Here is a 72,089-nt window from a genome sequence, read left to right as displayed (position 1 = left end):
TGTTAATTGGAATGCACTCTGGTATAGAGTGCAAAGCTGGTTCAAAAACCCCTTCAAGAATGACACTCACTGGGTGAGCTGGGGCCAGCTATCTCTCAGCTTAACCTACCTCACAGGGTTGTTGTTGTGAGGATAAAACAGATGGAGAGAGAAGCATGTAAGCCCCCTTGAGCTCCTTACAGGAAATAATCAGACAGATATACATGCCTCTCGGAAGTTCTTGTTACCTGATAATATAAAGCTGGTGTCATCCCATGGCTAAGAATCAGGAAGCTGCCAGTTCAAACCTTGCCCATCGCCAACTCTTAAAGGCTCCACCTCCCTCCAACTGCAATATGGGTAGTAATAATGACTTGCCTTGCAGAAGTGATGTAAAGATTACTGAAATCATATATCTAGAGTGTCCTGAGCCCTCAAAATGTGCTCTAGATTATAATATATATACCTGCAGTTCTAATCTCAGCCCTTAGGTTTAATACACTCTTGCTTTATAATGCTGTTGAATAATATGCACACAGTGACTTGGATCTTAAGATAAGTGAAGAGAAATTCACAAAAGGAAAGGGTTTTTGTTTTTTTTACCAGCTGTATCATAGATTCAAAGGAGAACACAAGAGAGATTTCCAAAACTGGCTTCAGCATGTGGCTAAGGAGGGTTGGGTTATGCTTTCCAGACAGAAAGAAGAATTATTAGCATATTTTTCATCAGTATTATTCTCTATAGTTATTGCACAACAGGAAATGGCATTTAACCTCCTAACCCAACCTAATGAGATTACATCATATGTTTATTTAACACCTATTCATAAGGACCCCATCTGAGTGCAGTTAATTAGAATTGCTGTTTTACGGCTACAACTTTGAAAGGAAAAAAGATATTTATATCATCCAGGTTTGTTTGTTTTCCCTTTAATTAATAAACATTATATTTAGAAATACATGAAAATCTGAAGACCTGAAGCTGTTCATTTTGGATCTATCATGGTTGTTGTTGTTGTTTTAAAAAATAAAATCTGTTTCACACTTGAAAATTGATCTTAGATTGTTGCATGCTAAATGTTGGAGCAATAATAATAACAACAAAGTACCTTCAGTGTACCTGGCACGTTACAAAGGCAAGTCCCCTGCTGCAAAGAGGTTACAATCAAAGTTTAGTGGTGGAACAAGAAGCAAGGGAATGGATATGAGAAAATGCAGATACTTGTTTTTATGATGCAATCCTATAAACTCTTACCTGGGAATAACCCCCTTCAGACTCAGTGTGCCTTACTTCTGGAGAGCTTCAGCTATTGGGCGGTATAGAAATGAAATAAATAAATAAATAAAAATAAAAATATGTGTAGGATTGCACTTTTAAGCTTTGCTCTGGATGCAGATGAGAACTAAGGTTTCAATCCTATGCATGTTTAGACAGAAAAAATGTCCTAAAACTCCCAACATTCCACAGACAGCATGGTTTTCATGAAAGACATTCCCTGATAAGTAGCGTTGGGATGATTGAAATCAGGGTTTGCAAAAAAAAACTCCCCACCCCAACTAATGGATTTCTTGGTCCTCACCACCTCCTCTGGTCGACAGGACCACTCAATGGATATAGGACCCAACACAGAAGACCTATTTGAGTGCAAAACAACCATTTTTTCACACTATTTGTTGCTCTTGCTAGATCAGAGCTGCTACGAGCATCATAGACTGATACCGTATTTCTTTGATTGTAAGACGCCATCGATTGTAAGACGCACACTAATTTCAGTACCACCAACAGAAAAAAGAAACCTAAGACACACCTGCAATTCTAAGACGCACCCCATTTTTAGAGATGTTTATATGAGAAAAAAAGTGCGTCTTAGAATCGAAGAAATAGGGTAAGTCCTTCTGAGCCAATTTATGGGGTGCGGGACAGATGCAGCCCTCAAAGCAATTTTGTTCTGTCCTCTGCTCACCCTGCCAACAATGTTTTTAAGCAGTAAGGAAGGGCAATTCATAATTAAGTGTTCCATCTCTCCTTTGCGTTTTGTAAGCCATATGTAAATGGACATATTTGTTTGTAACGCTTGTCTCTGAGCACATGTGCTTCAAAATGGTGAATTGCTTACTGCTAGATGAAAGTACACAATTCTTCACCCACAATCCAATGTCCCCTGACCATCCTTGTTCAGCCTTCCCCAACTTGGCATCTTACAGATGTGTTGAACTACAAGACCCATCAGCCACAGCCAGAATGACCATTGCTGTGTGGAGATGATGTAGTCCAACACATCTGTAAGACACCAAGTTGGGGAAGCCTGTTCTAGGATATGCATTTCCTCCTCCTCCTGCTGCTGCTGCTGCTGCTGCTGCTACTGCTATTATAACCTGCACTGTTTTTTCCATCCGAGAGAAAAGATAATTCATTTTCACAGAAAGGGGAAAGGAGAAGAAATAAAAAGAATCACACAGATTCGTTCTGCAGATAGATAGATAAAGAGATACAAGTTCAGCTAAATCAAATTCCAAACCTGCTAACCTTGTGGCTGCCCCTTCAAATCCACTTTTGTGGTCTGAGAACATCCACAAACAATATTTTAAAGAGCACAGTTTTCATCCTGAACGTTGCAGTCAAAATTTTAATTCTAGGGGAAGCGTAAGCCATTTGGAGTGCTTGACCAGAGATGCGAAACTTCATGGCTCAGCCATGATTGGTAAGTACTTAATAGAATAAGATACTCGGGCAGAGTGGCCTTAGACATAATTTAGTGAAGACCCCTTGAAATCACTTGGACATGACTCAATCTAGTTCCAGTCCAAGAGCAATAACTAAACCAGGGGAGGATCTGGGGAGCTGTCCAGCAAGGGAAGGAAAGACCCAATTAATAAATGTGGTTTTAACTTGGTGGTGACATTAGTCAATTAACTGGTTAGATTAATCAATTAATAGTACAATCCCATACATGATTAGACAGAAAAAAGTCCTACACTTCCTAGCAATCACCAGCCATGCTGGCTGGGGAATGCTGGGAAGTTTAGAACTTCTTTTCTTCCTAAACATGCACAGGATTTTACCTTAAAACATTTTGATTTATGAAAAGGCTGCCCCTGATTAATTAGTTGGCAGATTTTAGTTATTTTTAATACAAGTACTTATAAAAACTGAACCCAGCACAGCAGTACATCAAGCTCTGTAAACATTGACTGGTTCCACCACTGCAGCTGATGGGAAGGGGGGGGGGAATATACTGTAGTATTAACTTAATCCTGCCATCATAAAACACACACAGAAACACTGCAAAATAGAAAGAAGACTGTTTTGAACAGATGAAACACAAATGCAGATACTGGAAATAGTGTCATCTGCCTGCCTGCCTGCCTACACCTACACACACACACACACACACACACACACACACACACACACACACACTATGATCCCGCTGTAAGAAGAGACCCAGAAGATGGCTAGCCGTTCCAAATATTCAACCTGATAATCAATAGGCACAGAGAGGAAGAATGCCCTGGTAGTTCTGTGTACTCCTCAAGCCACAATAGCACTCCAAACATCTGAAGGAAAAGCAGATTGTTAATTGCTGTCTAGACAGTTTATTGCAGCAATAAGATCAAAACACAGAATACTGAGGTTTGGGGTATGAATCATGCAGACTAAACAATTGTTTTACTGCATTTACAGAGGGGCTGATTTATAACACACTTGGTTCACCCATAAAATCTCTCTATAGGTTATACCAAATAAATTTCGCCTCTTTTGCATCCCCTTGTTATAATTCCGGCGCACTGACTTTTCGACTATATTTTCTCACGCAACCATGCCTCTCTGAGAGCACTTTTCATACCATCACTAAACATACAGTCAATCAGCCTGGTCATCTATAAGAATACAACAGTGGTCTTTTTTCTTTAAATGTATGTGTGCTGTTACTTTTGTTAGGTTGATGGTTTCTATTGTGTTAACTTATCAAGTTCTTGGAGAATTCATTGATGATCATTGATGTAGTAGAGTGGTTAAAACTGTAAACTGGGAAACTGGGGCCTTAGCTAGATGGGGCGATCCCCGGGATTGTCCCTGTGCGTTCACATGACGCACAGGGGATTCCGAGATCAGGGAAGGGATGATCCCTCCCTTGCCCCGGGATCTCGCCCTACACTTTGAGACCGGTTTTTCCATGGTCCCGGGCTGAACCCGAGACTGCAGCATGTGTGGCTGGGCGTCGCAGTTTGTCCTGGTTCCTTGTGGTTCCTCGCAAGAAGCTGGGACCTGCGCATGGAGCGCAGAGCTCCTCAGGAGCACTGCGCCCATCAAGGTGGGGTAGGGGGGAGCGGAGAAAATATTTTTAAAAAACAACAACAACCTTACCTTTTGCGCACGAGCACTCGTGTGCATCTCTTTCCATTTCGTGTGCATCTCTTTCCATTTCGTGTGCATCTCTTTCCATTTCCACAAACCAACAAAATGGTGGGTGCGACACCTCTCCCTCTGAGGTCCTCGCACACCACATGTGAACAGAGGGGGAGATCTCGCGATAAAAATATTGCGAGATCTTCACCCCTCCGTCCCACTAGACCGGTAAGTCTAGCTAAGGCCTGGGTGTCATTTGTTCAAATCTCAGCTCCGCTGCAAACCCACTTGGGGATCATGTGTGCTATTCCATCCCAGAGCAACTTCCTTAGGGTTTGGGACAGTAGCTCAGCAGTAGAATATATGGAGAAGGTCCCAGCCTCGTTCAATTGCAGACGTCTCCAGTTTATTTATTGATATAGGCTTTAGCATCCCACCTTCTAAGCCCCAGTCCTCACAAGTCAATTCACATAATAAAAGATTTAAAGATATACAAGACAGTTGTTGAAACCTGATCAATCCAACCATTATACAACAGCATTACCCAACTAATTAAATATAATAATTTTTATTATAAGTGGAAGAAAGCTAATCTTCCAACAATTGATGATTGGTGCATGATGGTTTGGGATAACTAATGCAATTAGAGTCAGAGAGGAATGCTCAGTAAATAATTTTTAATACAAAAAATTGAGTCCCTTTATTTAATAATAATAATAATAATAATAATAATAATAATAATAATAATATAAAGTTCAGGATTTAGTACAAATTTAGTTACTATTAGGGGCAATTTAATTAGTATGAGTTTGATAATGTTTTAACTCATCTTTGTTAGCATTTGTATTTATGAATCTATGGAAGATTACATGTTTTCCTTTATCTACTGAGTGTTTCCTCTGCAATAGCAATAGAATAAATAAATAAATGTAAAAAATAGGGAAAGGGGGGGAGGGGAAAATACCAGGCCAGTTAAAATAACATATTCCAGCAGCAAGATAAGGAAACTAAATGCAATGAGAGATCTTGGGTAAGAGAGATGGAAAAACAAACAAACTCTCTGCTTGAAAATCTTTAGAGCCGCTGCGAGTCAGCGTAAGAATATTGAGTTAGATGAACAAACCCTAGGGTGACCAGGCACAAAAGAGGACAGACCTCTTGTACTTTTAATAGTTGCGCATAAGAAGGAATGGCAACCTGATGAAGAAATTCTTTCTTCATCATAACTATGCTTTAACTGGATTTCTGCATTGAACAGAGGGTCTGTCCCTCCCAATTCTATGAACTGTTAAAGCTGCAGGTGTCCTCTTTTGCATCTGGCTGTCCTAATCAATAGTCTAACCTGCTATAAGGCAGCTTCCCAATCAATATTCTTTTAGATTTAGGCTCACAGCTGCAGTATTTTTCCTTTTGTGTGGACCCTACGAATGGATGAATGTGCCAGTTTTGCCTTCTCCCACATTCATTAAAAAAAAAACCACCTACAGTTCTTTCCATCTCGAATATGAAAAAAAATGTGAATTTTGGAAACATTCTTCTCAAAAACAAACTGAAATTAAAGCCTCACCCATTTTTACTTCTGCCTGCCTTTCTAGACAAGCAATGTGCAGCTGAGGAATGGCTGCAACAAATTGGTTGTGACGAGGTAGGAGCTAATTTCATCAGCTTGGCTGCTAGAGCCCTATACCACTTGCTGATAGGCAGGCAGCCTTTACAGTTGAAAGATGTTCCAGCAATGTCTGTGCAGTGATCATGGAGAAATTTGCACAGCGACAAGCTCCTCTTTAAAGAAGAATTCGCTTCCCCACAACTAAACCCAGAAGTGAAATATACTCACTTCGATACAAACATGATTTAAGAATGGCTGAGTTCGGACGACACGCTAATCAACTGGGGATGGGTGGGGAATAGGAACAGAATGAGAAACAACCATTGATTAGCGTGGTGTCCGAACTCAGCCAATATCTCTTAGCCTGGAATGCACCACTTGGAATATTGCTTGTTTAGGAAAGAAAAGAGAAGAGAAGTGTGCTGTCTTTAAAAGAAATCTTCTCATTTGAACTGCAAAAATGCAGGACATTACTCTACTTCTGGAATTTTGCATGTACATTGAATATATGAAAAACTGGGCCAGATAGATTTCTCCACAAAATATATTTCCTGAAAGGAAAATAAATGGCTTTATCTTCAGTTGCCAGGAAAGCTGTTAAACGTAAAAACTCAAAAGCCGCTTCCTGTGTTACATGGCATTTGTGTTTGCCGTGGCTACGTCGCTATTACATCAGTGTTGTTTCCTGCAGCGAGCATGCATAAAACACACAAATTATTTCTTTGTATTTCTTCATTTATTTGGTTTGTTTATAGACTGTCCTTCAGTATAAGACTGCCAGGCCAGCACACAAGATTAAAATAGTAAAAATAAAAGTACAATTAAATTCAATCAAAAATGGCACACATGTCTGATGCACTGTAGCACCATGGCCAACCACAGATGTCTGGTATATGTCTCCAAATGTTTAGATGAAGGATGTGTGTCTTCCACTGAAATGTACCTGTTTACCATGGAAGCATGAGCATAAACACAACTGCTGCTTAAAGTGGAAAGCAGCTCTCAGAAGTTTTCTGTTTGACCCTTACACTCATATTGGAGCAAATCTTGTGAAGAAACTCCAGGAATTTCTCCCCCATACTCACCCTTTTGTTCTAAATTCCTATCCCCCTTCCAGAACCAACAAACTGTTTCTCCATCGTTCATTTCTGCTATCAAGGGAGGGACGCAACAAAACTCTTCTATTGGAGTATCAGACTCTCGAAATTGGCTGTGTGGCTCTAAGACCATAAATACGCATTCAAGTGAAATTCACCATCTTGTGAAGTCGTGTAGAACTGTATAAAGAACTTCATCAGTGAAGGCAACCACAAACAATGGCAAAAAATAATCCTGAGGAGGGAGGTGGGGGCGGAGGGAACACCAGTAAAATAGGCACAGGAGATATTCCTGTTTACACTTAAAATGGAGATTGACTCTGCTCCTTAGGAGGGAAGGCCTTACTTGCTTAATTGGAGATGCCACTGCGGTGTTATTAGATTGAGAATGGTTTCCACAGCTGCTGTTTCTCTCCCCTTCAGTCAACATTCCCACAGCAATAATTAATTTAACACCTCGCCACAGACGGAAAACATAGCACAGCATCAGTTAACTACTGTGTAGAGGAAATAGCCTTTCCCCCCTTTTTTAAAAAAACACACAACAACAACCTTTTCTTCTTTAAGTATTCATATATTTCTGTGTTGATTCTTTCTCTGAAGTGACGGACTGAAGTGACTGACTTTTGAAGAGGATAATCTTCTGTTCAAAAAGGGATGTGGGGGTGTTGCTTCATTTCTGGAATCACCTTTTTCAGGGCTAGCCCAAGCCATTTTGTTGCCAGGGAACAAGGCAGAAGATCCCAGAACCTTCTCTCCATTTCCATGGTGGTAAAAACATCAAAATAATGAATTAAGTAAGAGTTTGCTGCCCATTTGTGACATCCAAAATCAGAAGCCTGAAGCTGCCACCTTACTCTACTAAATGGTAGGGCCAGCCCTGACCTTACTGAGACACCCAAAATCAGACTTTGATCCACATTCCAAAATGTAACTCTGCACAAGGATGAGCATATTCTGTCCCTGTTTATCCCTGCCTCCATTCGTCTCCCTCCTTTGTCTATAGCCCCCTTCAGGCATTCAAAATGAGCATGGGTATGGTGGAGGAGGAGGATATGCATGCTAGCCTTGCCCCATCCCAACAGGTTGAAACTTCAGATTTTTGTGTTTGGAGCACCATGGTCTGAACGGTAGATCTAAGCACATTCTACTGCAAATGCTTAGAAGCCTTCCTGTGATTGAGAACTCTGACTTAACAGGGTTCTAGATTGCAAAGAAGCTTCTAACTGCACTCAGCTAAACTCACTTAGAATCCTGCTTCAGATCTTCATGCTGAACATGCAAAAATCAGAAGTGGAACAAGCATGTGTGTGGACATTGGAGATGGGGCTTGTGTTCCCATCCAGCCTCTTCCCTCCCCGGTTTAAACCCACTACCCAGTGGTCTGATGGCTCCGATGTCAGTGGGGCAGTGGATCTGCTCTGGATTTCAGTCAGAACGCTAAAGAAGCTATCCAACCTCCCCTGCAAGTCACATTCCATGGAACACCTGAATAGGGATTCTTGTGTGACTTTTTTGAGTTTGGAAGCACCTGTCTTCATGCCCTGCTTGTTGGTTCCTGGTCAACAGCTGGTTGGCCAGTGTGTGAACAGAATGCTGGACTAGATGGACCCTTGACTCTTCTTAAGTTCAAAGAAGTATGCACCTGTATGCACCTGTGAAGCAGCAATACTGGAGTGGGTGCTGTATATAATCAAAGGCCATCACTGTGGTCTATCTATGGCATGTCTGTGGGAGAGGTGGGAGTTACTTGGGTCAGGCCAGTTTCTCTGCTTGTCTACCTGCCTGTCTCTCTGGGGACACCTGTCTCTTTAAACAGAAACCATCTTGAGAAAGGACCACACTGTCTCTCTAAATGCCAGCAGGGATGTATTTCTGCAAAGGAAACAGGGATTTCTCAAAGCAGCCAAACCAGATCATTTGTTCTCCTATTACAAGCTATTCTTATGTTTATACCAACCTTGTTTAGCTTACTCCTAATGCACATCCTTCGTTGTGCACCCCCTATACATCCCGAGAAATGTTTATGAAAATTCTGTATAAGCAAAATATTTTACTTTGCCTGGGGAAAGTTCAGATACAGAACACTCACTTCCCAATAAAGAAGCTGAACCCTCTTCGGGCATCTTTTAAAGGGAAAACGCACACACACACACACACATCAGGCCACCCACATGATGACAGTTTTTACAACATGTAGATTCTCAGACATCCTCCTTGGTTTGTTATTTATGTCATGTTTTCTCATTTGGCAAATATTCTTCCAAACAGCTTGAGCTCCACAAGGTGACCTCTAAGTAAGCTCAGATTGTTGCTGGCACTGACTAGTGCTTTTGTTAATTATTTTTTTCTGAACAGTTCCTGATGTCTGGTCCCATAGCCATGACTCAAAAAGGGTGAACTATTAAAATATTAGCATTAACAGGAAGGATGGACAGGTGTCCTACTTTACAGAGGACAATCCCCTATTTGAAGCTTTTTCCTAAAGCTTTTAAAACTTGATTTTGTTCTGACTTTATACTGTTAGTTTTACCCTACCCAGTGCCTGTTTACCCTACCCTGTGCCTGTTTGCATTCTCTTCCCCTCCTTATTGTTTTATTATGATTTTATTAGAATGTAAGCCTATGCGGCAGGGTCTTGCTATTTACTGTTTTACTCTGTACAGCACCATGTACATTGATGGTACTATATAAATAAATAAATAAATAAATAATAATAAGTAGGGCTGTGCAGGAACCTCCTCCGATCCACCTCAGAGGCCGATCAAGAGGCCCTGAAGCAGCCCCAATCTGCCTCGGGGCTGCCTCACGGATTCCCAATCCGCCTCGGCGCCAAAGAGAGGGCTTTCTCTGCTGTGGCACCCCGGCTGTGGAATGCCCTCCACTTAGACGCCTGACTGGCACCAGCACTGGCTTCATTTCGGCGCCAGCTTAAGACATGGCTTTTTAACAAAGCCTTTGATGGCTAAATCCACCAGCCTGCACACTGTCTTGTTTTAATTGCATTTTACTGTTTTAAAATTTCATATTGATTTTAACATATCAATGGTTTAATTTGTTTTAGAATTGTATATTTATTCTATTTTACATTTATGATTTTATCTGTATGCCGCCTTGAGATCCTTGTGATATAAGGCAGGATATAAATGGTTTAATAAATAAAATAACTAAACAAGGCCTTAGGGACTAAAGGCTCAGGCAAACCACAAATGGCTCCATCTCCAACCTGCAATCTGGGGATAAAGACATTTGCTTATCTTAAAGGGCTGTTTTAAGAGTTATGAGTTACAATTTGTCGAGAGTCTCCTAGTCTCCTGTCACTGTGCCGCCAAATCATGGTCTCCTCCATCACCAAGAAATCTGCTGGTGGATCTAAATCTTGGTTCTTACATTGTTGTTGTTGTTTACATGTCTCTACCGCCCAACAGCTGAAGATTGGTCCAGCCTCTTGCATCCCACATCTGCCTCTGGAAAGCCCACAGGCCAGGCAACCCGTGCCACTTGGTGCTTCCCAGAAACCGGCATTCAGAGATATACTGCCACTGAACTTGGAGGCTCCATCAAGCCATTCATCAATTGCTCCTCCACAAATCTGTCTATTCTTTTTTTTCCAAGCCCACATCTCCCTCCCTCTCTTTCTCCCTACCTTTTTCATTTCCTTCATTTCCTTCCTTCTTTACTTTCATCTTTTCTTCCTTCCTTCCCTTTCTCTCTTTCATTCTTTCTTTCTTTCTTTCTTTCTTTCTTTCTTTCTTTCTTTCTCTCTTTCTGTCTGTCTTTTCTTTCTTTCTTTCTTTCTTTCTTTCTTTCTTTCTTTCTTTCTTTCTTTCTTTCTTTCTCCTTCTCTTTCTCTCTCCCTTCCTCCTGCCCTTCTCTCCTTCCTTCCTTTTCTCCTTTCTTTCTTACTTTTTTCTCCTTTCCTTTCCTTTCCCTCTGTTCTTCCTTTCTTCTTCCTTCTCTTACTTTCCTTTCTTCGTTTTCTTTCTTTTTCCTACCTTTCATCTTTCCTTCTGACTCTCTTTTCTTCCTTCCTTCTTTCAGGCTTCCATTCTGGAGGAAAGGTGAAGTCTGGTGGGACTGTAACATAAAAGGCTTCAGTTTAGACCTCAGAGCAAGTTGCTCGCTAGGAGCTCTCCTGGGTGCTGCAACTTCTGCCCTTCCTTGATTCCTTCCTGCACCTCTTGCTGCCCTACCAGTTGCTGCCTAGTATTGATCCCCCTGAGCTTCAGTTCAGTCCGGAACAGGACACATCTATCTTCCTTCCTTCCCTTTCTTTTCCTTCCTTCCTTCCTTCCTTTCCTTTCTTCTCTTTCTTTCACTTTTTCTTTTCCTTCTTCCCTTCCTCCCTCCTTCCTCCCTTAATGAGCCTAAGGAGAGCTTGGCTCTAACAGTGGCTAGGGATGACCTAGAGCAGCCTAGACATACCTGGTCTAGATGGGATATAGTGGGAGCCTCAAGGTAGTGGGGGCTGAGTCCCAGGCTATCCCAAAGAAAAGCATGACGTGGATGTCCCTGAGAAGAGAAGCCAACCTGATAGTAGAAATGGGGCTGCAAAGCCAGAAGGACACTTCCTTGCATCCTCAATGAGGTGATGAATGTTGAGTGCTCTTCCTGAAAATACAGTGGTTTCTTTTATGTACAGTACAGTAACAGACATTTGCTAAGTAGACATAACGTCCCATCCATAGCTAGTGGAGAATTTATGAATGGAAATTGTGGGGGGAGGGTGAGTTTGACATGCCTTCCTGGGGAGATGTGGACACTACCTGTCAAAGCAATTAGGCTGGTGGGCACAAAGTACAGGGCCTTCTTGGAAGACCCCCCCCCCAACACACACACACACACACACACACTCATTTCTGGAACTCTTTTCATATTGATGTTTGCCAGGGCCCATCGTTGGCTCTGAAGGTCACCTGTTTACCTTGACCTGTAATTGGGTTAGGATTTTATTGGGCTCATTATGTATATGGTAAAGTCTGGTTTTAATGGTTTGCTTTGATTTTTGTCATTCCTTTTATTATTGATTTTTTCCTAGTTCAAAATATGGCAGCCAGGTTGGTCACTGGTACACCTAGGGGTGACCATATTATACCAGCTTTAAAATTACTTCACTGGCTGCCAATTAGTTTCTGGGCGAAGTATAAAGTGTTGATCATTACCTTTAAAACCCTACGTGGTTTGGGTCCAAGTTACCTGTGGGATCACCTGCTCCTGTACAATCCGCCCCGCACACTCAGGTCCTCTGGGAAGAATTTACTCCAGTCAGCCAAAACTAGGCTGACTACCATTACCCAGGGGACCTTCTCTTCTGCCGCTCCCAGACTGTGGAATGCCCTTCCAGGAGAGATTCACCAACTTAACAGTGTTCCCAAATTTAAGAAAGCCATAAAGACTGGTCTGTTACAGTAGGCTTACCCAGTTGAATTTCAAGATGCCTTTTAATAATGTATTAGTTTTATATATATTTTAATCAGTTTTATGTATTTTATGGTGTTTTGAATTTGGTGTTGTTCCCTGCCTTGATCCAGAGGGAGAGGCAAGTAAGAATTATTATTATTATTATTATTATTATTATTATTATTATTATTATTATTATTTCTTCTTTTTTAATCTGGCTTGCAGGTTTAAATTTTGTTGTATACTGCCTTTTGAGGATTTACCCTAAAGGACAACTTACAAACCAAATAAATAAATAAATAAATACAGGGGAAGCTGTGTTCTGCAGGGCGCCATAATGTTCATGCACATACATTTACTCACATGTTATTTATTTATTGCATTCATATCCCACCTTCCCCCCCTCTTATAAGGAACTTGAAGCAGCTTCTGTGGTCCTCTTCCTCTCCATTTGTATCCACACTACAACCCTGCGAAGCAGGTTAGTCCGAGAGTCAGTGACTGGCTCACTGGTCACTCAGTGAGCTTCATGGAGAGTGGGGTGTATGTGTGTGTGCTTGGACATGGGCCTCCCCCACACTCTAACTGCTACACCATACAGGCTGTCAGCCTAACCTACCATCAAGTGTATCATCAGGAGGCCCTCAAAGCCCTCTAAATCAGAATTCTGATGAGACCAACTCAATCCACCCAGCCATCACCATCATGATGTGAGCTAAATCCTTCACTGATGTTATTTGTGGGCTCCTTTTTTTCAAGAAAACCATGTGAAAATAACTTTACATGCTTTTAAAACTCATAAGTGCAGTAAATCAAAGGCAATTTGGCAAATTATTTTGATGGCGGGAGGCCCGATCAGATCTGCCCACTTAGTTAAGTTCAATCTTGCTGAGACATCTTTCTGTTCATAAAGAATCTGTCACTTTATTTGGACCAATATATCATGTTGACAGACCATCTTCCTTGGATGTTAGAATAAAATGCATTTTTAACTATAGATTCAGCCCTTACTTCACTTACTGCCGTACTTCTCCCCTATAATTTATGTCTTTTTTGCCTCTGTTTAAATTCCTCCTGCAAACTGAACTTCTACAATGGCCCCAATCCAGTTAAAGTTAGTTATTATTGAGGCATCAAACTTCCAAGTATGCATTCTTACCTGGAAGTAGATACCAATGAACCTTCAGAGCAAGCTGCAATGCTATACACTTACATGAGAGTAAATACCATTGAACTCAATGAAACTTACTACTAAGAAGAACATGGTGTAGTGAATAAAATGAGAGACTAGGACTAGAGACACCCAGGTACAAATCCACACTTAGCCATATAGTTCACTGGGTGTCCTTCTTCCAGTTAGGATTTCTCAGACTAACCTACTTTACAGGGTTGTTGCAAGGATAAAATGTGGAAGGGGGAAAGCATGTACACTTTGTACTATGTTGCCCCTCTGTAAAGAAATGCATAAGCTCCAGTATCAGTTACTAAACCTATATTTCAAAATGTATAGTAGTGTAATACCTTTCACAGGCCTCATCTACACCAAGCAGGATATTGCAGTATGAAAGCGGTATATGAAAGGCATGAGCCACACCAAGCAGGATATAGCACTATGAAAGCGGTATATAGTATGTGCCAATGGGCCCCTACACTTGTCAGTGCACTTCAATACCTCTATAAAGCAGTACTGTGGCTTCTGCCTTTTATATACTGCTTTCCTACTGCTTTCATAGTGCAATATCCTGCTTGGTGTAGGCCTTAGTCCTAGATCACACAAAAAAGTGTGCAAGCTTTCTAGATATCCAGATCTCCTCACCAGGGTGGGGAAATAGGGGTGGCAAAACCTGGCTTGATGGTGATGTCACAGTGATGGCATGTTCAGAGTCCCATGATGACGTGGGAGAAGGAGGGTCAGCGGACATGCAGGATAAGCTCTGTAGGGCATGTGATGGTTAGAGGTTGGGCTTGCAGCTGCCCCTCAGGGTGTCTAGGAGAAGCATTGGAAGGGAGAAACCCTGTTTCCCACTGCTTGTGAAAATATAAAATCCAGTTGTTACGTAGAAGTGTTTAGCTACCACTGACTCAGTGTACGTGCAACCACTTGAGTTGTCCATACTATTGTTTATTTGAATATTTCCCCCCACCCCCCGCCTCTCAGTTTGAAAACCCTCAAGGTGGCAAACCATGCAATAGTAAAACAGTCATAAATGGGGGAATGAGGTAAATGCCACCCAAAACAGTAGAAACAAAACTTGGCCCACATAAAACCAAAGGGAAGCAGCTAAGTACAACTTCAGCTTGCATGCAGACCAAATGCCAGTTGAAATCGCCAAGGTGAGCAATGATGAAGCCAAAAACATGTCTTGTGTGGGAATTCCATAATTTAGGCACAATGAACAGAAAGGCCTTGTGCCCTTGGTCCACTTGCTGCACCTCAGATGATGGGGGAGCACAAGGGAGCTGCTGTGATATTTTGCTGAGCACACAGGTGGGAGAAGACATTCTTAGTCCATTCTAACAATGTGTATACAAAGAGGACTCCTAAGGCATCATGCAGCAATTCTGTCTTTCTCTCAATGGATTTGAAGAGCTATCAAAGGCCCTTAGACAGTGTTTGGGGGCAGGGGGCATAGGATATTGGCGATTCCTGGATTTGAGGCCGGAGACAGTGCTCTGAACTTGGAGCCAGGAGTCCAAGCTCTGGCATCCTCTCCTCCTTGCAGCTGACGTGGAGAGAACCACATTGGCTGCCTCTCCGTCGCAAACAAACTCAGAGAGGAGGGGAATGGGGCTGTTCTGAAGGCGGAGTGGGGAGGAGACTGGGGTGGCCAGCTTACGAAGAATCTTCTGGCTGTCCTCTTTCCCTCCTGCTCCACAGAGCCTGTCTAGCAAAAATGCAGGGATTGCACCCTTCTTGTGTGAAGAAAAAAGATGGAAGAACTGGATGGTTGCTTACAAATGGAAGACAACAGTGTTTGGAACACACACACACACACACACAACCAAATTCTTCATTTGTAGCAGGGCAATTGCACAATAAAAGCCTTGTCAGTAACCACCCAAAGAAGAGTTGAAGGCAGGAAACTGGGGCCAGAGCTACAAGCAGGATACAGCACTATGAAAGCGGCATATGGTCTGTGTCAATGGGCCCCAACAGTTGTCAGTGCACTTCAATACCGCTATAAAGCAGTAGTGTGGCTCCTGCCTCTTATATACTGCTTTCATACTGTTTTCATAGCCCTAAATCCTGCTTGGTGTAGATCTGGCCTGGGTGTCTGACAACTACGACAGGGATGGGAAGGAAGGAATAAATTGGCAGCAATAGCAGCAGTTTGTGTATGCAAGTAGTCCTTACACTTTTCTAGAGCCAGCTTGTAGGGAGTGGGGGGTCAGGAAGGAAAATGCCCCATAACAAGTAGCTAGTGCCCCCTAGCTGGATCTCTAGGGTTACTTGAATGAGAGGTACTATTCACATATAAATTAAAGCTGAATCATTCACTGGAAATTAAAAGCAAAGGAAGCCATGTTGGCCATAAGGAAAATGCCCAAATCCATATTAGTGTAATACCTTTAATGGGCAAACCAAGAGGTTACACTTTTTGGTGACCTTTCAGTGGACTCAATAAAGATATGGATGTTGGAGATTAAAAGAAGCCTGCAATCATAAGCAGGCTTACTTAAAAGTCAACTCCATTTAAATCAATAAGAGCAATTTCAGAGAAAATATGCATAGGATGAGAGTGTTATTGTGACATATACTGTGATTTCTCTTTCAGAAAGCTAACATGGGGTGAAGCTTCCTTTCCCAATGCTTTTCCCCCCATTTCTGTGGGTAGGGGCCATGGATCTTTTCTTTCCCTGTTTTTCATTCCCCTGTATTCCAGGTCTACTCACACCGCTCGGCCCTGTCTATGGCCACTCATTTTTGTTTGTTTACTGCACCAATATCCGTGCCCTGCAAGACAGGAAGATTGTGTCTTGAGTTGTTTGTTTATTAGATGTGTTGGATTCATGGGAGAGAGTCATCACCTCTTTCCTTCTTAAAACTATCGTTATATATTATTGTACAATCTGTGTTTATGGTTTGTTTTTAAAATCTGTTTGCTTGTATTTGTTTGGAGGGCTATTTTTTGTCCATTCAAAACTTAATAAATTAAACTGAACATAAATAATTGGTAATCAGGGACTTTTAAGATGACTGATGCCTTGCAGATTTGATATATGAACAGTTGTTACCATATAAGGCCTGGCTGTTTAAGTAAAGACAATGTTTTATACTGTGTTTGCACAGTACCGAGTGCCCAGAAATAATAAATGAATGAGCAGCCCATGGGATTAGTCAGCGGACTGATTATTGTAGATGGCTCAACTGGTATTAAGAGTTAATGTTCACAAAAATTCCAAGTCATCGAACTGAACTTTCAGCATTACTTCATATTCCGCCCAGACAAAACACTGACTTGTGGAGCGAGTCTTGCAAAATCAGCATCCAGTCGTTTGCATACAGTGAACTGCGGAGAGGGGCCGCTTGGGTCTTGCATTCATTATGACAATGCGAGGCGTTCTCCTAGGATCAGATGACGCTTGGCTGAATCTTGCAACCTTTAGGCAATAGTTCTTCTTAGCATGACTTCATAAGCGAACTATAGCAGGACTAGGAATCCTAGCGCATGTTCACGGAAGCTCCTGGCCTCAATCAAGGCTACATTGTGGAAAAAGCTGGGGCAGTTTGCATCAGATCCTGGGTGGGTTCAGTGCTGGGACCCACTTTTGGCTTTGATTACCAACATTTGAATTCCTCTTTAATAAGCAGTGATTATATTCAGTGAAGGCTGGTGGCTCTGATGCCTGTGGGGAGGTGAATCCGCTCCAGGTTTAGACTTCTGAGTTTCAGTCAGAACTCTAAAGGAGCTATCCAAGGTGCTATAATTTAAATAGAAATACAGTACATCTCCCCTTGGACCGTAGCTCAGTGGTAGAGTATTTGCTTTGCCTGCAAAAGGTTCAATCCCTGGCATCTCCCATTAAAAATAACAGGTAGTAGGTGATGGGAAAGACCTCACCTGAGTCTTTGGAGAGCAGCTGCCAGCCAGAATACACTGTTTGTGGAAGGGCCATGGCTCAGTGGTAGAGCAGCTGCTTTGCATGCAGAAGGTCTCAGGTTTGATCCCTGGCATCTCCATGTAGGGCAGGAAAAACTCCTGCCTGAAACCCTGGAGAGACGCTGCCAGTCAGTGTTGACAATACTGGGCTAGATGGACCAAGGGTCTGACTCAGTATAAAGCAGCTTCCTATGCTACTAAGATGGACCGATTGACCGTGAACTTCATCCCACGTACCCATTTCCCTCAAATTATCCCCATAGCTTAAAGCTGTCGTCGTTATTGTTGTTGTTAGCTAAATCACACCCCGGGCGCTCCTAAGATCCTTTGCATACCTGGAAAAGGGTTAAGGAGGAGAAATGTAAAAAATCATTAAAAATCAACGGATGACCCAATCCAATTCAAATTCGGTATGCTTAAAGCCCTCCTTAATATCTATTACTGTGCCAATTTTGATGATTTTATCTTTAAAACTTACGCAGATATAAGCATTTGTTTAATTTGTACTTTAAACATATCAAATCCTCCTCCTGTGCCCCCAGCGGCTGCTCGGAGAACAACAAAAGATTCACTCTTAAAGGGGTAGTAAAATGCATCCATTCTTTTGGCTAAGAAGCACAATTAAAGCAGGATGCATGGGAGTACTTCACAGACAAAGCAGATTATAAGATGGAAGACTTCGGAGTCCTTTCCACACAATTTGCAGTGATTTCACAGTATAACGCTGGTGTGATGAAGCTACGTGTGCCTGCCCAGTCTGTTATCCAGGTGCTAATTGTTGATAAGGTCACTTCAAGGTCCTTGCTTTCTCCAAACTGGACTAGACAGTCCTTCAAACAGGGGACAAGTTGAAATAGAAGACTGTAAAATAGGACACCTGGACCTCCTAGCAGGGAATCAAGGAATTTCATAAAAGGCCCTCCGCCTTTCTCTTATATTGTAAGCATAGCAGCGAGGAACTTACTTCCATGTGATATTTTGTATGAACAGACATCACAAGGAGCATCAGGTCTGTTCATAAGTAAGCACTTGTGCCTGCTGTGTGAAAAGGAAGACGGGAGTGTTTACTCATGGTCAACTTGCTGGCAGGATGGGTTCAAGTTAGCGGCTTGAAAGAGAGCTCTTCTCAGCCAGGAGATGCTGCAGACTTTCATTAACTGTAGCCTCTGCTTAGCTGGGAAGGAATCTGTTTCAGGTAGCAGGCTGTGGAAACATCTATTCCAGTAGATCTACTTATGGGTAAGCAACTCAGTCTCCTGCTTTTCACCATATGTTAGAGTGATTTTTAAAATTATTCAATTTTCTGGCAGGAAGGAATCTAATCTGGACTGCAGATAAGTGGAGGCATGCGAGTGAAGGGCCTGTTATTTCCACTCCAGTGAAACATCTGAATGACACCCACCCCACATTTATACTAGGGATGAGGAACTTTTATTCTATTGTGTATTGCAGTCCAGCAGCGGCTGAAGTGAAACCAGCAGTGAGCACCACCAAGTGGGTTGGGCCACACCTTTTCTGTCTTTCATTCTGCGACTCCTACCTACCTCTTTTTCCTTGCCCAGTGAGCTGCTGGATAAAAATAGATAGTCCTTGATAGAGGTCCAAACTGGTTGCTTGCAGAGGACTTTTGAAATAAGGCTGAAGGCTCAATGTGCCCCCAGGGGACACGGGTTTCCCACCCCTGATTTATACTCACTGTATTCAGCACAGTCCACTGGATATTTTGCCTTCATTGGTGCTGTTCAACTTAATGAAGGGGCTCTTGCACTTTTTTTAGGGCTGGCCATACCATTAGGTGCAGTGAGGCAACCATCTCTGGCAGCAGAAGATGTAGAGCAGCAGCAATATGTAGGAAGGCAGAGCTGTGTTTGCCATGCAGCCTGCTGCCCACAGGTGCAGTGGAGGGCACTATCCCGTCACCGCTGTTGAAGTAAGATTCAAATGTCAGGCCAGTTGGCTTTGGTATATAGGGTTGGTATATAGGTTTGGTATATAGGGTTGTAAACCGCCCAGAGAGCTTCGGCTGTGGGGCGGTATATAAATGTAATTAAATAAATAAATAAATAAATAAATAAATAAATCTTGTCCTTTGCCTCAGGCTGCAAATTGTTTGGTTCCAGCCTTGCACTTTTCTTCTGCATTTCAGTGGGATAGGCACAAGACAGTGCCAGTGTGGTGTAGTGGCTAAAGTGTTGGACTGGGAGTTGGGAGATCCGGGTTCTAGTCCCCACTCAGCCATGAAAATCCACTGGGTGACTATGGGCCAGTCAAATACTCTCACCCCAATCAACCTCACAGGGTTGTTGTTGTGAGGATAAAATGGAGAGGAGGAGGATTATATACACTGCCTTGGGTTCCTTGGAGGAAAAAGGTGGGATATAAATGCTAATAATAATAATAATAATAATAATAATAATAATAATAATGGACTGTGCCTGCTTTTTGTTCCCACAGCTGCATTAGTAGTAATTGCCAGAGCAGTAGAAGCACTAACACAGCAATAAAGCAAATGTCCATCTCTAGAAGACATTCTCTGTAATCTTAACTCTTTTTAGAAGATGATTTCTCAGCTGTTTAAAACACACGAGCCAGCGTGCACTCAAATTGCAACCTGAAACGATTTCTCGGCAAGAAAGTGTCCAAATGTGTTTAGTGTATGAAAAACGACTTCCTTTTTCTTTTCTTTTTAAGTAAAACTTACAAGATGTTCTTTTTCACTGAATTCTTTCTATTGATCCTTGGATCATCTTATTTTCTTCTTCTTGTTGTCTAATGCATTTGTATTTCTTCCACACACCAACACAAGAAAAGGCCGCTTCTTCTCCAAAGGAGGCACAAAGAAGTTTTTTTCTGCCGTTTGCAAGGAGTAATTTAGTTTTTCTCTTGCAATTGTAAAAAGAACCCCCACAAAAATCAATATATCATTGCCAAGCTATAAAAAAGGAGGAATGAAGAGAGCTTAGTAAATACAGGAAATTGCAATTTTCCCCCTCCTCTGGTCAAGCTACGGTATACTCAAGGTGATTACTAATCTTGTCCAGTTTTCTGGAGATTTCGAGCAATGCAGATATTGAATTTAAGGCCTATTCCTATGCATTGCTAAACTAGCTAGGATGGCCATGAGCCCTACTTTACCATGGACAGTCCTCTATTTGAAGGCGTATTCTGTTCGAAGGACTATTCAGTCCAAGTCTGGTTTAAAGATAAAGAACCATAAAAAGGGAAAACAGGAGAGGCCTTGAAGGTGCCCATCAACATCTAGCACCTTGGCGACAAACTGAAGATGCAGTCAAAGGGGCAATCTATCCATGGGGAAAGCTCCATGGTGGCTGCAGATCTGTGCTGTGACAGTTATATGGGACAGCTGCAGATTTGCAGCTACCACAGGGCTTTCCCACGAAGCTGTGCTTTGAGAAAGTCGGGGTCTTACCCTGACTTCTTCAGAGGGAGTGAGGTCTTCCGCTGTCTGACCTTGCTCCAGGGCCAATTCCAGGGGTAGTCCTGGTGGAAGGAGACTGGTGATTGGCTGGCTTCCACCAGGAATAGGGCGGGGGCAGCTTTGGTACCCAGACGGCCACCAGAAACCCCACGCTCCCTCCTTGGCATTGGATTACCCGATGCCACTCCGGAAAGTAAAACCACAGGGTTTTGGGAGGAGGTGACGCCATCTCAGCCCTTGTCTTCCATCCTATGGTAAGGTGAGATGTATTGTGTTTCTCTTTAACTCATAAGGCCAATGACTGAATTTGCATCCATATGAATAAATTGGGTGTTGGCACTTATTTACTGGGGGCTCATCTACACCAAGCAGGATATTCCACTATGAAAGTGGTATATAAAAGGCAGGAACCACACTACTGCTTTATAGTGGTATTGAAGTGCACTGACAACCATTGGGGCCCATGACACAGACCATACCGCTTTCATACCACTTTTGTAGTGCTACATCCTGCTTGGTGTAGATGTGTCTTGGGCCCCAACAGTTGTCAGTGCACTTCAATACCACTATAAAGCAGTAGTGTAGATCCTGCAGTGCACTGCAGTACTGCTATAAAGCAGTAGTGTGGCACCTGACTTTTATATACCACTTTCATAGTGGAATATCCTGCTTGGTGTAGATGAGCCCTAAGCCTTAAACAACTCAAGTGATCCCCTGATCCCCTACTGGCCTGCTCAATTCCTGCGCTCATCAGGAGGTACCCCCCCCAGTCATACTCAAGATTTCAGAGGTGTGGTCCATCACGTCTCAGAACACAGCCTTTCATATTGTAGCACCCACTCTCTGGAACTCCCCCCCACACACACACACACTTCAAATTAGGCATGTGCCAACCCTTTCTGGTTTTTCAGTGCCTACTGAAAACATGTCTTTTCCAACAGGCATTCCCAGGAAGGTAATCTTGTCCTATGAATGAAGTCTCTTTTTTTGTATATCTTTTTTTTTTTACTGTAAACGATTTATAAATACCATTAAGTAAATAAATAAATAAAATAGCATATGCAAATTTGTGTCCTCTTCCCCCCTGCCCCCATTTGGTGATGTATTTCTTCTTTTGGGGTGACAAATAAGTAGCCACACCGACAGTAGGTAATCAGCTGGCTGATGGGGGCGGTGGGGGGGCACAGACTATGATGACTGTGTCTTCACGTTCTTCAAAATGTGCAAAATCTGCTCAGAAAACAACAAATGTTCTGCTCGAAAACTACTAGCAAAATACCTTGATTCTTTTCCCTTTATAGCCCAATTAAAGCAGGATGCATGGGAGTAGTTCACAGTCAAAGCAGATTATAAACTGGAAAACTTCAGAGTACTTCACAATAAAAGCAGATTAAAAGCTGGAAAACTTCAGAGTCCTTTGCACGCAATTCACAGTGATTGCACAGTATAACGCTGGTGTGATAAAGCTCATAGTCATGTCGTGAGATAGGTTTCTATGAGTGAAGCCATGCTAGGCTTTTGATTTTTAATCCAGCTTCCACATTCATAAGCAGTATACCTTGATTACTATTCACTCGACACAATCAAGAGGGGTTGCCATCAACTTCATGCCTTGCTTGCATATTTCCCCATCAGACATCTCGATAGCAATTTTGGGACACAATAGTATTGTCCTAGATGAGCCTTTGATCCTAGAACTTTGCTTCATAGGGCCAAAAAACAGACATTACTTTAGATCCCTATCAAGCAGCTACATTGTCTAGAATAGACACAGGGGCCCTGATCCATATTGAGACCCTCACATAGGGGGGTGGGTGGGTGGGCTTTTAAGATCTAGTTTGGGGGCTCTGCTCCACTCTAATGTAACAATGAAAAAAGACATTGCTGCTAGAGAAGAACTTAAAATAATGTCTGTTTTTGCCCATGGTAGGTCTGGCCCAGATGTCCACCTATCATAATTCATTTTCGAAGTGAATCCTGGCCCTAAACAGCTAATCTTGAAAATAAATAATCAGCTTTTGTAAATCATTATCATTTTCTTTGCCTTTGGGCTTTCAGCTCTACATAAAGGACATGATTAGGTCATTGTAGAGTATGATATCTTATCAAACAAATTCCTTATTTTTTTAAAAGCAATTGTTATTCAACCTGAGTATCTCAGACAGCTGCAAATCATTTCTTTCCTCTGTGCACTTACTCCTGTACCACAAGGAAAAATAGAACAAATAAATACAAATCAGGAAGTCCGTCCGTTTTGGGAGGTCAGGTTACCTTTAAATGCAGGTAACAATAAGAACTGATCAACAAAGGGGGTGAGGAGTTAAAGGCATTCAGTTTCCCCTGTTATCTTCTAATAATTGGAATTCCGGCAAGGTGGGATCAACTGTGCTTTTGCTAAAGGGGTTTGAGTTGTGTATGTAGGTACACTTTACCAGGGCCAGATCTACACCAAGCAGGATATATAACTTTGAAAGTGGTTTGAAAACAGTATATGGAATATGTCCTGAGCCCCAACAGTTATCAATATCGTTATAAACTGTTATAAAGCAGTAGTATAGATCCTGCCCAGGGCCCAGAGAGCCAGACGGACCCATCCTAGGCTGCAACCCCATTGCCATAAGGAGAGAAGTTGAGGCTTAATTATAGATCATGCTTGAGGATATTTATGGAAATTTATTTTCTTATATCTATAGCTCCATCAGACGAATGTTTTATTGCATGCTCATTACTGGGCACTCACGGATTTTCACGGGGACCTCACGACCACGACGACGTCTGCCTCCTGTGTGCCTCCCACCCATTCTAGCCTTCTTCATGCGACAAAAAAACACACCAGTAAGTCCGACTTATTTTTAAAAACGGAAGTTACCGCTATCTCCTGCTGTGTGCAGGAGAAGCAGCGGAATTGAAATGGCCCACTGAATGGGCCACGTGCAGGTTGTTTACTTCCTCTTTCAAAAGAGGAAGTAATGAGGGACAGAGCAGGCAGAGAAGCGACAGTAAGGAAACACGATTTCCCCCCATGTGATGACATGAGGTATTTATTGTCCATTTCTTGTGAGATTTGTTGGAGCAAATCAGAAGTAGTGTTAGAGCAGAAGAAGCAACATTCTGAGCAAGGAGTTGCTGTCCCAACCCCTTTTCTAGAAGAGAGAGAGAGAGAGAGAGAGAGAGAGAGAGATTGTTCAATTAAAGCAAGTACTTAGAGAGATGCCATGCAAATTGGTGTCCTCTTTCGGGGGGGGGGGACACACATAGCTCTTCAGATACTTGAAGCTATCATGTCTCCCTTAATCGTTTCTAGAATGATTAGCGGTGGGGCTCTGGTTGTTACCCATTCCACCAATGCTAGAGCCTCCTGACTTCGTTGTGTTTTTAATCATTTTGAATTGTGTTTTCATGTATTTGCTTATTCTTGTTTTTATCAGTGATCGTAAGCTGCCTTGAGTGCTGTTTTTGATAGAAAGGCAGGGTATAATCCAATCAATCAACCTTTTGATGTATATGCCATGTGCTTAAGTGTATGCTTGCTCTGCCTAGCCAATCTGTCCCTCATAAAAGGGGGTGAATGAATCTAACACACACACCCTACATCAACCTTCCTCAACCCACCCTCCTAGAGATGAGTTGGACTACTACTCCCATCATTTCCAGCTAACAGAGTAACTGGCCTGGGATGATAGCTGTTGTGTTCCAACCCCTCTGAAGGGTGGTGGGTTGATGCCGATGATGATGATGCCAATGATGATTCTTTTCCCCGACAATGGGCCTCAAATAAAACATATAAATAGAAATATACAAATGTTAAAAATCTAATTAAACGTGGTGCAATATTAAAACATTTAAAATGCAAATAACAATTTTTTTAAAAAAGTCCAGTGCACCATACTATTCGCCACGCTATTTGCTGGAACAAAGAGGTTTTTGCCTCTCTGGAAACACACCAAGGAGGGATCCAATTCAGCTTCCCTGGGAAGGGGGTTCCAGAGCCCTGGAGCAGCCACCGAGAAGGCTGGGTTGGAAGTGTGCAAGTCAAAGCTGTGGCCAAAACCATCCACACAATAATTTCTGGGCCTTAGGACTGGGGCAAATTGGGATCATCCTTCCCAGTGATCCCATCCTCCATCTGGAGCAGAAACTGTTGCTCCATATTGTGAAAAATAGATCTGACTGTTTACTTTGGAAGAGATGAAAAGCTAGGGCATTTTAACAAACATCCCAGCATTTGTTTGTTTACCTGCCTAGCCCAAATACTTGTCATTCTTCTGGGCGGTGGAGCCAGTTAGTGTGTCTTTCTAAATATTACAGATACTCTAGACCTCTTGAGCAATTTGATACTAATGTAGACTCTGCAGACGGGTCTTTTCCAGGCTACAACTCAATTCCTGCTGACTGTATTTTTGTAGATTTCTTCCTGCTCAGCAAAAGAGCAAAGTGCAAGAACAGTTTGTGAAATTATTATTAAAAAGTTGTTATTAGTAGAAACTTATTAGTAGTAGTGGGAAGGCCAGTTTATAAATTTCAAAAATGAAAGATAGAAGAATTCTGCACGACCTTGTGCCACATAATATAGGAGAGGGAGTCGTTTTATACTGGTATTGTTGAACAGCTGGGAGTCTGTTGTACTTGCTGAACAGCTGGGAGTCTGTTGTACTTGCTGAACTATTGCAAATCACCTAGAGGTTTACCCGTAGATCCAGGGATAATGTCTCCCGACTCTTGCAGTGTAAATGGGTGATCTATGGCCTGTAGTTTCTTGATGGTCTCTGAAACTTGCCGTGCAACATACTCTTTTAAAACTGTAGGTGTTCCCATGAATAAGAACATAAGAAGAGCCATGCTGGATCAGACCAAGGGCCCATGTAGTCCAGCACTCTGTTCACACAGTGGCCAACCAGCCATCGGCCAGGGATGAACAGGCAGGACATGGTGCAACAGCACCCTCCCACCCATGTTCCCCAGCAACTGGTGCACACAGGCTTACTGCCTCGATTACTGGAGATAGCACACAACCCTTTTTAAAGCCATCCAAATTGATGGCCGTCACTATATCTTTTGGTAGTGAGTTTCATAATTTAACTATGCGCTGTGTGAAGAAGTACTCTCTTTTATCTCTCCTGAATCTCCCATGAATCAGCTTCATGGGATGACCCCATGTTCCAGTATTATAGGAGAGGGAGAAAAATGTCTCATTCTTCACATTCTTTTTTTTACACTTGTAGTTTTCTTTTTAATTACATGCATACCACAAAAATCATTACATAAAATACAGACAAAAATGCAAACATAAAATACACACAGAAATATAATAAAAACATTTAAGGTTAAGGTATACTTAACATTCTTCACATTCTTCACACCATGCATAATTTTGTACACCTCTATCATGTCTCCCCTTGGCTTCCTTTTCTCCAAGCTAAACAATCCCAGGTGTTATAACCTTCCCTCATAGGGGAGATGCTTCAGCCCCTTGATCATTTTAGTTGCCCTTTTCTGCATTTTTCCAGCTCTACAGTATCTTTTTTTAGGTGTGGTGTACACAGTATTCTAAGTGTGGTCGCACCATAGATTTGTATAAAGGCAGTATGATACTGGCCGTTTTATTCTCAATTCCTTTTCTTGTCATGCCTAACATGGAGTTTGCCTTCTTTACAGAGTTGACATTTTCATTGAACTGCCCACCACAACCCCAAGATCTCTTTCCTGTGGGACCCCATTATTTACATTCCTTCATTGGAGAATTTACCATTTATTCCTACTCTCTGTTCTTTAACCTGTTACTGATCCATAAGAGGGCCTCTCCTCTTATTCCATGACTGCTAAGTTTGCTCAGGAGTCTTTGGTGGGGGACTTTATCAAAAGCCATATGGAATACCAAGTAAACAATGTCCATTGGATCACCCCCGTCTACATGTTTATTGACATTCTCAAAGAACTCTAAAAGGTTAGTGAGACAGGACTTACCTTAGCCATGTTGATTCCTTTTCAGAAGGGTTTCTCCTTTTATATGCTTACTAATTTTGTCTTTATTAATGCTTTCAACCAATTTACCTGGAACAGATGTTAACCTAACAGGCCTGTAATTTCTCGGATCCCCTGGATCCCTTTTTAAAAATTGGTGTTACATTGGCTATCCTCCAGTCCTCAGGTACAGAGGCTGAGCTTAGGGACATGTTGCATATTTTCGTTAGAACATCAACAATTTCATATCTGAGTTCTTTGAGAGCCCTAAGATGGATACCATCTGCGCCTGGTGATTTATTTGTTTTTAATTTGTCAATAAGGTCGAGAACTTCATCTTTTGTCACCACTATTTGTCTCAGTTCCGCAGACTCCATTCCTGAAAACATCAGTTCAGGCACAAGTATCTGTCCTATATCTTCTTCAGTGAGCACTGATGTGAAGAACTCATTCAGCTTCTCTGCAATTTCCCTGTCCTCCTTTAGTACTCCCTTAACTCCATTGTCATCCAGTGGTCCAACTGCTTCCCTAGCTGATTTCCTGCTTCTGATACATTTAAAGAATTCTTTACTGCTGGTCTTGATATTGTTGGCGATATGCTCTTCTTGGACTTGATATCTTTCCTAACCTGTGTTATACATTTTAGCTGAAGTTGCTATTGTGGTTTTGTGTAACTTCCATGCATTTTGAAGGGATTTAACCCTTTCAACATCTCTTTCACCAATTCCCTCATTAAGGAAAGTTTCCCCCTTTGAAGTCAAATGTGACTGCACTGGATCTCCTGGGCAGTTTCCCACTTAAATATAAATTTAGTCTGATAGCACTGTGGTCACTGTTGCCAACTGGTTCAACAACGTTTACATCTCATTCTAGCTCCTGGGCGACACTATTTAGGATTAAATCCAGGGTTGCCTCTCCTCTGGTCTGCCCATTCATGAAATGAATGCCATGTTGGGCTTGGTCAATCACAAAACACTAATTTTCCATAAGACCAAAAGAAACGCCACTTACCCAAGAATCTAAGTCCAAAGCAGAGGTGAGAGGTCTGAGCACCAAAATGCAAAAACTGTGATTGGAACCCAAATAAAGATGCCGTTGGGAGGGCAGCATTTCACTTTGCCGCCTGCCACCTTCCCATTTATTTTTTTTTACAAAATCTTAAGAGTTAAAATTAAAATCAGGAGGGGCAGGGAGCCTGGCAAGCACCAAGAGAGAGGTCTGTAGGCATATTGGTGCCCATGGGCATCACACTGGAGACCCCCAGACCTAGTCCTCCCATTCAGTGCATGAAATGTGGAGCTTGAGCATCCCCCAACAGATGGCTAAGACCTGCAGTGGGAGAGAGCCCACCCATCCTCGTAGGTAATTGGTTCCATTGTCAAGCTGTTCTTACCATCAAGAGGTTTCTCCTAATGTTCAACCAAAATCTACCCTCAGTCCTAACCTCTGGGGCAGCAGAGAATAACTATTTCCCCCTTACCCCTTCAGGTATTTGAAGAGAGACATCATGACCCCTCTTAAGTCTGGACCTCCATGTTATGCTTATTATAGAGCAGCAAATGGAAATAGACTCCATGTGACAACTAACTTCCACAGCAGCCTTAACATATAGTAATAGTTTTGCTTCTGGGAATCCTGTCAATTCAAATGGGCGCCGTACGGCAGCAGGGCAGCCTGCATTAGAACAGCTTATAGCCAAACTTTTTTCTCCTAAAAATGTTCAAGCCTTTCTTTATAATGAAAGTGTTCCACTCCCAGGTTTGCAACAACTGGTTTTAGATGAGCTGTCTCAAAGGAATCATATAGAAACAATAGCTTTCTGAAGATGCTGAGATGTGTATCAATAAAAGCATGGTGGAGTAACAGGTTTTATGCATTGTGGATTCAAGCCACAGTGTCTGGTAGACACTGAAATTGCTGGAAATAACTTGTTAGCTGCTATGAAAGGGTGAATTCACACATGCAGATTTGACAGGCACACATCCAAAGGGTTAAACGGTTTTAGTAAAACATCAGGACAAAAAAGCCTCCCTGCCCAGTTGTCTTGAGGATCAGTATAGTTGAGTTGTTAGAGCACTGAACTGGGATTTAGGAGACCACAGTTCAAATCCCAAGCGATGAAATTCACTGAGTAAACTTCGGCCAGTCGCTATCTCTCAGCCTTTCCTACTTCCCAGGGTTGTTGTGAGGCTCAGATTGGGTAGATGAACCATTTATGACATCTTGAGCTCTTTGGATGAAGGGTGGAATTCATATAAATGGAATTCAGGGTTGGGGAACCTGTGGCCATCCAGAGGCTGTTGGACTCAGCAACCCCCAACCAGCAGAGCCAATGGAAGTAGATGGACTGTTGTAGTTCAACAACATATGAAGGTGGGGTGGCCAAAAAGAAGAAGAAATGCATCACAAAAAGAGGACACCAATCTGCATAACATTTTCATATGCTAATTTATAATTATAGATGCAAATTTAGAAATAATAGCTATAATTTCAGTCAAAATCCAGTACATATCATCATAATGGTTCAGGATCTCTTCTCGATCCTCCTAGAGTGCAGGACACGGAATAATGGGCTCAAGTTACAGGAAGCCAGATTCCAGCTGGACATCAGGAAAAACTTCCTGGCTGTTAGAGCAGTACGACAATGGAACCAGTTACCTAGGGAGGTGGTGGCCTCTCCCACACTAGAGGCATTCAAGAGGCAGCTGGACAGCCATCAGGGATGGTTTAAGGTGGATTTCTGCACTGAACAGGGATTGGACTCGATGGCCTTATGGGCCCCTTCCAACTCTACTATTCTATGATTCTATAATGAGGAAGGATGAACCTGTCTGTCTGCTGTCCAAGTGCAAACTGTTGGTGGGCGACTTCACGGCTGCTGCTCCTCCTTCTTGGGTTCTTTATCTTTTAATGGACTTGGACCAGACAGCCTCTCAAATAGAAAGTATATTTAAATAGAGGTCTGTCCTATGTAAAATAATAATAATAATAATAATAATAATAATAATAATAATAATAATAATAATTTCTTATCCGCCTGTCCCCTGGCCACAGGCTCCCCGTCCCTGATGTCATGAATTAAAGTGTATTATATTCAACATACTATTCTTACCAGAATAGAGCCCATTTCCTGATGCCCAACTCCAATTAGTTATCATTCAAGGAAAGTGCACCCTTTGACAAACACTGTAGTCAATTCTCCTGCCCCAAAGGATTTACAGTCAAAAGGCTTCATTATGCAAATAGAGACCATCCCTTGAGGGAAGAGTTGACTCCAGGTGAAGCAAGCAAAGGATAGCTTGGCTTCAGGAGAGAAACTGAAATGGATTGGAAGAGCTCAGCATGCATCCTCATCTTGACTTCATCAGGGTTATGAGAGAGCTTGCTGTGGACTATTAGCAGGATTCCACCCATGGGACTGCCACAAGCCACTTTCTGCATAAAGGGTCTGTTTTTCAAGGCCTCCCCTGAAATCTGGGAGAGCCATTCATTGAAGGAGCTTATACAAGACTGCCTACCTTGACAACTGCAAAGGGAGGAGGTGGGTGGCTTAGTTTGTTCCACGATTTCAGTATCATTTTGATGTAATTATTCCACCATCTCAGGATTGTTGTTTTTTCTACTTCTTCACTAGATTGATGTTACCATATTAACCGAGGTTGCAACTCTTGAGTACACTCATTCAAAAGGAAATATGCACATCTACTCAGAAGTAAGGTCCATTAACTTCAATGGGGCTTGCTCCCAGGTAAATAGGTCTAAGGTTGTAGCCTTAGTTTTATTTAGGATCAGGGTCTGCAATGCAAATCCTACCTAAACTCATGAAAACAATTGCATCCCTATGCTACAATCCTCAAGCCATTCATTGCAGCGAGTACTTCTATCCAAGCTTTATTCTCTGGGTTGTACTCATTTTTCTTGAGCCAATTTATTTGCTTAAAGCACCAGAGTTTAAATGGCGAAACACAAGCTACATACAGTAAATGGGAATGCTGCATGAATGCTTAAATGTCCAGGCTACCCTGTAATAAACGAGAAGCATAGACCTGATTCTTTTCTCTTTTCCCATTTCTGTGTTTATTGTGGGAGAACCTAGTCCTTTAAATCCATTTAACAACACTCACCTTGCAAATTGTTGCTTTGCCTCAAAAAGTTATAAAAAAGCATTTTAATTAAATGCAAGTGTTATGCATGTGTTTTTTTAAAATTAAATAAATAAAATAGTGTCATGCATGCTATTTAAATTTGGTATATACCCATTTAACTGTGGTGTGTGTGTGTGTGTGCACGCATGTGCATGTATTCTGTTATTTCCATTTTACTGACAGTGGGTAAAATTTAGCATTACGTCCTTCTTAGAGTAGATTCATTAAAATGAATGGATCTTAAGTTTATTTATTTGTTTATTAAATTTATATTCCACCCCATAGCTGAAGCTCTCTGGGCGGTTTACAAAAGTTAAGAACAGTGAACATTAAAAAGTATACAAAATTTAAAACCATAAAAATATATAAAAACAGTATAAAACAATAGTATCCATTTAAACAAGTCCCATTCATTTCAATGGGTCCACTTCAACTTGGACATACATTGGATTTTACCTATTGACTTGCTTGAAGCCACAAAATGAGTCCATGTCACAGATGGATTTGAACCTGCACCCAGTGCTAATGTCATATTCAGCAAGCATCTACGGTTATTTGAGAGAGTTTGTGCCATGTTTTGCCTGAAGACTGTGTAGGATTGCCACTTATCTTTTCTGGCAAAGCTCCTGTACATTTCATAATTGCATTGTAAGGAGAAATTCAGCAGAAGTTTTCCATAACATAAAGCAGAAGCTTTCTCTATGCCAGGAACTTATTTCGTTTCAGTTCTTAATGCAGCTGAAAAAGACACAAAAGACCTGCTGAGGGAGAGAGAGAGAGAGAAAACACACCCTAGGAATATGTATGCTATGCACCAAGGAGCAGGAAAAGAGTGACACATTTATGACAAATGAGGGATAGCTAAGAGTAAAAGCTGTGAGTCAGGAATGACTCTCACCCATGAACTCACTAGACAGCTTTAAGCAAGTCTCCAAGCTCAGCCTCAGTTTTACCCTCCCACAACTGCAATATGGGTATAGTAGGGGAGAGTGTTTGAGCATTAAAGGGTTAAAGTGTAGAGCTGAGGCCAGGAAAACTTGGGTTCAAATCCTTACTCACCATTAAGCACAGTGTAATACTTCGCTCAATCAGCCAACTTGGGGTGTCATGTTAGGCCAGAAAACTGTTTGTTATGTAAGATTCAATCCTATGCACGTTTGGACAGAAAAAAATAGTCCTACAGCATCCAGCATTCCCCAGCCAGGATGTTCTAGGACTTTCCCCCCCCACATTTAAACATGCATAGGATCGCAGCCTTATTTATTTATTTTACTGTCAGGGAGTGGGAGGCGTGCTTGTAGGATTTTCTGCCTCTGGTGTCAAAATTACTTGATCTATTTGTGGTATTATCATGCACCTTGGGTTGGGAGGTGGGACACTTGCGGATCTCCTATAAGCAGCAAAATGTCTTGTGCTGTTCCTGTTGGCTCAATCAGCCTATCCTACCTCACAGGATTGTCGTGATGATTAAACGAAGGAAGTAAGGGAGAGAACCTAATGCTCATGTAAGCTGTAAAAGAAAGGGTAGGGTAAACGGGTAATAAAACAAATTGCTTCCCTTGCAGGGATGTTGTGAGGATTATGTATGTGAAAACACCTCGGGCACCCAAGAGGAATGTATAAATACCTCAATTTTTTTCCTCATGGTGAGGGACTAACAAGCCGCTGCACAAAAAGTTTGGGCTTAAAATGCCACCACTCTTGCTGCCTTTTAGGTTAATTTGTTAACACTTCTGAAATTTAGCAAGTGTACCCATAGATCTCCAAGGAGCATTTAAAATATGGACAGACATTTAAAACGGGAGCATTTAATCTGACAGAACCAGGTTTACGCAGAAGTTCAGAGAAACAGGCTGAGTTCGGAGGACACGCTAATAAAGGGTTGTTTCCCATTCTGCTACCATTACACCCCTGCCATTGATTAGCGTGTAGTCTGAACTCAGCCACAGTTTCAAGTCCTTTTAAATATGACAGTAAGTTAAAACAAAAGCAAATACACACTCCCCCTTCAGCCCTAAAAAATGCCCCTTCGCCTTCAATTGCAGATAACCCAATGAGACTAAAACCTTCTGCCCACTTACATGGAAGTAAGCCTCAGTGAAATACATGGAACTTACTTCCGAGTAGACACTACACAGGATTGCACTCAAAGAGTCTCCAACCTTTCAGACACAGCGGAAGTTTTATGGACCCTGGAACCTGGGAAGTTTTATGGACCCCTCTTCGGGAGCAAGCCCCGTTGAACTCACCTTACTTCCAAGTAAGCATGCCTGTCTCATTGCGCCCAGTGAAGCTTTGGTTTTGTGGAAACGTACATAGGTTGGTTCTGCAAAGATGCTATTTCATTTGGGGAGTGAGGGTGGAAAAAGAGAGAAGAGATTTAATAGGGATTAAGTTTCTCCAGTTAAGGGATGCGTTCAGGACTCTTTACACAGAGACACCTACCCACAAATAAATAAATAAACTTCTTGAACAGGAGACAATTAAAAGGTAAGATAACAGATGCATTGTTCTCTACTGATTGCCCCCAGAAAAACAGGCTGCCGGGCTGTTTGTTGACTTTCAAAGACGGATCCAGGGCATTTTTCGCCTCTTTCGCCGTTCCCTTGCCTTAAGGGAAACATAATCCAATCAGGCGGTCAACAACTCTGCGCTAAACTCCCTCCTGCGTCTTGGGCTCCGGCGTCCACGCTTCAATCACATGTAGGAGGCCAGCGGGGCCACCCCGGCGAAACTACAATGCCCAGCGTGCCCTTCTGCTCCCTGATCAATGGACCTTATTTGAATAATCTGTGAGCTCTTGGACTCAGGCCAATCAGCTGTCAGGGACCCATGATAAATCGCAATGCATTATTGATAATCATAATTACTCTGACATGCGCATTCCGGTCCCTGGGAGTAATTTCCCAACTCTAGGAATTTGTTGTGAAGAAGAAGAAGAAAATAATTGCTACTATTTTGCCCCCGATGCGTGTGCAGCATGTCGAGGCGCAAGCAGGCGAAGCCCCAGCACATCCATTCGGACGAGCAGCTGCCCCTGGATGTAGCGAATGGTAAGGCACGGACCGGGAAACTCGGGTCAATTCCCAACTTTAATTGATGGGCAAAAGAAATCAACCAGGGAATCGGATTTGGGGGAGGGGGGGGTTGCTTGCTTTTGTGTGCGAGCGAGTGGTCGCTCTCGCACTGACCCTGTTGGGACATTGGGTTCCTGGTTCGGAATCTTAAGCCTTGGGCTATCTGGACCACTTCCATTTCACCTTTATTTCTCACGATTGCGGGAGGAGAATGGATAATGTGCGTATTTATTTATTGATTGATTTCTAATAGTCAAGGTTCTTCTTTTTCTTCTTTGCTCTTTTTTCTTCTTCTCTCCATCCTTTGCCAGTACAAATTGGATCTGGCTTCTGCTCACTTTGGCTTCAGCAGGGAAAAGCGAATTCCCAATAGATATTAATTATAAAATAAAAACAAAAAAAGCCTTCCGACTTTCCTGGTGTGTAATTGTTCTCTCTCCCCACCCACACCCCCCAAAAAAATCCGGGAAAAGGTCCTTATATAGTTGTTCCAAGATCTCTTTAGCATCCTTTTTTAAAATTCCTCTCGTGTGGGGCAATCATAGTCTTATATTTCGATGGACGTTGCTAGAAGGTAACTCCCTAAACTTCTCCCCCCACCCTTTAAGGAAATATTTCTAGGTGGGAGGGGGCAGGCGAGAGGGATACTGCGAAACACCTTTTGTAATGCAAGGGGGGGGGAAATATTTCTTTACTTCCTACCCGTCCATCTCTTTCCTTATTTGGATGGGGGGGGGGTGCTTCCTCGCCCCTCTCTCGTTCACCCAAAACTTGGGAACTATCTTTGCGGGGAGAGAACGAGAGAGATCGTAATCACTTCGGACCTTTTGTAGCCTGACCTCCAGCCATCTTTGATTTCCGACTTCCTAAAATAACTCCGGTGAGCTAATATGGTGTGTTGCAGGATGGGGGCGGGTGGCGAGAGGAGCTTTTTTTTTTTTTTAATGAAATCGTCCCAAAGTTCCTGATCGTTACCACTGCTTTTTTGTTTTCTCCTACTACCGCTGATGTTCTCTGTGTGTATTTTTTTAATCGATAAAGGAAGATATGAAGGAATGGCTGGTTTTCACCTCTCCAGATTTCATTGATTTAGATGGGGCGGGGTGGGGGAGAGCTTGTTCGGAGAAGAGCGATTGGTGTGGTCGAACTCGCTAGAATGTAAACGGGAGAGTTTTAAATTCCTGGATGGTGCGATGAGTTAGACCGCTCTGTTGCTTTGGAATCTCATCGGGGGTCAACATGGACTTTATGTATTGGCTTTAGGTATTCTGGAAAGTTGGATTTCAGATTTCTTCTGGGGAAAAACCCACAGGGGATGGGGAGGGGAGAAGTGGAGTTAAATGTGATGCGCCCCGGGGGGGGGGGAGGCAGGGGGAAGCACTTTTTGAGTGCTGGATATTTATCAGTACAGTCCTGAAGTTTGCAATTTCGGGAAAGGGAGGGGGGAGTAGATTTGTCCTTTTCAAAAACTAACCTTAAATAGTAGGGTTTCCTAATTAAGTTATATCTAATGCTTTCCCCTAATCTATATGCCTGTCGCATATATTTATGGGGGAAAACGCGTGTGTGTTCCCCCCCCCCCCCGACCCCATCTATTCAAGGATAAATGAAAGCTTTGGGATGAAATCTTGGACTGGATCTTCTCTCTTTTCTTTTCTCAACTCCCCTCTTTTTTCTTTTCTTTTTTTTGGGGAAAGGTGGGGTGGACTCTAGTCAAAAAAGATCCTACGATAAACTCCCCCCCCTCCCACGCCGCCACAATTGCTGGAAGTGGTCGATAACAATGTATATTTGGCAGAGGGAGGGGGGCGATTCTCTTTGCGAGCCGCGGGGAGGTTTGGGGCTTTTCTCTTGTCTCTTTCTTTTGAGTCCAAATGTGCAATTGTTGAGTCCGGTTAATGGTGATTTAAGAAAACGGCAAGCTGGCCAGAAGGCAATAAAACCCATGTTTAATGCATGACTGTTTTCCTTTGTGCATATGGTTAGGATGGAGCGAGGCGACTGGGGCGGGGGGGGGGTAGTTGGAAGTGATGTTTCCACATGTAAATCTCTGCTCGCAGCTGGAGAACCACCTCCGGGGTCCTCCTTGAAAGCAAAGGGTTAATAACCCCCTTGGAGTTGCGCGGGGGGGGGGGGCGCGAGGTGTGAGAGAAGAGGGTAATCGAAAAATTGCTTAGATGTTCCTGCGTGTATTCAATCCCCCGCTATAGGTACCAACTTGGCTTTCAAATATTATTTTTTAATCAATTTTTTCATACTTTTAAAAAACGCGCTAATTTGCAATAAGTAAAAAGATCTTCAACCTTACTGGGTTTTGATTCGGTGCCGCGGAGCTCTTTAACAAGGAACGAAAAAGGAGTGGTGTGTGTGCTGGGGTGGGAGGAGAAACCTAGTATTTCAGTAATACACCCTCAAAAAGTTATCAATCTCGAACTCACGCTCTTTAAATCGCGCTGAATTGTTTGAAGATAACTTCTCGAGTGTGTTATGGGACAGTTCGGTTACTCTCTTGCGCCACCTAGAGGACGCTGGTTGCGTTGGCTTTCTTGTGAAAGAAAATGCAGTGAGGCCATGGATTCTTCCTGTGTGTTCGGGTCTTACTCTTCCTGGGTTGCGGGGTTGGGTTAAATAGACGTGGACGCTTTGACTCCTAAGCCCTAGGAATGCCTGCTGGTGACTCCCTGAGCAAATCTCTTGAGTAGAGAATGTTAAAATGAGACAGGTCTTGGTTTGTTTGGTGCCTGGATGGGAATACCTATCCAAATGTTTCTAACGGAGAGAGATGGATACTGCATTGAGGGGGTTGGTCCAGATGATCTCTAAGAACCCTTCCAACTCAATGGGTTGGGCCTGGATTTAGTCCTGCCTAAAATTAGAACCACTGGAATCATGTCTAACTTGTCCCACTGATTGCAATGGGTCTCCTCTTAAGCATGAATGAAACTGGATCCGACCCTATGAATCTACTCTGCCTTTTCCAGTTCCAGAAGGGAAATGCTCAAGGTGTGATCGCTGTGTGATGCCACCTGGTTGTTTGTTCTACTTTAAAATCTGCTACAGCAAAACCCAACCAATAAGCACTTTAAAGTTTGTGAGCTTTTGCTTGTTTGTTTTGCAGACTCTCTGCAGGCAAGAAACGGTGTGTCACATTCATGAAATAGCCTTTTGCCTTTAAGGTACCAGAGAAATTATTTCTTGTTGCATTATCCTACCCTCCTCTATTTAGCATCAGAAGAACCCTGTGAGGTGAGATAGGATAGGTGTGACTTGCCCGAAGAACACCCAGTGAGCTTCACAAGCAAGCGGGGATGTGCATTCCACATCTAAACATTGGGGGAAGGGCATCTCCAGGTAAGGCTAGGAGAAATTCCTGCCTGAAACCCTGGAGAGCGGCTGCCAGTCAGTGTTGACAATACTGGGCTAGATAGACCAAAGGTTTGATTCTGTATAAAGCAGCGTTCTATGTTCCTAAACCCAACACACTTGATAACTATTAATACTAGAGTATTTAGGGGATTTCCCAAAGTTTGGGGTAATAAGTGTGATTAAAAATATATAAATCCCCTTCTATCTTCATTTGTACCGTAGAGCAGAATGCAGCTGGCACAGAACGAAGTTCATTTAAAAAGAAAAAAAAAAACCTGTTCCATGATGACGATACAAAATGTGTGGGTGTCAGCAGTGACTCCGTCAACCAGTTTGTGCATAGGTTGACCATCGAAATCCTGGGAAGAAACCCAGATATGCCCATATTATGCACTTTCAGATTGGCAAATTGTGAAATTTAATTAGATAATTCCCTGAGGATTTCATGGGGAGAAGCTGCATATGTGTGGCAAGGAGGCATAATTAAACCAATCACTTTATCTTTTGGCTTCAGGGATTGAAACCCCAGAAAAAATTTGCAAAGCAATGCATTTGGGTGGGTGAGGAGAACGTTACTGCTAACCTGGTGATCAATTAACAGGTCAAAAATAGCAGGTGTCACTTGAGAACAGCAATTATGTACTGAAAATTAGCATTTCCCCTACTCAAAAGGATTTAACTAGCCATTGCATTTGATAATAGCCATTAGGCCAAATTATTTTTCTTAAAATGTAGTGTAGAACTTTTTCCTATCTGGAGTCTCCAGATGTATATATTTTAAATGATTTGCTGTGACTATGACATCAGTAACATTTAGTGCTTAGACTAAATGAATATCAAGCAAATTTACCCCCCCCAAAAAAGTAGAAGTCATCTTTTAAGAAAGACACCCACTTGCAGAAATGGAAAGGATGACGCAAAATAAATCTATCCTGGTAGAGTTCTTTTAGAAGCTTACATTTGGTGATGGAGTTAATGTTTGCGAGAACATAGCTTATTTTCAAGACCATAACATTTTCATGTAATAAAATATTTAAAAATCCAACCTAGATCCCCCACTGTTCTTGCGGTGTGGAGATGTGCCAGTTTAAATGAAGCAATAGCTACCGAAGTAGTTAGGATGGGGTGCCATGCATGATGATTTGCCCCCACCTTTTTTTTTTGAGAAAAAAAATACAAGTGAAACACTATATCAGTTGTAGTGATGGGGTTTTTTCTGCGAAAGCCGGCAGTTTGTGACGTTTTTGACAGAGCTGCTGCTCTAACCTTTGCCTCCTCCTGCCTGCTGTGGGTGGTAAGTTGATGTCAAGCTTACAATTAGGACCCTCATGCAATTGACCTTGGCAGCGGGGTTTTCTGCTGTTTAGCTTGGTCTTAAACACTGTACTAGTGTTAAGTGAGGTCTGGAGCTGCCTTGTTTATAGTCAAAGGGGCTTGCTGGTGGAAGCAATTCAGTGCGGAAGAAGAAATGGTCCCTGCACAAGGTAGAAGCAAAGCGGTCGGTCTCTCTCTCTCCACTCCCCCCCCCCCGCTCCTTCTTTTAGGGTGTGAGCTAATGTAGGGGTATCTACTCCCCAATATTAATTGGGTATGTTGGGAGTGTTTGGTAGTGAGCTATTGAATGGCTATTTATTTTCTAACTCTGTCCTTCGATCTTTATAATCCAGGTTGGTTTAGGGCACAATTAAGAACGGCTTTATGGATTTCGCAGCATTTTGCATGGGCAGATGTTGTGCTCTGTAATGCGTCTGGCAGGAATGTGGTATCGGCCAATAACACTGGGAGAAGTAAAGTAGTTGTGCATAGATAACACATCAGTTGTGACTATTTTTGTGAAATGCTGTCATTTTTGTTTTATCTTGGCTTCCTTTTTTTAAGGCAGTTCACTGGGATAATGAAAGTATGTGGCTCTGTTTAATTTGATGCAATCAAATTAAACTTATTCTGGAGAAATGGCGATCTTTATATACCTTATATAACAAACACCTTCCTATTCTTGCTCTCCTTCTTGAGTTCACTGTTAATAGCATTGGAACAGAGGTTTACTAAAGATTTTGGTTTTAAGCCTCAGCAGGTACCTAAGGCTACTTCTCCGAGGTTTGTCAGGCTTTTAGTAGCCTTATTATTGTTGTTTTTTAAATCCTTCTAAAATAACCTCAAACAGTTAACATGGAATCTAATACCCCATCCTACGGCTGCCTTTCTAAGTATACTTTCTAGAGAGTAAGTACTACTTGCAGAACTGTGTTGTTTTTTAATAAGTAAAGTCCACATGTTATAGAGTTGCACTGCACAACCTTGAACAAAGTTGTTAGTATTTTGTATTTTCTCTCATTTGGTGTAAGACTTTTAAATGCAGGATGGTTTTTATTGTCTGTTTGACGTGTAACATGATACTCACAAACTGCTGTGACAGTTTGATTTATGCTTTAACTAACTGCTGAAAAGAAAACCAAGAGCCTTAAACATTTGAGGTTGTTAGTATTATTATTATTATTACAGTTGAACTCAAAGGTTCTCACTGGCCCACATGTGTAACTAATCGGTATTGATTGCAACTGTGAAAATATCTAACGATGTTATCTTCATACATGGTTGGGATACTGGAAATGTTTAACCAAAACACCAATAACTCCAGCCCCCTGCCTTGTTAATGGCATACAAGCTGAAATATCTAACTAAAAGGAATGATTCAGAACAGTTGCCAGTTGGTACTGATGAGAAGTCAATTTGGACCTTTTGTGGGCTATTTGAAAAGTTTTGTTTGGCTTGAAATGCAGAGTTTCAGCATAGCACGCTCTAAGTTTACTGGTGCAGACTGGACTGAACCGGACCTCAGGGCTGAAGCCCAGCGCCCTGCAGTCCAGAGGATTCCTCCCGTCAATAGCCACCCAGAGAGCAACAGGTGATGGAGGCAGTAGTAAATAAGCCCTATTGTCGTTGTGAGGATAAACAGGAGAGGAGGAGGATTATGTATGCCACCTTGGGTTCCTTGGAGGAAGAAAGGCGGGATATAAATGAAATAAATACATGTCACCACCTGGGCTACCCTAGGCAAGCCATGGGCCACTGGAATTACTGCTGCTTGCGACAGTCTCCTTTCTTCTTCTGAAAAAATGTTTATAGTCAGAGGGTGGCTGATTATTTATTTATTATTTATTTATTGCATTTCTATACCGCCCAATAGCCGAAGCTCTCTGGGCGGTTTACAAATTTAAGACAACTCAAAACAAAACAACAATATTGTTTTTGGCAAGTACATGGTTACAGAGGCTCCTTTTGCTATTTTGACTTTAGAAATATATTCTCCTTCCCTAGAACAAAATGCCGCTTATTCCCAGGGGCCATCAGAAGTTAACCCCGTTTTATCCTGGTGGTGCTAAGGTTTGAGTTTAAAATGCAAAACTGCACACGCTCAGAGGATTTCTTTCTTTTCGATTCTTTTTTGGTAAAAAATTGGATTGCCAAACAACTTTTTCCCTTTTGCATTAACATTATCAATAATACAGAAGCAGTTGTAAAACATGGGGGGGGGGAGAGAGAGAATGTTCATTTTGTGCTTCACAACTGAAGTAATTACACATGTAAAGCCTCCCTCCCATGAAATTACATAGCTACATTGCTGTCTGTATGACCAATATAGTATAAACCTTAATAGCAATAGAGACCATCAGAAAATCATGATTAGGATTATTATTACTTTAACAATATTGCCCTATGTGGAGGGAAGGGGGGGGGAGAATAAAAGAGTTAGTATGGATTTTGTTTGACTGGCTCTCATTGTGCTTTTTATTTGATTTAAAGATGTTATTTCGAAGTGCTGAAATATCTCCCACTGAAATAAAATGAGACCTAAAACTGCTTAATTTTTGCCGGACCAGTCAAAGATTTGGGAATCTCTAACTATGACTCAGTGGCCACCGTTCAAGAAGCATGTTTTTAAATCTAATCCTTCTACTAGGGTAGGATGGTGGAAGTAAATCTTTGACGCACAAGAACTCTTTGGAACAAATTGGATCATTCTGTTCCTCGTAGGCACTTGAGTAAATTAAACCTGATTATCCAAGGGCCACTGGGGAAAATTTCATAGGCTTAGGCTGAATACGAAGCCCGGTTTATTGCATCAGACCTAGTTATAGTGTGATCTCACCTACACCTTATGAGTATCTTTCCATTCATTGTGAGTATAAATCTCCCCGCTGACTTTACTGCATTCTAGTTATTCAGTAAGTTTACAAGATGTTGAAAGATAAAATTCCTGTCAGCTGGAGGTGGAGGAAATAGAAGCCCATCACCTTCAAACATCGGGTGTGGTTTAAAATATCTTAGACTGAGGCCTAGATTTAAGTGTTTGTTCTGTTATAAACTCCCGAAGTGAGGGTGGAGCTTAAGGCATGCAATCGTATCTCTATTTGTCAGCTGTAAACTGAGGTTTAATTCCCCCACGGGGCAGTGGAACTCCATATTTGTATGCTATTGTCATCTTACAGCAGGGGTGCAGGAGCTCAGGTTCAGGGGCAACAATTGGCATGCCTGGAGTCCCCAGAAGACCACACACCCTTTCCCCAGCTCCACTGCTCTCTCTTTTTACCACCAGTCACTTGGTGGATTCTCAGCTTTTGTGCAGACCCCCTCCCATTTTGAAAGATTGAAAGGGCTTTTCTAAGACTGAGCTTTAAGATACAGTACTCTGGCATTGTTGGTATCACAGTCTTGCTCTTTTTTTCCCTTCGGTCCAGCTCCTTTTGAATTCAGTCCCCACCTACCACTGAAATGCACCCCCTGTAGAGCTTCTCCGAAATGGAATCCTGCCCTCAGGCTGAAAGAGGTTGTGCACCCCTGTTTAGGGTGACCATATGGAAAGGAGGACAGGGCTCCGGTACCTTTAACAGTTTCATAGAAAAGGGAATTTCAGCAGGGATCATTTGAAAATATGCAGTACCTGGTGAAATTCCCTCTTCATCACAACAGTTAAAGCTGCTTGAGCCCTGTCCTCTTGACCAGATACAAAAGATGGCAGGGCTCCTGCAGCTTTAACTGTTGTGATGATGAGGGAATTTAACCAAGTGCTGCATGCATACAAATGATACCTGCTGAAATTCCCTTTTCTATGTAACTGTTAAAGATACAGGAGCCCTGTCCTCCTTTTCATATGATCACCCTACCCGTGTTCTACAGTATGTGAATAATGATATGTGGGCACCCATAAGCACAAATGCTCCCAACTATATAGATCACCATTTCAAAAATTGATGTAATATTTCGTACTTCTGTTTTTCTGGGAGCTGTAGGACTTTCCCCCCACTGTCTAAACGTTAATAGGATTTATTCTCATTACATTTATATCCCGCCTTTTTTTTCTCCTCCCCATTTTATCCTCACAACAACAATCTTGTGTGGTAGATTGGGCTGAGTGTCTGTGACTGGCCCAAAGTCACCCAGCGAGCTTCATGGCTGAGTGGGGGCTAGAACCTGCATCTCCCGGATCCCACTCTAAGCCTCTATCCACTACGACACACTGGCTCCCGGTGTTGGATTGCGCCCTAAACCATTTTGTAGTGTCACGTTGGTTTCCAGATGGGAGGCCAGGAAGCATCAGTGGAACCCAATGGCCACAATGATGGCTACTGGATGTTGCTGTTGGTTTCATGGCAGTGGCAAAGGGGGTTTCAATCCTGAGCCTGGTGACTGATGCACAAGCAGACTCCCCTTAAATATGTTGTGATGGATAGCGCTTAACTTGTCAAAAGAGAGGTGTTGGGGCTTAAACGTCCCTGGAAGTCACCTATTCTGACCTGGAAATCTTTTAAGCCTAAACAGAAGAGAAGGCTGTCCAGGATTACAAATATGTGAACCAATTTAAATAGCCTTAAAAGGGGATTGGACAAATTCATGGAGAGTAAGGCTAGTCAGGGTGTCTATATGCTACCTCCAGGATCAGAGGTAGCACACTTCTAAATGTCAGTTGCTGGCGAACAGCACAGTGGGAGGATGCTATTGCCCACGTATCCTGTTTGTAGACTTCCTTAGAGGCATCTGGTTGGCCACTCTGAGAAACAGGATGTGCACTAGATAGGCATTTGCTGTGACCTACCACGCCTCTCCTTACATCCTTAAAGGCACTCTTGACGCACTTACAAGTGTTTTGACGACTTACATTTCAGGGCTGTGTCTTGGAACTGGAAAAAATATGCAAACTGATGTTGGGGTTGCAGTTACTTGGGGAAGGGAGCCCGTCGTCCCCGCCACTTAAGGCTTCTCCTGAATAGAAAACCGTTGCGTTGGGCAACTAAACTTTAAAACCAGGCCTGTGTAACCTGTGATGCACCAAGCCAAACACAGCCCGTCTGCCCTGTATTGCAATCCACTTACCAATGCCAGTCCCCTGTTCTTACAGTCCTAGGAAGGTAGGATGGAGAAGTTTTCTCAAGTCTCCAGTGCTCCAGAAGATATGGAAGTAGGTACTGTGTGGTTTGGTGAGCCACAATTGTACTGGCCTTAAAAACAACAACAAACACCAAACTTTCCTGTTTCCTGGGTATGTTCTTGTCTGCTCTAGCCTATAGGGAGCTTTCTTTGTCGAGGCTCTTACTGTGTGCTCACCATTCTTCACTTCCAGTAATTTATGGGTAGTTTAGATGATGACTGAATGTGGTATTTTGGGGTGGGGGGGAATCATGAGGCAAAACTGCCACCATCCACCAGTGTAGTTGTGTTATTCTGCTTTATTCCACTATGCCACAGTGCCACCTAGAGAGGCCTCCAAGTAATAGCACAAAAGGCAATTTGATCTCTGTAGGAATAGGCTTGTACCTTCCATAACCCCTTTTTTTTTTTACAGGGGAAGCCATTTAAGTGGTCAAGGCAGGAATTGTTGTGTGGAGGAATGTTTGCGCTGAGGGAGTTTAAGGCGGGGCATGGGGAGGGGAAGAGAATAATGTCAGTATCTGATGCAACCCACCAGGCTCCACTCACCAATGTAAATGTTATGTAGTGGGACATACCAAAAGACAGGAAAGCAAAAACTGGGTGTGTAGAAATCTGATCTTAATCTTGCAAAGAACACAGAAGCAGAAGTTAGCAAGTTAAAAAGCCTTGTCTAGGAAAACTCAGGGTCACTTCGTGGTTTAGACTAGTCCTTTTGTGTTACCATGTTCCTGCTGCCCAGAACTCCCCAGACATTTATTTAGTTAGTTTCATTCCTAAATAAATGTAATTCATTTGAGATTACATTTCTAACCTGCCCAGTAACTAATGTTCTCTGAACATCTGTCTAGAACTGGCCTGTTTATAGTTGTGAATCTGTTCTTATGATAGCTGAATTGTTCTTTCATTGAATTTGTGCTGCTTCTGTGGTGTGCGAGTCATCTGGAGTTAATTTGCTTTGTAAGCATTCTTCTGCAGTCTACCTGCTCACTGCATGTGGCATTACTATTCTGGGTCACCTAGTTCTTTGTTCTTCAACACTGTAGGCGACATCATGTCTTCTACTGCTTATCTTCCCATCAGTGTTTTACAGGTTTGTAAGAAGCCACATGCCTGGTTGTCTTTAGAAAGGAAGAATTAGCTTTATTTAGTAAGAATTGCTTCCAGCCAACCAGATAGGTGAGCTTTTTGTGTGTTCGTGTGTGTATGTGTGCACCAGCTGGAAAGGAGTTCAGGCCTTTGATGAAAGCGGCCAACACATGACTGTATGGACAGGAGGCAGGCTAATACAACTCTCAGAAGGCTGGTTTTGGGGAGCCCTTGAGCAAGACACCCTGCAGAGGACCCCTCCAGCAGTGAATCTCCCTTCTCACCACCATTGTCACCAGCTGCTCTTGCTTCTCATCCTCTTTCTCATCATTGCTACTGTTTCGTTGATGGGCCAGTGAGTAAGTAAGTAGTGGCATCTGTTCTCAGCACCACCATTGTCTGGACCACAGCAAGAGGCAAGTGAACACGCAGGTTGCAATGGTGAAGAGGAGCAACTCCAGGGGGTTTATGTCCCCAGGCCCCTGCTTGGATCTAGGTCCCCGGCAGCTGCCCGACTGTGCCTATTCTTGAACCCAGCCCTTCCTGATAATATTAATGGGCTCACTTGCATTAGTTGCTGCACACAGTGATCTTCCCCCATCCTCCTGTTTGGTGGCTACTGATGTGCCAGTTCCAACTACTGAGTTCCTTAATGGTGATTACATCCTCACATGAAGGCACATATAGACCTGGTTAGCACGACACTGGGGGTTATTTAACCCACGATCAGCCTCCGCGCATGCTGTGTGCGTGCAGCTGCCATTATGAATATGCAACCCTCAATGGGCTTGTGTGTTGTCCAAACCCTAGCATGGGTTATACCAGGTTTAAACAAACCAAGGATTATGCGAGGATTGTTTAACCCTTGAAATAACCAGGGTGGTCGGCATGTCATGTGATCCAGCTCAGAGTGTCATACAAAGATGCAGGGCAGCAGATTAAGAGGTGTGTTGGCCCACCCCAAATTGTAATGAGCATGACCTGTGGAAATCATGTGGATCAATGGCCTTGCTTCAGAGCATTCTGTGATTCTTCAAGCTACATTTGGGGTGGGGGCAGATGTGAATACTGGTAGTATCCATGCAAGGGACTGTAAATTAATAATGGGGTGCTCCTTCTACATGGATCTTGGACATTGTTTTGGAACATCAAGATCAGTTGCTGTCAGAAATGTGCTAGTTGCAGTAGACACCTGTAACATCAGGTACATTGATCCTCAATGAGGGACCCTTTGGGCTGTTTATCCAGCTTTAAGAACATAAGAGCCATGCTGGATCAGACCAAGGGTCCATCTTGTCTAGCACTCTGTTCACACAGTGGCCAACCAGCTGTCGACTAGGGACCACAAGCAGGACATGGTGCAACAGAACCCCTCCCACCCATGTTCCCCAGCAACTTGGCTTACTGCCTCTGATACTGGAGGTTGCACTTAGCCATCAGGATTAGTAGTCATTGATAGCCTTTTCCTCTAGGAATTTATCCAACCCCCTTTTAAAGCCATCCAAATTGGTGGCCATCACTATACATCTTGTGGTAGTGAATTCCATAGCTTAACTATGCCCAGTATGGAGAAGTCCTTCCTTTTATCTATCCTGAATCTCCCATAGATAAGCAAAGAGAAGCCTATCCAGGCCCCTTAAAATCAAGGCAGTGAAGTGAGGGAAAAGGGCGGATCGTGTCACTATCCATATTCGCATGTACTGCAGAGGTAAGTGATATATTATAAAAACTTTTTAATATACTGTTAAGTTACACTAGTTCCCAAAGTTCTGGTATACTTCCACTGTAAAGCTGTATATTATAGCATTAAAAAAGCACAGACAAGTACTCAAAGACCATTTAGAAAACACTCAAAGAACTAAACACTCAAAGAACTAAACACTTAAAGACCATACGTGTTTCGACCCAACAGAGGTCTTCTTCAGTGGTCACATGAACTATATATGCACATGAAAAAACTAAGAATTATTTTCAAATTGCCATTGCCTGAAAGTCAAGAAAAACATAGAGTTAGCAACATTCATATCCGTGCTAAAGCTTCTTGCCCATAAACATGTCCTACATTCTCCACACCATGCATAATTTTTTCATCTCTGTCAGGTCGTCCCTTACCTTACCTCCCCCTCACAAGCTAAACAATCCCAGCTGTTGTAACCTTCCCTCATAGGTGAGATGCTTCAGCCCCTTGATCATTTTATTTGTCCTTTTCTGCACTTTTTCCAGCTCTACAGTATCTTTTTAGGTATGGTGTACACAAGTATTTTAGGTATGGTGTACACAGTATTCTAAGCGTGGTCACACCATAGATTTGTATAAAGGCAGTATGATACTGGCAGTTCTATTCTCAATTCCTTTTCTAATCATGCCTAACATGGAGTTTACCTCTTTTACGGCGGCCGCACACTGGGTTGACATTTTCATCAAGCTGTCCACCACAACCCTAAGATCTTTCTTGATCAGTCACTGCCAGCTCAGATCCCATCAGGTTATACTTGGTTTGGGGTTTCTTGCCCCCAGCGTGCATCACCTTACACTTGCTTACATTGAACTGCAGCTGCCATTTGGATGCCCACTCTCCCAGTTTGGAGAGATCCCTTTGGAGTTCCTCACAATCCCTTTTTGTTTTAACTATTATTTAACTTAAATAATTTGGTATCGTCAGTAAACTTGGCCACTTCACTCCTAATTCCAGATCATTCATGAAGAAGTTGAAAAGCATTGGTCCTAATATAGATCCCTGTGGGAGAATTTACCACTTATTCCTACTCTGTGCGTGACTTTGTATACACTAGCAACAGGTGTGTGAAATTTCTCAGGTGGGATGAGGCAATGGCCTTCTCCTGGTTCTGTGTGTGCTCTTTTCCCATTCTAGACTTAAATTGACCTGATTGGATCAGCATCATGTTCTTTTCTAACTTAAATAGCTGCAGCTTGTTCAGCAGCCTGCTTTCCTGGCGAATGCTCATTATTATGTGGTTGCTTCTATTCTGTCTTGGTGATTTCCAAGAGTTCACATCAGTCACTTTGTGCTAGAAGAGATTGCTGCCTCCCAGTTGAGGCAGGAAATGCTAAAAAGCTTCAGGTTGGTTATTGCTACACACACAAACACACACCCCTGCACGCTTAGGTTAATGAGTGATAGTGAAATCTCCACAACTGCATGTGAGGATGATAATACTCATTGATTTTGCATCACTTCAGTAAATCTTTACAACAAATTTGCATGTGAAGCTCTTTGGGGTGGTGTGGGTGTGTATGGCAATAAAGTTTTGGTGGTGGTGTTGTTTAAAAAAATAGAATTGTGCACAAATGAACTCTCAAAATTCTCCACCGTATTTTTCGGCAGAGAAATTCAGGGGACAATTTTACCGAATTTCTCATGTGTGAGGAGAAATTCTCAACAGTTTCTCTTAGGTAGGGCTCACCGTTGGCAGGAACTGTAGCACAGCTACTTTCTTGTTTCCTAAGGGTGTGTGTGTGTGTGTGTGTGTGCGCGCGCGCGTGCGTGTGCTACAACTGAAAGTGGCAACAGCATCAACCTTCTTGACAGCCAACCCATTTTGCATCATGCCCAGAGAGCTTCGGCTATGGGGCGGTATATAAATGTAATAAATCAAAATCAATCAAACCAGAGGGTAGTGTTATGTTCAGTTCCAATGAAGTGGTGGAGCTAGTGCTATGCCAAAATTTATTCTCCAATTTCCTGAAAGTTTACTTCCCCTGCAAAAGAGGCTTCAATTTTCCTCACTCATTTTCAGCACATTTTATAATTTATTTTGAATTTATTTTGGTGGGGGTTTTGAGCTTAATCACTGCAAAGTGGCCAAGGCGTGTTTTATCTTTCTATTCTACATCTCTCCATTGCTCTGCAGCCTCCCATGTTGCCTGTGCTTCCTGATTTGAAGGGGGGAAAGTCCTATATAAGGAATTACCTCATCATGTCTTCCTCTAGGTTTTAATTTAAGTGCGGGAAGCTGAGGAGGCCAAGGGGTGCCAGAGAAATGATTGTATAATTCAAGACAGGACACTTTTGCACACACTTCTTGGCCACCTCAAAAGTCACTCAGGTAAGCACAAGAACCCTGGACTCAGCCCATGAGGGTTTTTTCTAAAATGTTCTTCTCTTTTGAATTTCCCTCTGAAAGAAGTTTTTCATCAAATTGAATTAGAACAATTGGGGAAAAAATGTGAAAGACACTTTCAACACAGCACTACCGTCTTACAATATGAGAATGCTGGTCCTTTTTTTGGGGGGGGGTTGCTGGTAGCTTCTTGACATGTATTAGTTGGGTTTCTCTGCTTTATACATGCCTTGTTAATATATGTATACACTTTGATTGTAACTCATGGAGTAACATTTCATTTTTATGAAGTATTTTAGAACGTTTTGTTTTTGTTCATGAATTTTGGCATTCAATATTCATACTGAATATTGCTGGACATGTTCTCCCTTGCAGTAGATCAGCAAAGAGTTTCCATCTTCCAGTCATTTAATAAACACAAATAAAATTGCCAGTGAAAAAACAAACAAAAACACTCCGCCATAGCTGGTTTCCTATTGTTTGACTTTCAGTCTTGATAATTATTGCCTATGAAGTATTAATAATAATAATTGGTTGCATTTGTTCACAGGGCAGTTCTGCAGGTCAGTTTTAGAGTTTGGGGTTAGAATCCTGGACCGCTAGTCTTAGACCACTGAGAAGAAGATGTGAACTTGTTTATGCAGGTTGTTGCAGGGAATAGGTCATGGGGTGTGATAGGGTGGGCAGTTGCCCTACTTTACACAGGACAGGCCTCTATTTGAAGATCTGTCAGAGGGCCATCCTCTGTGTGAAGGTGTCCTCTCTTTGAAAGGCTATTCAGTCTAAGTCCACTTTGAAGGTAAATAACCTTTAAGGAGATTAAAGGGAGAGGAGAGCAGTTGAAGTTGCCCATCAACAGTTAGGTCCTGGACAGCAGGCTGAGCAGGCCCACGGCTCACTGGGTCATGGTTGTCTTCGCTATGTGAGATGTATTGCATTTCTATTTAAATTCTAGTAATTGTTTCTAAATGTGCATCTATGCATAAAAATTAGCAGAATATGTGTCCTTCTTTGGGGAGGGGATTCATTTCTGGTATTTTGACAATGTGTAAGGGGTCACTCTGCCCAAGCCACAATTTTGTCCCTAGCTCTGATTGGTGGACCTTGGGGGTTCTTGTAAAACAGAAAGTAGGTCCTGCAAGCCTGACCTCTGCCCTGGGTCATAAACCTCTGGAGTTTTTACTTACAAAACCACTTTTTTCCAGTGCTGTGTGGGCAGTCTTTTTTGTGCGCTGACCTGAATGTATGCAAGCATCTCCCTTTAAAAAAAACACAGACACAGATCTCTTGTTTCCAGCAGACCTAGACGCTTCTCCGCTTCACCTTCCGTAAATATTTTATTGGTCTGAATGATTCATTGTGCCTGCACCCAATGGTGGGTGTAGAGACCCTGTATGTACTTGTACAACATGTTCATGATAACAATGAACCTGACGTTTTTACCTTTTATCTCTAAAAACAGTGTATCATATTTGGGTTTTTTTGGGGTTTTTTAAAACAGCTCACACTTGCTCGTTTTCCTTCATAAATGTGTTTGTTCAGTTTACTTTTGTAGAATTATATTTTAAAAACCTAATGAATATCTCCAAAGTGCTCTTACTTAGGTTGTTTTGCATCCTGGCCTTTGGCTATAATATAAACCAAGGTGCTGCCTTCAAAGTCTCGTTTGTGTTTTGTGCAGTCCGGCCTTCTCCAGCCCAATGCTCTGCTGGTTGTTTGGACATCAATCATCCCCACCCAGCATGTCCAACCTGGTTGTGGAAGGCTGGTGTAGTTCTTGTCTAGATGCTTTGATGTCTTGGGGTTCCATTTGAAGCTAGGACATTGGCTATAGAGAGAGAAGTACACATTTGGGAAGCGGGTATGGAAAGAAGTTGTTGGTGATATGAGAGGAACAAGAAACCAGGGGAGACCTTTCCATCATGGGAACATCTTGAGGGGTATGCGTAAGTCATGCTGTTGGTCCAAGGCTGAAGTTAACAGTCATGTTAAAGGCTGGCAAAAGCCACCATAATGATGTAGTTTGATTGTTGGACTAGAATAGAGGAAACCCAGGTTTATTTATTTATTAAATTTATATACCGCCCCATAGCTGAAGCTCTCTGGGCTGTTTACAAAAGTTAAAACCGTGAACATTAAAAAGTATACAAATTTAAAACCATCAAAAACATAAAAACAATAGTGTAAAACAGTATCGATTTTAACAATGACAGTTCTGGGGTCCATTAAAAAACAAACAAACTTAGCATATGTTGTTAAATGCCTGCGAGAAGAGAAAGGTCTTGACCTGGCGTGAAAAGATAACAATTGTAGCGACAGCCTCATCGGGGAGATCATTCCATAACTGGGGGGCCACCACTGAAAAGGCCCTCTCCCTTGTTGCCATCCTCTGAGCTTCCCTCAGAGTAGGTTCAGATTCTCTCTACAGGATGAAGCTCACTGAACAACCTTTGGTTAGTCGCTAGGGTGACCATATTTTGGAAACCAAAAAGGAGGACAACATGGTCGCCCCCAAGGGAGCGTGTCCAGTACCAAGGGGGCGTGCCCACCCGAACGTAGCCTTGGTCACATATCTGATTTTACAGCACACATTTAAGACAAATCTGTTCTACATAACATCTTAATGTTAAAATCACCGAAATAAAGAACAAGTGAGAGATTCACTGTATCTGAAATTAACTTCACTCACTCCTACTTTTGTAGGTTTTGCTGTACTTTGAAGCTTTTGCTATACTCTGTGTGTTACAGTCTCCCCTTCCCTCAAATATCTTTTCTGACTGTATCTTCACTCATTGAAAGCTGCTGTTGTTGTTAACAGGGTTTGCTACTGGCCCCAGATCTGTTTCAAATTTGGTATGGCTAAAGCTCTACCTAAAAGCTATCATGGTGCCAACTTTCAGCTCTTTATCTTTAAAAATGACAATTTAAAAATAATAATGTTAAAACCTCATTTTTAAAAAAAGTCCTAAAAAAATCAATGGGTGAACGGATCTGTTTAAATTTGGTGTGGCTAAAGCTCTACCTAAATCCTATCATGGTACAAAGTTTCATCTCTATATATTTAAAAATGATGATTTTAAATAATAATTTTAAAACCTCAATTTTAAAAAAATCCTAAAAAATCAATGGATGAACAGATCTGTTTCAAATTTGGTATGACTAAAGCCCTTCCTAAGAGCTACCATTGTGCCAAGTTTCATGTCTTTATCTTAAAAAATGACGGAGTTATAAGCATTTTTGTTAATTCCCATAAGAGCTGATCTTTGAGAAAAAAAATCTGATTTCCCCTCCCGGATTTGCCATCAAAAACCCAGGCAAATCTGGGCAAATCTGGTCATATGTTCACCCTATTAGTTGCAGATGCTTTTTCCCAGTCTAATCTACCTCACAGGTTTGATGTGAATATATAATTGGGAACAGAGGAAAGGCCGTGTAGACCAGCCTCCATGGTGGATAAAAATAAATGATTTAAAAATAATTTCATAGAATCATAGAATAGCAGAGTTGGAAGGGGCCTACAAGGCCATCGAGTCCAACCCCCTGCTCAATGCAGGAATCCACCCTAAAGCATCCCTGACAGATGGTTGTCCAGCTGCCTCTTGAAGGCCTCTAGTGTGGGAGAGCCCACAACTTCCCTAGGTAACTGATTCCACCGTCACACTGCTCTAACAGTCAGGAAGTTTTTCCTGATGTCCAGCCGGAATCTGGCTTCCTTTAACTTGAGCCCGTTATTCCGTGTCCTGCACTATTGATTTTTTTATTTTAATGTGATTTTTTTAAAATTTAAATCGGATTTTTTTAAAATTTAAATCGGATTTTTTTAATAAAATGTTTTTTGAGGAAAAATCTATCTAAAGATAGTTTTCTATTTAAGATACATTATAGTCCAAAGGTTATTTATCATGAAATAAAGATTAGTTTTTATTTATGTAGCTTGAGGCTGTTTACATATTTTGGTAAATGAATTCCATTAATCCATTCACAATGTCATGGTCTTCTACAGGTTTCTGTGAGATTATTTTTCTCCTTCCTTCCAATAAAGTACAGTAGAAAAGTTGTCCAAATATGAATGATTAACCTATTAAACTGGAGATAGGTCACCTCGCAAAATTCCATAATTCTCTATGATGTGTTTCTAATACTATAACCAAATCAGTATTTTTTGATATAATTCTAAAACTAATCTGAAAAGTTGCTATTCTAAAAATGAAACCTTCATCTGGTTGTAATATTAAGATTATACCAGCAAGAATGAGTCTTTGGTAACTCTGAGTTGTGTAAAATATAGTGAGGAAGAGTACACATTTTTGGCCGGGTAGTGGGGAGTCACATGATTAAATCGAGTCTTTCTGAGTAGTGATTTAAATCATGATTTAAATCAAATCCACCCTGCCAGCCTCCCCCAAACTGTTGCCCTGCTTTGTTTTGGACTTCAATTTCCATCAGCCCCAGCCAGCATGGCCAACAGTCAAGGAAGTTGGGAGTCGTAGTCCAAAATACCTGGAGGGCAACAAGTTGGAGAAAGCTAATTTAGACTGTTCTGAGGTCCTTGGAGGAGGGGCAGGATAAAAAATAATAATGGATCAATAAAGTAAAGAAGTGTGGGCCGTTTCTGTTAAATTTGTGTATCATACATGCCATTAGAATTCTGGACTTTGCAACAAAATGTTGCAGTGTGTTCTGGTCAGGATTCCCACCACTCTATTCCATTCCCCCTCCTTTAGTTTTCCATTTTCCACAACAGTTGGTCGGCATTCCAGGCCACTGTGCATCTTTAGTCGTCACTGGGCTGTTTTAGGGTCCTTTTTTCCTTTAGGTTGCCTATTCTCCCCCCCCCTCCCCCAAATAAAGGTTCTTTTGTACCTCTGCAAGTCTTGGGATTTCCCTCAGGCCTGCTGACGCTTTCCTCTTGTGTGTGCGTGGTGCTGTTTTGTCTACATAAGCAACAACACTTACATAAGCTGAACATCTGAAACGTACAGGGGATAATGTAAAGGTTGGCGTTCATATCTATATCATGGTGGGCGGAGGGAGGGAGGGCAAAGGGACAGTTCTGATGCCTATAAATTGAGTAAGGGCAGGGGAGAAATTGCCTCACTCCTATCCCCACTGACAACACTTAAGATATAATCAAACCTTTATTTCTAAAATTCTAGTTCTTCTGTCAGATCTTCATACTTTACAAATTAGCCCCATACATAAAGGCCTACTGATGATTTAACTTTTAATGTGGTACAGCCATTGCAAGAATGCTACCCAGATGTTCTCTGCACATTAATTGATTGTGCATTGGAGAGAGGTGATGCGTTATCACAGGCCAAGCCCTGCGCCAGGTTATACGTGCTACTTATAAGATCTTTAAAAAGGCCCACACGTACAACCTCACAAAGGGTGTCTGATGAGATTAAGGTGTCCCACACACCAGCAATTTCATGTGGCAGTCTTTTCCCCATGTTCTTTTTTAAAAAATATATCCCCATGTTCTTTTTAAAAAAATTATACTTATTTTTTTATTGTAAAATTTCAACAAAACATATAGAGGAAAAATATAGTTACATAGATTTGAATATATCAATTTCAATACATGCATATGAAGTGTATGTGTGTGTGTAAAATATAGCTTTCCAAGAATTATACATAAACTTCAACGAAGGCAAACAAAATATACATATTAATATCTATTTGCATGTGGCATCTATATACCGCCTGTTCAAATGTTGAAAGCATTCTAAGGTCTTCAATCCATTGCATTATAGGAGGTGAGCATTTATCCTTTTAATGTTGTAATATCAGTCTTTTAGCAGTCAAAAGGGTGCGGAGAATCCATTTGTGCTGACAGTGTGTTAACTTCCAGGAAGCAGGTAGATACTTTAAGAGACATGCATATCAGTAAATATTAAAGAATGTTGCAATACAAAGTTTAGCCATACAATAACCTCCTTCCAAAAAGAGGAAACTATTGGGGGTTCCCAAAACATACGTTTAAAAGAAGCTGTGTTATACCTCCAGCAATGACTTAGGCAAAAGCTTATTGAAGAGACATTCCCCCATGTGGTAACATCTGGGGGGGCGGGGAATCTACACTACTGCTTTAAAGCGCTTTATAACAGTTTTGACAACTGTTGGGGCCCAGGACACACTGCATATACAGGTTTCAAAACGTTTTCAAAGTGCTTTAAAGCGCTTTAAAAGCAATAGTGTAGATCCCTCCAGGTATTTAACATACTAGGGAGCTTACAAATCCTTCAGCTTTCTCCTTGATGGTGTCAATACTTGCTATCATCACATATAGGGTGGCCATGTGTCCCCTTTCACAGAGCACAATCCTCTATTTGAAGCTTAACTGGAAAAACTAGCACCCAAATTGCCTCTCTATGTGGGCAAAATGAAAGGTAGTTTTGGATAAAAGGGTTTGAAAAACTGTTCATTTCCATTCTGCAAATGTCTTGATTTACCATCCACCTCTTCCAGCTGAGACTTCTGATTTTGTTTGTGTCGTTACTTTGCTCTGAGACTTTTTTCTCTCCTTCTGGATCCTTTCTAGGGAGTCCACGAGACATCCCAGGTGACAAAGGTGGCGAAATGAGTTCCAAAAGGTGCCGGACGGAGGAAACCAAAATCTGTCAGAAATGCTGTGCAGAGTTCTTCGACCTCTCCGAATTCCTTGAGCATAAGAAAAATTGCACTAAAATGCCGCCTGTCCTAATCATGAATGACGGCGAGGGGTCAATGCCCTTGGAAGGCTTCCCCGATAGCTGCTCGGGGGGGTTCCCAAGCAATCCGATGGATGGCGGAGTGGCCAAGGAGAGTCAGGCAAAGAGCTGCTCTGCTTCTGTGGACAAACGAGAAGAGAGTGCCGACGCCGAGGCAGTGGGAGGGATGTATCTAAAAACGGAGCCCCCTGTTGCGCCCGCAACTCATGGCTTAAGCTATCTCCCCAAACCCAAAGTACCAAACACTAACGTGACTTTGCAGACCATCCGTGGCACTAAAGTGGCTGTCAACCAGTGTACCTCGGAGGCCCTCTCTCCACCGACCGCTACCCACAGCGCCATTCCGATGATCCTTGAGCAGCTTGTGTGCCTGCAGCAGCAGCAGCTCCAACAGATCCAGCTGACGGAGCAAATCCGCATCCAAATTGCCATGATGGCCCCCCAACTCCTACACCCTTCAATAGCTGCTGCTGCCGCTGCCGCCACAGACCCCCTCAAAGCGTTGGGTGCTCACATGTCCCAACAACTGTCAGCTGCTGTGGCTTTAATCGGACAGAAAGCTGGGAGCCAAAGCCTATCACTGGAATCCTTGAAGCCAGGCAAGCTACCTCATTCGAATGTTGGCCTTCCGGCTGCGGTCTCCGTGGCTGGTGGGCATATGCCTGTCATCTCCATAAAGCCCGACGCAAGCCGAGGCCTGCCGAACTCCATGTCGCGCTTCCCGAGCCCTTTGCTACCTCAGCCGTCCAGCTCGGTCATCTTCCAAAACCCGCTTTCCGCCGTCTCCCAGGCGGTCGACCCCTCGAAGAAAGGGAAAGGGAAGCTGCCCAACGTGAACGTGTCCGAAAACAAACCGGCCCTGGAAGAGTCCTTCTTCAAACACAAGTGCAAGTTCTGCGGCAAGGTCTTCGGCAACGACAGCGCTCTGCAAATCCATCTCCGCTCCCATACTGGTGAAAGGCCCTACAAGTGCAACATTTGTGGCAATCGCTTTACGACCAAAGGCAACCTCAAGGTGCATTTCCAGCGACATAAAGACAAATATCCCCACATCAAAATGAATCCTTACCCCGTACCCGAACACCTAGACAATGTGCCCACAAGCAGCGGCATACCCTATGGGATGTCTGTTCCACTGGACGAATCAAACCTTATTGTGGATACCAAGCCTATCTTGACCGCACTGCCTACCTCTATAGGTGCCGGCTTACCTCAGCCCCCTTCCGGCCTAGCAAGCAGCAAGGATTCTTTCGCTAGTGCGCTTCTGGGCGACGTGCAGCCCAGGCCTTCCCCAGAAAGTGAAGGGGGTTCTTCATCAGGTGCGGCTAGTCACGAATCGGGAATTGAGCAGAACAGGGGTTCCCCACAAGCCAGCTGCAGCGTGAGTGCTTTTCACGTCGGCCGAGGGGGGGAGCAAGGCTCTGAAACCACAAAGCTCCAGCAGTTGGTGGAGAACATCGACAAATCCACGGCTGACCCCAACAAGTGCCTGATCTGTCACAGAGTCCTCAGCTGCCAAAGCTCCCTCAAAATGCATTACCGCACTCATACGGGCGAGAGGCCGTTCAAGTGCAAGATCTGTGGCAGGGCCTTCTCTACCAAAGGCAATCTTAAGACCCATTACGGAGTGCACCGTGGCAACACCCCGTTAAAGATGCAGCATTCCTGCCCCATCTGCCAGAAGAAGTTTACAAATGCGGTGGTGCTGCAGCAGCATATCCGTATGCATATGGGTGGACAGATCCCCAATACCCCAGTGCCAGAAAATACCCATGACAATTCTGATGCGGAGACTACTGTGCCTGAGAAAAATGGAGATCCGTGTTGCCCGGAGGGTAATGTAGAAGGTATGGAGCTGGAAGGAGACCTGGAGTTGCTGGATGGCCCAAGCCAGTCTTCTAAACCACCCGGCCCTTCCAATACTCAAGCTGACCCTTCGACCTCTGTATTTTCCAGTATTTCAGTGCTAGAAAACCAGATGAAAATGGTAAATTCAGCTTTGACCTTACAGCGGCAAAGCAGCCTGAAGTCCAGTGATAATGGCTCAGCAGAGAGTGACGGTATGACCAACGACTCTTCCTCGGTGACAGGTGATCCAGACTATCAAAATGGTAGCCGTAGCCCCATTGCCTCTGAATCGGCTTTCTTCCCGGCATTGTCTCCAGCCAACAGTCAAGCAGAGAGCAACAGATCCAAGTCTCCAGGTTTTAACATCCAAGAAGATGGAGTGTTGGGAAGTAAGGCCGAGGGTCCTGAGATCCATCCTGTGGAAAGGGATAGTGCTTTGGATCTAACCTATGGCAATATTGGTCGGAAGGTTATCAAAGAAGAACCTGGGTTACATTTCCCAAATGGAGAGTACGGTAAGTCCCTTGAAAGAAAGAACGAAAAAGTCTTTAACTACATTTACTGTAGGTTCTAAGGGTAAAATCCAATGTACAACCTATGTAGAGTAGACCCATTGAAATGAATGGGCATACTCTAAATAGGACATGTTAGATTTTACCCTAATTTAAATCTATGGATGGATGTTTTGGGTTAAAAGCTTATTATTATTATTATTATTTATTTATTTATATAGCACCATCAATGTACATGGTGCTGTACAGAGTAAAACAGTAAATAGCAAGACCCTGCTGCATAGGCTTACATTCTAATAAAATCATAATAAAGCAATAAGTAGGGGAAGAGAATGCAAACAGGCACAGGGTAGGGTAAACAGGCACTGGGTAGGGTAAAACTAACAGTATGAAGTCAGAACAAAATCAAGTTTTAAAAGCTTTAGGAAAAAGAAAAGTTTTTAGCTGAGCTTTAAAAGCTGCGGTTGAAGTTGTAGTTCTCAAATGTTCTGGAAGAGCATTCCAGGCATAAGGGGCAGCAGAAGAAAATGGACGAAGCCGAGCAAGGGAAGTAGATACCCTTGGGCAGGCGAGAAACATGGCATCAGAGGAGCGAAGAGCACGAGCGGGGCAATAGTGTGAGATGAGAGAGGAGAGATAGGAAGGAGCTAGACAGTGAAAAGCTTTGTAGGTCAACAGGAGAAGTTTATATTGGATTCTGAAGTGAATTGGAAGCCAATGAAGAGATTTCAGCAGTGGAGTAACATGGTCAGAGCGGCGAGCCAAGAAGATGATCTTAGCAGCAGAGTGGTGAACAGAAACCAACGGACTGATGTGAGAAGAAGGAAGGCCAGTGAGAAGAAGGTTGCAGTAGTCCAACCGAGAAATAACCAATGCATGAACAAGAGTCTTGGCAGAAGAGACAGACAAAAATGATCAAATCCTGGCAATATTATACAGGAAAAAACGACAGGATTTAGCTACTGCCTCAATATGAGGAATAAAGGAGAGCGAGGAATCAAATATAAAGCCAAGACCACGAGCTTCCTTGACTGGAGTAAGTGTAACATCATTGACAGTAAGAGAGAATGAGAGATGAGGAGAAGGTTTAGGAGGAAAAACAAGCAATTCAGTCTTTGCCATATTAAGTTTCAAACGACGATGAAGCAACCAAGCTGAGATATCTGAGAGACATGCCGAGACACGATCGTGAACATCAGGAGAAAGATCCGGAGAAGAAAGATATAATTGTGTATCATCGGCATACAGATGATATTGGAGGCCATGAGATTGAATAAGATTACCCAAGGGCAACATGTATAAAGAAAACAACAGCGGACCAAGCCCCGAGCCTTGCGGAACCCCTACAGAAAGGGGAAAAGAGGAAGACGAGCTGCCATTAGCCAACACGCTGAAAGAGCGACCCGCTAGGTAGGAGGCAAACCAGTTATAGACAGAGCCACAAAATCCAAGGTCATGAAGGGAATCTAAAAGAAGATCATGATCAACCGTGTCAAAGGCTGCAGTTAGATCAAGGAGAATAAGAACAGAATAAAGGCCTTTAGACTTGGCAGTAAGAAGATCATTGGTAATCTTAGTAAGGGCTGTTTCAGTGGAATGCAAAGGACGGAATCCAGATTGAAAAGGATCCAGAGAAGAGTTACTAGAAAGAAAATCAAGACAACGAGAGTAGACCGCACGCTCCAGGATCTTTGAAACAAACGGCAACAAAGAGACAGGTCGGTAGTTAGACAGAGATAGCCTATCAAGAGTAGGTTTCTTGAGAATAGGAGAGACTGTAGCATGTTTAAAAGCAGAAGGAAATGAACCAGAGGACAGAGAAGCTTGTTGCCTCTGCCAGGCCAGTCAGTCTCTGAGGGCCAAATTGAAAGTTCTGCTAACCCTGCATGGTGTAGTTATGTGTGATAGTTTGTCTTATTATTGTGCAAGCGCAATTCAGATCATGATGCTCCAGGAGGGGTGTGTGTATTAAAACTCCCCCACCCCTGTTTTTCCCTGAAATTGTACCCCTCCTCCCAAAGGAGGACGCTTAAAAGAAGAAAAGCTTCCATTGGCTCTAATGGAAACTTTCCCCCTTATTTTTAACCAGTCATTGGGGCCCCCCCAATTTTCACTAGAGAGAAATTAAGCCTCTCTCCAGAGTGCCATGATCCTGATCCAAATTGGGGTCATGGATGCTCAAACAAGAGTAGAGAAAACAGTCACGTATAGCTACACTGCACGTTATGAGCAAGAATATTTAGTTTAGGCCTTTGACCCAGGGTTCAGGGCTTTGGGCCACTGGGCCAAATGCAGACTGCTAGGCTTCTCAGTCCAGACCTCTGGACTCTTCCCAGGCCATAGGAGCATAGGAAGCTGCCTTATCCGGAATCAGACCATTGGTCCATTTTGCCCAGTATTGTCAACACTGACTGGCGGCAACGGCTCACCAGGGTTTCAGGCAGGAGTTTTTCTTGTCCTACCTGCAGATGCTGGGGATCGAACCTGGCACCTTCTGCCCGCAAGGTAGGTGCTCTACCACTGAGCCACAGCCCCTGCCATGCCCTCTCGTCATCCCCACTACAGGTTATGTATTCCATCCTGCTGTGACTTCCAGCTGCAAAGTTGATGGAGGGAACCTCACACACACTGAGGAAGTAGAATGGCTGTATGCAGATATGTTCTCTCATTTCCTCCCGCAACATAGCCTACTGAGCAAAGGCCAGAGTCATATTTGTAACTCTACCCACTCTTAGCTCTGACCACAGCCACATTTGGAATATGTACCCCAAAAGGTTTTGACTGAGCCATTGTGAGCCTTGAAAGCAAAAATGTTTTCCATCCCTGTGCATTCTGTGGAATCCAAGCCCTGCATTGCATCAGGAGCCTGATTTAAAAAATCCCTTGTTTATGCAGCCTTCGGTGGGCAACAATACGTACAATGTTTGGATGCAATTCCACATTTAGGAAGATTATAAGAACTGCCTAGTGTCCTGTTTCCAACAGTGGTCAGCCTGATGCATTGTGGAACATACGAGTTGTGTCAGTCCCTTCCATCTGGTACTCAGGGGTCACTGACTCTGAAAAATGGAATTTACATATTCTATCAGGCTTAATAGATGTGGATTATTCATCCAGCCATCTGATTCTTAAAGCCATCTAAGCTACTGACTGCTAAGCTGTTGACTGGCACCACATTTTTTATGGTGGAGAATTCTATAAGTTTCTGTTTCTTTTGGCTCCCTTGAACCTGTTGCAAGCACACCGAAGTTCTCTTCCCACATCAGAGGGAAGGGAAGGGAAAAGGCCAGAGGTCTCTAGTGGCTGATAGGCTGCACCATGTGATTGACAGGCTGTGTCCAGCCCACGGGGCGAGTACCTTGTCTGCCCTGCTGTAGGCAGCATCTGCACAATGAGACTTGACTTTTACAGAAAAAGTCACAGACTCTCAGCACAATCTACCTTCTAACAACCCTCTGAGGAAGGCCTTTGACTAAAGTACAGGCTGAAACACGTTGGGCTTTGTGAAAATAAATTATTTGCATCCTGAGAACCTGTTTCTCCTTTTTTTTCTGACCTGGCTTGGATGAACTCCTCTTTTTGTTTTTCTCTGAAAAGTAGAACCCATGGCCACCCTGCCTTTAAATAATTTTAAAACATTTTGCTAATCTCCAGAGTTGCAAAGAGATGTTCATAAGCACAGGAAGTGGCTAGCACCCAGTGCTGTCTGAGTGCTAGAGACGTTGCACAGGCATAAACAAACGCTTGCGCATTGTAACGCGCATGGGGAAAAGTGGTGTTTCGATGCCGAAGTTTGGGCAACCTTGCAAGACTTGGAATAGTCCAAGAATTAAAAGTGAGGTGTCCACTCAGATTACACTAGAGTAAAAATGAAGAAAAGATGTAGCTCCTAGATACAGATTTGAAGTCCTGTCTGTTTCTTTGAAAGTGTCCACGAACACTTAGGCCACAATGAATTTGTTAGTCTTTAAGGTGACACAAGACTATTGTTTTTGCTGCAACAGACTGACATGGATAGCCCTCTAGGATTTAAAGTAATGTCTCTTTGGCTCTGAGGATCATATTATGCATTTGCACTTTCTTTACATTTGTCGTGAGGTTATGAGTGCATGGATCACCAAGGCTAGCCTGTCCCTAACTAGGAATGGATGTAGTTGGCACACCAACCAAAGTTGATATTGGGCGCTTTGGGTCAGTGAGGTCACCTGGCCTCCAGTGACAAAGATGGATCCAGGAGCATCCCCAAACTAAGTACCTGCTCTCTCACAGGGAGTGCAACCCCATCCAGAACAGGCAAACAGCCCAATTCCTGGACCTGGGAACCACCAACCCACAGTGTCACTATCTTATTGGGATTCAGCTTCAGTTTATTGGCCCTCTTCCAAGCCATAACTGCATCCAGGCACTGGTTCAGAATGTGCATGGCCTCTCCCAATTCAGATGCCACTAATAGAGCTGAGTGTCATCAGTATACTGGTGACACCATGCCCCAAATCTCCTGACGACTGCTCCCAACAGCTTCATGTACATATGAAATAAATAAAATTACAGAAGTCCATCCAATACCTGCCAACACGATAAGTGCCAGACCGTGAGATTACTACTGCCAAATCATGCCAGTGAAACCGCATATGGAAAAATGTCAAAATCGATGTTGCTGTAATATCTTCATTAGGCCAACCAAAATAGCACAAAAATAGTTGTGCAAGCTTTCAAGATCACCAGATCTCTTCTCCAGGCAAGATGCCAAACAAACAAAAGGTAGAGTGGCGGAAATAGAGGGGAAAGTAGTAGATTTGTACAACTAAGTAGAATTTACCCCCCTTAACTTTTGGTTGACGTGGTAATGGTATTACAACAACATGGATTTTGGGATTGTTCTTATGGTCAATGTGGTTACCTTTGCTTTGTTGTGTCCTTGGTGGTTGCTTTCATTTGTTATTCAGATTTCTCCTTGAGACAGTTCCAGTCCATTACCTCCTTACACTGGTGGTGGCTGGAGTCTGTGCCACACTAGTAATGTAGGGATGTCACCCTCCTCCCCTCTTCTAGGAAGTACACATATATAACGACCATGGTAGTAACTAGGGATGTGCTCCGCTTCTCTTCGGTTCAGAGAAGCAGGAGCGAGGCGGCCTAATTCGCCTCCGGAAAAGGCGGAGGCGAAGAGAGTCAGGGGGGCTGTGGATCGAGGCGAAGAGGATCGCCTCAATCCGGAGCTTCGCCTGCAGGTAAGTGGGAGGGAGGGGGACTAATGGCGGCGGTGGTAGCACCAGGTAAGGTAGCAAGGAGGAGGGACACTTACCTTCCTCCGTCGCGGACTTCAATTGAGGCCCCGGTTGAAGCCGGAAGTGAAGGCCGAGGCCTCTTCCGGCTTCAACCGGGGCCTCAATTGAAGCCCGCGATGGAGGAAGGTAAGGGGGCAGGGGCCGGGGGCCTGGCTTACCTGGTTCTGGCGCCGGCGCCATCCATGCGGCGCCGGCGCCAGGTAAGGGAGCAGGGAGGAGGGACGCTTACCTTCCTCCGTCGCGGGCTTCAATTGAGGCCCCGGTTGAAGCCGGAAGTGAAGGCCGAGGCCTCTTCCGGCTTCATCCGGGGCCTCAATTGAAGCCCACGATGGAGGAAGGTAAAGGGGCGGGGTGGGTGGGTGGCTTATCTTGGGCCACCGCTGCCGTCCATATAGTGACGTCGGCAAAGCTGGATCTCGCTCCGCAGAGCGGAGCGGGAGACGGGCGGAGCGGCGCGAAGAGGATTGGGCCCGATCCAGATTTTCCGGATCGGGCCACGAAGAGGATTGGGGGGTCCGTGCACACCCCTAGTAGTAACCCTCCTGTGTTGCTGGTGCAGCACAGCAGCGGGCCACAGAGAAGCAGCTTTGTGGAGGCAACGTGCTGCAAAAGCAATGTCCACCTTGTCCTGAATGTCTTGACAGAACTGATGTAGAACTACTTCTATTTAGTTTGAGTCTTTAAGGGTTGGGTGTTAGGCAAAACTTATGAAAGCTGTTTGAATGTGTACTGTATATGTTTTCTGTTGCTTATATGATACCGGAGGTCTATAAAAGTTTATGTTTACTTTTCATAAAGGAAGTGATAAGCTGGCTATTTAAAAGACAGTTTTTGCTTTCTGTGGTGTACGTATGGTAAAACAAATGCTGGAAACAGTACAAAAAGCTATTTGGCCCAGAGGTGCCAATGGAATGAGTGTCTGCACGACCAGCACTTTCAAATTACCTTCAGCTCTCTCACCTATCTCTAGCCTAAGCATATCATCTTACGATTTGTTTGTATCCGCCCACCTGGTTTTTATTTTGAAAGATGGTAAAGCTGGGTTTATGCATCCTCAAAAACACTTCATTAGATGTGTAACCAGGACCGGCGTCAAGAGTAGGTACGGTCGAGCACCTGCCAAGGGGGCACAACCCAGTAAGGGGTCCACAGACAAGAGCTCCCCTTCTCCACCATTGCAACCTGCTGGTTCATCTGCCTCTCGCTCTGGGCCAAACCACAGTGGTGGTAAGAATGAGGAACAGTAGACGCCATGGCCTTTCTGGCTCACTGGGTCTCTGGCTGTCAAGCAAGCAAGTGGCAGTGATGGTGAGAAAGAGGATGAGGAGCAGTAGCTGGTGACAAGAGGGGTTAGAGAGGAGACTCACTAAGGGAGGGGGCCCATTGATTGTGTTTTTCCGAAGGGCCCTCCAGAACCTAGAGCCGCCACGGCATGTTAACATTGGTGTGAACAGCTTACCAATGCGACGTGCGTCCCTTTTATTCTTCTTCAGGCCGAAGCAGTGTCCACGCAGCTTTTGTCCGAGCACCGCCGGCTCTGATCAAAATGGAAATTCCTAGCGATCGCCCCATCAATGCCAGCCATTTTGTCGGCCCCCCTGCGTTGTCGCCTGGCGTGCCTCCTCTTCTGGTGCCGCCCCCTCGCCGTACCGCCAAACAGCATATCTGCACCACGTGTGGCAAGAACTTCTCGTCGGCAAGCGCGCTTCAGATTCACGAGCGGACTCACACGGGCGAAAAGCCGTTTGCGTGCACCATCTGTGGGAGAGCTTTCACCACAAAAGGCAACCTCAAGGTGAGCAACTGGGAGGCCATGGCCCAAAATATTTCCAGTGGCGATTGCTGTGGGCAGGCCTTCCTAAGATCAGCACTTTGATTGTGGCCAATTAGGAACCGAAGGCAGGAAGTTGTGTTGGCTCAGTTGGGCACAATCTCCCTGCCCATCAGAATCTATTGAGGGCAAAGCAGCTACCTATGTGCATGTTTTCTAGCGTTCTCACTCTCAAACACGTCTTGGCGGAAAGCGCGCAATTCTCAAATGCACGGCAGACTTTTTTGCACACTCAACTCCCTGCTCCAAAATTGGCCTCCATTCTAGGTGATTGTGATGAAGCTACATTTTAGACTCTGAAGTTAATGGTCTTAATGAAGTCCTCCCTTTAGGTGGCTACGTATATTGCTTTAGATGTGAAGCACACAGTGAACATTTTTGTTCTCTTTCTTGCACATGCATGCACCCCTCCCCACCCCCACACCACCATTCCATGCTTTACAACAGCTTCTACATTTCTGATGTAAGAGCAACCCCTTTCTCAATCCCCCAAAAAACCAACCCTGATAAAAACAAGAAATACTGTGGGTATGTGTAGTTTTAAACTCATTTAAATCATATCACCCGTGTGACTCCAGGAATAATGTGGAGTTTTTTCTGCTACCCTGATGCTAAACATATTTACTTAGGAATAAGTAAAAGGGGATAATATATATTTGAAAAGTAAAATGAACAAAGTAAGCACCTGTAATTATGTAGAGTACCTCGGACAATAAAATGTTTTTAAAAATGTGAAGGAAGGGTGTTTTAGTGACCAGTGTCTCATGCCCATGGCAGCCCAGCTGCTGATGTCACCACTCTGTGGGTGGTCATTTGCCCCTTCTCCTGGACTTTGGCCCCACAGTCCAGCCCTAGCTGTACCACAGTTGATCTACTTTTCTTTGGGTTCCTTAGCTGTATTTTATACTTACTGTTGTTCCCTGCCTCGATCCAAACAGAGAGGTGGGTAAGAAATATTATTATTGTTGTTGTTGTTGTTGTTGTTATTGGATGGCTGTCCTCTCTCTTCCTCCTGCCCCCCTCCTGACTGCTTGGATTATTGGGAACAAGTTGCTGATGAAAGAATTCTGTATTTGGAACATGCTTTGTGTGTGGCAAAATCTAGTGTTAAGTCCCAGTTAGAGTAGACCCATTGAAATGAATGGGAGTTCATTAATGAAAGTAATTAATTCATTAATTATTACTTTATTAATTACTTTATTGATTTAATTGATAGATTAAATGAATGGGATTTCATTAATGAAATTTATTAATTTATTAATTAATAATTTATTACCTAATTACTTAATTAATATAATTAATAAATTAAATGAACAGGAGTTCATTAATGAAATGTATTAATTATTAATTACTTCATTATTACTTTTATTAATTACTTTAATTAATCGATTAAATTAATGGGAGTACATTAATGAAATGAAATTATTAATTATTACTTTATATTATTACTTTATATTTATATTTATATAAATTTATATATTATATTTATATTTATATTTATATTATTACTTTATACTTTATATTATTACTTTATATTATTACTTTATATTATTAATTATTACTTTGGAAAGGAATGGGACTTCATGATTAACTTCATTTCAATGGGTCTACTCTAAGTAGGATTTATGTTGGATTATACCCAACATGGGCTAATTGCCATTGTGCCATGGAATTCAGTAGCAATTCACCAAAAATGAAGAATGGAGGCTTAGGCTACACATCCAGGAAAATGGGGTGCTTGTATGCTCCCCGGTGTTAAATCCACACCAAACAAACCACTTCAGGGCAGAAGGTTCTGGACTACTGTGTTCCTGGGTATGCTGGTTCATCCCGTTTGGCTTTCATTCAAATCTGTGATCTCCCACCTGCCATTTAAAGTGATACAAGTTCATTTACTGCCTCAGAATTCTGTCAAATCGTTCAACTGCATGTGTAGACCAGGCCTGAAAGTTAGCTGAATTGAATATTCACAGATATGTCAAACCTTGTGAAATTTCTAATTTCATCTTGTGGATTTTTAGTGTGAGATTTTACCTCCTTTACTATGAACTCTCATAAGCTGCCAAATAGTCAACACTAGCGCCTGTTTGGGGAGGGGGGAGAATGGAACAATACTAAGCTGGGTAATGAGTTTTTTTAGGCCTCCTTGAATGTATGGCAAACTACTTGAGGGTGAACTGGAAGTGTTAGCAGTGGTGGCAACAGCAGGCATGTTAGACATGTACACCAGTAGATGCTGGTGGCGCCAATGTTAGTGGGCAGTGAATTTGCTCTGGGTTTCAGTCAGAACTGGTCAGAACTCTAAAGGAGCTCTCCAAGATGCTGAGTTTGTACCACAATAGCTCCTTCAGCGTTCTGACTGAAACCCAGAGCGGATTCACTGCCCCATTGACATCAGAGCCACATGTCTCCACTGGTGTACACACTACTGAGGGTTCATGCTTGATATGACTGCTACTCTGTGGTGGTGTGGACATGGGGTGGCAGTAGTGAAGATTGAAGAACAAATGTATCTCTTTTAACACATTTCTCCTGGTGGAGGGGGGTGGGGGAGACAGAGAGACCATATGCACTTCCCCACTGTCCTGACATTCACATTTTCCTCAAGATGACTACAAAAGAGCACCATGAAGTGTTTCCTGTGATTGGGGGTAGCACAATCACATTCCAACCACGTGGCTTGTCTACGCACACACACAACTCTTACATGAGCATGAGTCCCTTTTGCAGTCATGTCACTGAGCATGTGGACGTAGGGGGAGTAGAGTCAACTGGAGCAATCCCTCTCTTTTTTGTGTGCCCCTCCCCTACTAGGTGTTTATGGAGGGACGTGTTCAAGGGGATTGTGTTTATGTTCAAAACCTGGCTTAGGTGAGCTCCCCATGGCCTACAAGGTTCAAATACATCACTGGCCCACAGAAGGATGACATTGGTGTAGATCGGCCTTCTCCAACCTGATGCTCTCCAGCTGTGTTGGACTACATGGCTGGCTGGGGGACGCTGGGAGTTTTAGAACACCACTGCTGCTGGGGGAAGGCAGCTACAGAACTTGCTGGGAAAACACTGCATGCAGAACGTACCACATTCATCCCTTTTTCTTGTTGTACCTGTGTTGTCGCCACCCTTCCCTTTAACCTCTCACATTTGATGCCATTCTCCACACACACACACACGTCTGAAGGAGCTAGGGCAGGGCATATGGGGTTCTTACATTTCTTCCCCACAGCAAACAGCTGCGAGATGGAGCTTTGCCCAAAACTTGACCATGGGGAGTTCTGTGGCTGAGCAGGGACTGGAACCCGAATCTTCCTACTCAAATTTTAAATGCTTTGACTATGGTTTTCTTTTGCTTCTGCTCTCCCACCCTCACCCTGTGTTGTAAGATCAGGATACATGGAAAGAGCCAGTATGGTGTAGCCATTACAGTATTGGACTGGGAGTTGGGAGATCTGGGTTCTAGTCCCCGTTCTGCCATGGAAGCTCCGTGGGTGACTTTGGGCCAGTCACAGACACTCAGCCCAACCTACCTCACAGGGACGAAATGGAGAGGAAGAGGATTATGTACGCCACCTTGGGTTTCTTGGGAGGAAAAAAAGGCAGGATATAAATGCAATAGATGCCCTCCCACTGGAGGCCTGACTGTCGCCGGCAGTGGCTTAATTTCATCGCCAGCTTAAGACATGGCTTTTTAACAAAGACTTTGATGGCTCAATCCACCAGCCTGCACACTGTCTTGTTTTAATCAGATTTTACAGTTTTAAAATTTCATATTGGTTTTAACATATTGTTTAATCTATTTTAGAACTGTATATTTATTGTTCTATTTAATGTTTGATTTTATCTGTACGCCCTGAGATCCTTGTGATATAGGGCAGGATATAAATGTTTTAATAAACAATAAATGAAATAAATAATAGATAAATAAATAAATAAAGACAATTCTGACGTCCTTTCCTCTCCTTCCTTCTCCCCAATGCTGCTTTTCTGTAAGGTCCACGTTGGAACTCACATGTGGAACAATTCGGCCCGACGTGGAAGGAGACTATCCATTGATAACCCCATGGCCCTGCTCAGCAGTGACCCAAAGAAGGTGTCGGAGATGTTTCCTAAGGATGTCGTGCCTCCGTCGGTCAACCTCGACACAGCCGCGTGGAACCAGTATGCTGCTGTGCTCAGTAATGGCTTGGCCATGAAAACCAACGAGATCTCCGTGATCCAGAGCGGAGGCATCCCTTCCCTCCCAACCACCATCGGGGGAGGTCCAGCAATCAATGTAGCAATGAGTTCTGCCTCGGTCTCCAAGATGGATGGTTCCCAGTCTGCGATTGGGGTGGAGATGGAGAATCCCAGTAGCGCCGCTGCAGACAATGTGCCAAAATGCCAGTTCCCTCACTTTATGGAAGAGAACAAAATTGCTGTTAATTAAAAACAGGAAAACCTGAGAGGAGGCAGAATGGATTTTTTTTTAATAAAAAAAGGAATCGCTATAGAATCATATATATATATATATAAATATATAAATATATAAATATATATTTTTAAGAGATTACACCTCAAGTATCCTTATTTTCCTATTGATGTGCAAATGATTTGGTGGTTGTCTTTGTAAGAGTTGCTCAGAGTACAATCATGCCATTGTTCTTTCGCCAAACGAAAGTGAAGCCGATTTGGGATTCTTCTCTTGTCTATGGAAACATGCGGGTCTTGCAAAGTACTTCTTACCTGGGTGACTCCTTTAATGTATAAAACTGTAGGCGTTTTACAATGTGAAATTCCAAAGGTTAAAACATTTACCTCTTTTCTTTTTTCTTTTTTGGGTGGGGAGGGGGGAGATGGTCGTTTATTTCGTTGCTTACGTAGAAACGGTTTGCAACTTTGAGCAGAGTAGGATCCAATTTATTGGTTATTAAGAGGGAGAAGGGGGCACGGCACTCCAGGAATTCATGACTGATAGTGGAAACCAATTATGCGGGTAAAGGTCCTAGAATGCCACCCTTTTTAGAGTAGAACCTATTTTTGTTTGTCTGTGGGGAATTTTGTTTTGATGTGGTTTTGAATGTAATATTGCTATAAAGCCTGTTGGGAGGCACGCAAATATGATTTATGCAGAAGAATGCCGCTTGAAAGACAAAATTACTTTTTGAAACCAGCGCTCTATGATAAAATCTTAAATACCCTGTATTGATGACTGCTGCTTATTTAAATTCTACGTGGACACGTGCACACAACCTATGGAACAGTGCCAAAATTCTGACTTTTCCGTACAGTGGAGGGCAGGGCTCATTCCTACCCTCACACTGAAATGGAGTGGCAGATTGAAAAAGATTCAACACCAGGAAGCAGGAACAAGTATGGGGTGAAAGTTTTGTATATACTGTTGAAAGGGAATCAAATCCTGAAGAGTTGAGTTGTCTTTTTTTTTTTTTTATGTTCTTCCAGGAATCTCAGGTGATTTGAAATGGTTCCCTTAGCAAGAGGAAATGTTTCCTCTGCTCACGCATTGTGGATCTTTGTAGGGTTTTCTTTCCTCTAGCAGAAAGGTCTGTCTAAATCTGTATTTAAAATGAAGTATGTGCTTTGATGGGTGGTGTGTTCTTTTGTGACTACATTTCCACTTTAGAAGGAAAAAAAAAAATCAGGGTGCAATACACCCAGACGTTTAGCTGCATGAACTTCCTGGTCAGGTGCAGCAGATCCGATTCATTTCGATGGAGCTTTCACAGGAGACATTTTCAGGGGCTCAAAGGTTCTTTTGGACTTTTTTTGTGCATTTCCATTTTCTTGGGTGGGGCTGTGGGAACCAAATCAAAACCCTGATGGCATTTGTATTGTATGAAGGTTACTGGGATAGTCTTCTGGATTCTAAGTTATCTACCTCATTATTATTATTGTTATTGTTGTTATTACTATTTTGTTCCTTTTGTAGTGCTAAGTGTCTATTTTTCTATAAAATAACCACTGTATTGAACTTGAGATCCAAGCAGAGGCTACTGTGCACTATTTGAACCAAAACATGATATACTGGTAGGAATATCTGAAGATGTTACGTTGTGTGTGTGTATGTGGGGTGAGTGGGTTTGTTTTGTGTTTGATCTCTCTTCCCCTCCACTCTCCTTGCATCCTCAGGATCTCCCTCTGTGCTGATGTAATGCTACGTTGGAAAACTTAGCTAAGCATCTGATATTAAAAGGACTTGAATAAAACTGTGGCTTTTTTTCTGACTTCAAAGTCCAGCTTTACTCATGTGGAAGGCTCATGAAACCCATGTGGATTTAATAATATTTTTTTTTAAAAAAACCTTACTTGTGTAATGTTGTTGCACCTAAACTACTTTTCTGTGTTTGTGTCCAATTGTGTTAATTTTGTTGTTGTTGCTAGGATCAGTTTTTGCCAAGTTGTGCCTTTCCTGCTGGACTTTGTAAAGTAAGAACACAACCTGTTTACACTGTAATATGGATCTTGTTACACAGAACATGCCAAAGGGGCATCCCAAGAATCACATCTTTCTGCATTGTGAATGTATGGACATTTTAAGCAAATTCTGTGTAGTTGTTTTGTTTTTGACTATCTACTGATGCATTTCTGTTGATATGAGAATAAATTTGGAATGACTTTTTTCACACTGGAGGCATTTAACCTTTATTTAACCTTTATTTTTGTTGCATTGCTATAACACTTCTAGTGTTCAGGGTGCATTATAACCAGCACTGTATGTATTCCATGCTAAAAAAAAGTCTGCACACAGGCTGTTTAATATTCCATAACTTATACAGA

General features: G+C 42.8%; 1 protein-coding gene across 1 annotated transcript; it reads left to right on the top strand.

Moving 5' to 3' along the window:
* Positions 1–34,063: 34,063 nt before the first annotated feature.
* Positions 34,064–69,741, top strand: SALL4 (spalt like transcription factor 4). Its single transcript, XM_063120478.1, has 4 exons — positions 34,064–34,136; positions 55,668–58,199; positions 64,978–65,279; positions 69,307–69,741. Exons 1-4 carry the CDS (start codon positions 34,064–34,066, stop codon positions 69,739–69,741), a joined length of 3,342 nt encoding a protein of 1,113 aa, XP_062976548.1.
* Positions 69,742–72,089: the final 2,348 nt, after the last annotated feature.

Source organism: Elgaria multicarinata, chromosome 1 (genome assembly GCF_023053635.1).
Source record: "Elgaria multicarinata webbii isolate HBS135686 ecotype San Diego chromosome 1, rElgMul1.1.pri, whole genome shotgun sequence".
NCBI classification, from domain to species: domain Eukaryota; kingdom Metazoa; phylum Chordata; class Lepidosauria; order Squamata; family Anguidae; genus Elgaria; species Elgaria multicarinata.
Note: the sequence above shows the minus strand (reverse complement) of the source record. Positions and strands in the feature narration are given on the sequence as shown.

Coding starts and splice junctions, on each gene's coding strand:
- SALL4 (XM_063120478.1), top strand. CDS start 34,064: ATGTCGAGGCGCAAGCAGGCGAAGCCCCAGCACATCCATTCGGACGAG. Junction 34,137..55,667: donor GCCCCTGGATGTAGCGAATG/GTAAGGCACGGA, acceptor GATCCTTTCTAG/GGAGTCCACGAGACATCCCA. Junction 65,280..69,306: donor CCACAAAAGGCAACCTCAAG/GTGAGCAACTGG, acceptor CTTTTCTGTAAG/GTCCACGTTGGAACTCACAT.